The sequence below is a fragment of the Juglans regia genome, chromosome 8, assembly GCF_001411555.2.
Source record: "Juglans regia cultivar Chandler chromosome 8, Walnut 2.0, whole genome shotgun sequence".
Taxonomy (NCBI): Eukaryota; Viridiplantae; Streptophyta; class Magnoliopsida; order Fagales; family Juglandaceae; genus Juglans; species Juglans regia.
The window spans coordinates 4800590-4864893 of record NC_049908.1 but is presented as its reverse complement, the minus strand read 5'-3'; the positions used below and the strand labels follow the sequence as shown (position 1 = coordinate 4864893).

General features: G+C 35.5%; 8 protein-coding genes across 17 annotated transcripts in view; 5 read left to right on the top strand and 3 right to left on the bottom strand.

The window, feature by feature from the left end:
* Positions 1 to 832, top strand: part of LOC109008477 (7-deoxyloganetin glucosyltransferase-like) — a 1893-nt gene extending 1061 nt beyond the window's left edge. Inside the window, exon 2 of the mRNA XM_018988582.2 lies at positions 1 to 832. This exon is cut by the window's left edge and continues 329 nt beyond it. Coding sequence (XP_018844127.1) covers positions 1 to 609 — 609 coding nt within the window. The 3' untranslated portion in view covers positions 610 to 832.
* Positions 833 to 19053: 18221 nt separating this feature from the next.
* Positions 19054 to 21052, top strand: LOC109007281 (7-deoxyloganetin glucosyltransferase-like). Its single transcript, XM_018986897.2, has 2 exons — positions 19054 to 19640; positions 20063 to 21052. The coding sequence occupies exons 1-2, from the start codon at positions 19142 to 19144 to the stop codon at positions 21004 to 21006; spliced, it is 1443 nt and encodes a 480-aa protein (XP_018842442.1). The 5' UTR covers positions 19054 to 19141; the 3' UTR covers positions 21007 to 21052.
* A 2057-nt stretch (positions 21053 to 23109) lies between these two features.
* On the bottom strand, positions 23110 to 24693 carry LOC109006796 (protein TRANSPARENT TESTA 1). Of its 2 annotated transcripts, XM_018986197.2 has the most exons (4): positions 24558 to 24693; positions 24158 to 24425; positions 23655 to 24048; positions 23110 to 23408 (listed from the first exon to the last, which is right to left on the bottom strand). In XM_018986197.2, exons 1-3 carry the CDS (start codon positions 24605 to 24607, stop codon positions 23656 to 23658), a joined length of 711 nt encoding a protein of 236 aa, XP_018841742.2. In that variant the 5' UTR covers positions 24608 to 24693; the 3' UTR covers positions 23110 to 23408; position 23655. The 2 variants fall into 2 exon arrangements, with proteins under 2 accessions (XP_018841742.2, XP_018841733.2); XM_018986188.2 differs by having other exon boundaries at positions 24158 to 24693.
* A 3578-nt stretch (positions 24694 to 28271) lies between these two features.
* LOC109008474 (RNA-binding protein 38-like) lies at positions 28272 to 32999 on the bottom strand. 7 transcript variants are annotated; one of them, XM_018988576.2, is made up of 7 exons: positions 32234 to 32872; positions 32015 to 32138; positions 31740 to 31872; positions 30206 to 30242; positions 29838 to 30063; positions 28679 to 28777; positions 28296 to 28554 (listed from the first exon to the last, which is right to left on the bottom strand). In XM_018988576.2, exons 1-6 carry the CDS (start codon positions 32471 to 32473, stop codon positions 28686 to 28688), a joined length of 852 nt encoding a protein of 283 aa, XP_018844121.1. In that variant the 5' UTR covers positions 32474 to 32872; the 3' UTR covers positions 28296 to 28554; positions 28679 to 28685. The 7 variants fall into 7 exon arrangements, with proteins under 7 accessions (XP_018844122.1, XP_018844119.1, XP_018844121.1 ...); XM_018988575.2 differs by having other exon boundaries at positions 28457 to 28554; positions 28656 to 28777; XM_018988578.2 differs by having other exon boundaries at positions 28457 to 28554; positions 28656 to 28771.
* A 14520-nt stretch (positions 33000 to 47519) lies between these two features.
* On the top strand, positions 47520 to 54058 carry LOC109007289 (probable pectin methyltransferase QUA2). Of its 2 annotated transcripts, none has more exons than XM_018986914.2 (9): positions 47520 to 47777; positions 48432 to 49137; positions 49228 to 49360; positions 49972 to 50212; positions 50712 to 50937; positions 51128 to 51303; positions 51434 to 51737; positions 52529 to 52667; positions 53449 to 54058. In XM_018986914.2, exons 2-9 carry the CDS (start codon positions 48440 to 48442, stop codon positions 53611 to 53613), a joined length of 2082 nt encoding a protein of 693 aa, XP_018842459.1. In that variant the 5' UTR covers positions 47520 to 47777; positions 48432 to 48439; the 3' UTR covers positions 53614 to 54058. The 2 variants fall into 2 exon arrangements, with proteins under 2 accessions (XP_018842459.1, XP_018842453.1); XM_018986908.2 differs by lacking the exon at positions 47520 to 47777 and adding an exon at positions 47817 to 47934.
* A 452-nt stretch (positions 54059 to 54510) lies between these two features.
* LOC109007321 (protein WHAT'S THIS FACTOR 1 homolog, chloroplastic) lies at positions 54511 to 56538 on the top strand. Its single transcript, XM_018986955.2, has one exon. The coding sequence runs from the start codon at positions 54833 to 54835 to the stop codon at positions 56078 to 56080; it is 1248 nt and encodes a 415-aa protein (XP_018842500.1). The 5' UTR covers positions 54511 to 54832; the 3' UTR covers positions 56081 to 56538.
* A 306-nt stretch (positions 56539 to 56844) lies between these two features.
* On the bottom strand, positions 56845 to 60474 carry LOC109007307. The gene is made up of 5 exons (XM_018986923.2): positions 60261 to 60474; positions 59408 to 59823; positions 57965 to 59306; positions 57727 to 57873; positions 56845 to 57618 (listed from the first exon to the last, which is right to left on the bottom strand). The coding sequence occupies exons 2-5, from the start codon at positions 59459 to 59461 to the stop codon at positions 57095 to 57097; spliced, it is 2067 nt and encodes a 688-aa protein (XP_018842468.1). The 5' UTR covers positions 59462 to 59823; positions 60261 to 60474; the 3' UTR covers positions 56845 to 57094.
* A 2265-nt stretch (positions 60475 to 62739) lies between these two features.
* The window catches only part of LOC109007331, a 3628-nt gene continuing 2063 nt past the window's right edge, over positions 62740 to 64304 (top strand). For both annotated transcript variants that reach the window (XM_018986964.2, XM_018986973.2), the window contains exons 1-2: positions 62740 to 63856; positions 64189 to 64304. The exon at positions 64189 to 64304 is cut by the window's right edge and continues 26 nt beyond it. In XM_018986964.2, the coding sequence (XP_018842509.1) occupies positions 63522 to 63856; positions 64189 to 64304 (451 nt within the window). In that variant the 5' untranslated portion in view covers positions 62740 to 63521. The remainder of the gene's footprint in view (positions 63857 to 64188) is intronic.

The window sequence follows — 64304 nt, the reverse complement described above, 5'->3', positions numbered from 1 at the left end:
TATTCGTGTCTGGAATGGCTGGACAAAAAAGAATGCAACTCCGTTGTTTACGTGAATTTTGGAAGCATAGCGGTCATGACAAGCAAACAATTAATTGATTTTGCTTGGGGACTTGCAAATAGTAATCAAACATTCCTGTGGATTATAAGGCCTGATCTCGTGGAGGGTGATTTGTCCATTCTTCCACCTGAGTTCTTGGTACAGACCAAAGAAAGGAGTCTTTTAGCAAGTTGGTGTCCTCAAGAACAAGTTCTCAGCCATCCGTCGGTTGGAGGATTTCTGACGCACAGTGGATGGAATTCCACGATCGAAAGCTTGAGCAGCGGAGTGCCAATGATCTGTTGGCCGTTCTTTGCTGAGCAACAAACCAATTGTAGGTTCTCTTGCAATGAATGGGGCGTGGGCATGGAGATTGAGGGAGATGTAAGCAGAGAGAAAATAGAGAGTCTTGTGAGAGAACTGATGCTGGGAGAAAAGGGGAGAGAGTTGAGGAAGAAAGCTGAAGAATGGAAGAGGTTGGCGGAGGAAGCCGCCACAAGTAAACCGATTGGCTCATCTTACGCGAATTTAGACAAAATGATTAATCAAGTGCTAATTCGTTCTGCATGAGAGTAGACTTTGTATCCTGTATAAATGTATCAGATCTGATGTATTGTCTGAACTAGTTTTTTCTCAATGAATGTTGGTTTTATTTATAAAAAAAGAAAATAGAATTTTAAAATTTTATTTTTGTTAAATGAGTTAAGATGATTTGTGAATGGTAGAATAAAAATTGAATTATTTATTATATTTTAAGTAAAAATTTAAAAAAATTATTTTGATATTTAAAAAAATTGAATTATTTATTATATTTTATATTAAAATTTATAAAAATTATAATGATGTGTTAAGATGAATTGGGTTTGATTTAATTTCTAAACGTAGCCTAGGAACTCACGGGGGCCAATACGTTGCACACACTTCGAGTATCTTGCACAAATCAGGTCTCCCTTCCGAGTTGAGAGTGTAATTAATGGCGCAAGTGCAAGTACTTGCAATAACGTACACGGCCGATTGCAATAGCACATGAATTGAACGATTTGGACTCAGATAAATTATAGCGAGAATTTGGCCCACCAAAAGAAAGTTGCTGCGTTTGACGCTTTTATACATTCACATAAATTAGAATACGAGAATTTATTAAAAAAATATATATAGGAAGGGCCACTTGTCAAACCTCTAAAGGGTTTGTTGTTCGACAACAGTCACAACACAATTAGAAGATCAGCACTGTCTGCGATAGCAAGTTGAAGTTTGAACACCTCATTTGCATCGGCAGCTGGCCATGCATTCGATCCCGGCCCTGACGGTTTAAGCTCCACTCTTGAGATATTGTTGGGATAATTTTTTTAATTCTTAAATAGATTGTTATAATAGGATAGATCTCAATCGGTTTAAAAAGAGTAATGATATATATATATATACACACTATATTTTTCACCTACTTTCATCATATTTTGTAACTGAAATGCTTTCCATTTCTCTTGGATTAGAAAATTCTATGTTACACTTTTATTCCAATATTATCCCACTTATATCTCAAATTACTGATATTATTAAATAATTTATGAATAATTATGAATGATTTATAAATAGTAGTAAATTATTTATAAATAATAGTAAACTAATTTGAGAACAGTTTAGTTCCCAAACATATCCTTAGAATACAAACAACAAAGTCGTTTCCAAAGCCCTCGATTAATAGAAAGACTCGTGTAAAATCTTTAGATAGCTCACGCCCATGCATGACTAGTGATCATTCAAAAGATTTCTTGGAAAATACTTTTGTGACAAGATGTACAATGCCGATTATGACTTATAAAGGACGTATTTTACACCACCAATCACTCAGATAACCTGCAATAGTCAAGAGATGGTGCTGATCGTCCTGGGTAGACTCTAATGTTTAAGTCAGTAACAGTATAAGGATAAGTGTATATAAAATGAAGATGAAAATGTTTATTACCTCTCGTAGGTTATTTATAGAAGGATGTGGCATGATGGCAACTAACTCTAATCACCAGTCCCGTACTCACATCCTTCATGATCCCTTATTAAATGGAGAAGATATCTCATGTTTTGTGGGAGTGATCTCGCTTAAGATAATTGTATCCAACTATGGATTCTATCTCCAACTCTTTATAAGTTATCCGTCACATGATTTGTGGTTACAAGTCCCCTAGCCGTAGGGCTCCTAACCTTAAATATTGGGCTTACTTTCTTTGTCTTAGTGATGGGCTAGTCTTGGTTATGGGCCCGAAGCCCAAGGCGTCCGAATGTCCCCTCCATAGTCAATACAAAAATAATTTCATCTTATCTCATCTTAAACATGAATCCAACCCTCCAACTCTAAAAAATTGATCATGATTTGCTGTATACTTGGAATAATATGTAGCAGCATATAGTAATGCTACAAATCAACATTGCAATACCTCCCAAAAATGTTAGACCTCCCACTATAATACTCACTAAAATTTCCCAAATGTACTAAGACGCTCATAATGGGGTACGGCATCCATCCCCATCACCATTATCAAAAATAAATCACTGAAAAATCCCATATTTTTTAAAGAACAAATAGGCATTAATTAATCTCGATAGGGAGATTTGTCAATTACTTGTGGAGGACGAAAAATCAATTTGTTAACACATGACCATACTAGTTTCTACCATTTTTTTTCGAACATTTTCTATTATTCAAAAAGATACAACATGATATGAATCTCATGACATTAAATGTTGGAATCCATAAAAATCATCGAATTGATCAACATTATTCCTAGGGTTGTAAATGAACCAATTTGTTCGATAGTTCGCTCGGGACTTACTCGGTTAAACTCGAATCAAACTTGACTCATGAAAAAAAAAACTCGCTCGTGAAAGCAGATATCCGCTCGATTTGTAAATGACACATACCCGACAAAACTCAACTTGACTCGACTAAGACTCGTTAAGACCCGCTCGTTTATGCTCGAATCGACTCGTTAGCTCGACTCAATTAAAACTCATTCATATATTGATAAATATATATATATATATACATCTATGTATATATACATATATATGTATTAGCAAATAATATAAGCATACCACTTTTATAATAACTAAATAATATGTAATCTGATTACTTATGTCTATATAGTGAATATATTCCATAGGTATATTTTATAATTTGTATATAATTAGTCGATAAAATTTAATAATTTCATATACTAGTATGTGATAACCATATATGAAATAAATATATGCCATTATATTAAGTGTATATATTAATAATATATACACGCATATAATATATTGATATTTTGGATAAATATCAACTAGTTGATATTAATTATTTATAATTTTTTTAAAATTTGATAATTCAATAGATGTTCTACTTGTTAGTTGTATAAATTTAATATTAGATTTTTTATTATTTTTATTTATTTTATTTATTAATTATTAAATTATTCAAAAAATTTGATAATGAGCTCGAGTTGAGAGTTAAGCTTATCGAATCGAGCTCGAACACAGAATAAAAAAAATCTCGAGCTCGAGCTCAAGTATTTTGAGTCGAGCCGAGCTTTGGCTTGCTCGACTCGGCTAGGCTAGGCTCGATTACAGTCCTAATTGTTCCTGACCGACCATCTGTTCCCTCTTTCACGGGTTAAGATTTGAAATCAGAGAAAACTAAAATCATTAAGATTCCACTGAAAATCATCTCATTTCACTATCTGGGTCCTATATTTATTTCCTTTCCTGGGAGTCATAGATGCGCAGCACGTGCTATCCTTCAATTCGGCCTATGATATGCTCGCACGCGTGACTAAAGCCGGTGTGGATTTCTTCGGGAGTGGGTATGAAATAAGAGCCCGGCTATACATCAATCTTCACTCTCCGCACTGTGATTTTTTTTTTTAACTCAACACACTGAGTGTATTGAGGATTACATCAACAGTAGGCATAGTAAGTAATTTCTCATCAAATAATTATTAGCTGCTATATCTGGATTAGTTGAGCCACTTGAACAATTGGGAAGGCCAATGTTTAGGGCCAGTACGGTGACATCCTCTTTACCTTTAGTACTGCATGCTCTCGGGTACTTTTCGTCTACTGTCATCACTGGTGGGATATGAAGATCAGTATAGTGGTGCACGCTTGGAAAAAGATTGAGGGGCTCAGTATCAGTATGATCTGGATCAGAGGTAGCTAACAGACCAAAGCTAAATGAAATTTCAAATGGTTTCACGATATACGAGCGCGCAAAACTAGCATCACCTCACCTGTGATCGAGTACTACTTCATGACATTTTAAATGGAAAGTGGTTTTCATTATAATGAGATGGCAGACTTGGTTGAGGCCGGGAGATATTATGATTTAAGATAAAGCTCGCGAGAGAGAGGCTGAGATTCTGGGAGAGAGGATGGCTGGAGAATATTGCAGTTGAACCAAATGCTGCGGGGGTCATAATCCTCAGCTGTGAGTACTGTTTGTCAATTTTTCGATTTTAAAGGAAAATAAGTTTAATTCCTCTGGCCCATGGCTTCTTAATTTAGCAAGAATGGTGCTGCAGAGGGTTGAAAGTCTATGGAAACGTATTATGTATTTAGTCTTGTTATAGCCTTCATGAACTTTCAACAAGTCAACACCTGCATTTACATTGTTCTACGTACAGTGAGAGAGAGAGAGAGAGAGATTGCATTGCAGTGGGTAATATTATATTTCTGTTTGTGACGTGCACTTGGACGTTTCATAATTAAGCATCGCTTCCGTCTACGTTTAATTCTCACATTTATATTCCCCGCATGCAGCTCATGCCCACGTAGCATTTTCTCGTCTTAGAGAGCAAATTACGTAGGACAGTGTACAAGGTGGATGTGGGTTTCGCATGGAGGACAATGCTAGCTGGGTGCACAAAAAATTTGGAGCAGAGGCACCAAAAAGAATGCATATGCTTGGAGCAGATCCTGGAAGGCAGTTTTCACATTAGTCTCATATAATATGAACGTGTATTATATTTTCTATATATCCTGTTTGGTGTATTTTTTTTCTTTAAGGGATTTTTTCTGGCGATAACAATTCGCCAAAAATAATTTTTAAAATTAAGAGTATTTGCAACGATCTATAAATGCCAGAAATAATTATTCCGTCCAAGTAGAGGCAAAAACTGATTTTCGACGTTCATATAGCGGCAAATATGTATTTTTCGCTCAAAAAATCGTCAGAAAAAATCCTCCCAACGACAATTAATCATGGTTGAACATATATTTGCGACTAAACTTAAGCCTTTTTACAGCGCGTAAAACGCAATACTTTGCAGCTGACGTAAAAGTGTCACAAATTCGCATTCTGGGGTCAACAATTGCGGTTACGTGGCGATGGAAAAACGGACAAGAAGTATTTGGGGCGAATTTGGGGTTTTTCTTGTAGTGTATAGTCTATGTGAAAAACTTTCACATCAACTATGTATTAAAAATATGACTTCTAAAAAGATCTTCTCTGTAATACCCAGCTCCTTTCTGCCCAGCTCAACCCTTTTCTTCTCACGAGCCTTGTAAGCCCCCTTCCCTTTCTTTTAATTCTTTTGTTTTCCCATTTCTTAGTTGTGTGATGATTGTTTCTATTAAAACTACTACGTTGTTGTTTATGATTTCAGCATGATTCTGATATATACATGGTTATATAAAAATCTTTATAAATTGAAGATGAGCTGGTTCACGTACAGTGCATTTTAGTTGAAGAATTTCTGCTGTGATAATGCAAAGTTGCAGTTATTATTATTATTATTTTTTTTTTTACAATTTGTCGGCATGTGTATGAGTGCTAAAGGATTTTTCCATTTGTTTTCTTATAACTGTACAGTTGTTTTAAACACTAGACATGCTGATACGTAGGTGGGGTTTTCATCATTCCTACTTAATCATATATAATCGACGATTTCCTTGTGTCCGAGATTGACAGTACTTTCAAGCCTAAAATTCTATTAGGCTATGCCTCCAGTGAACCCAAATTCAATGGAAGCCCATTCTGGAATCTGAACCCTTGGAGCCGGTTTTCTCCTTAGGGCCTTCTTAAAATTGTTTCAGGCTGTTTTTGAAATTAACAGAAAAGCCCCGATCCTCCATTTTATTTTTATTCAAAACTTTCAAATAGATAAACATCATATAAGCTTTTTTTTTTTTTTTTTAAAGTAGATCCAAATTAAAAGGTGTAAAAAAATATATATTTTTTATTAATAAAATCTTATTTTTTTTATTAAAAAAAAACTTATATAGGATTTATCTATTTGAGACTTGTACTTAATATTACTCATAATGACTGTCGCACTTGGACAATACGAGTAAAAAAGTTGTAATGATGAATTGAGATGAGTTGAGAGATGTTTGGTAACCAAACGAAGCCCAGCACCAAGTTATAAACTTCCATTTATTAAATATGTAATTTTTATTATTTTATTTAAATATACATATTTAAGCATTAAGATAGAAAGAAAAAAAAAATTACATGTTAATTATATGAAGATGTGTGATATATGATTTTCACGTAGAATTACTGTGCAAATAAATATGTGGTAGTATCGCAGCGAAAGATATTTTAACCAAGTATTTGATTAATCCATTACAAGATATTTTTTATTTAAAATTCACGACCGCACCGTCATATGGGAATTTCGAAAAATACAAAACGGGATAGGTTTCGGCTCGGATTGAGGGTTGGGGTTCAGAAAATTGGCATGTTTAACAAATAGCCAATCCATCAGTACTGCTACCAACTAGTGGTTGCCAACTTGCCATCATTCAATTGATGGGGCTTGCTGCCCCGTCTTTTGGGTGGGATAATGCTAGTTTTTTCTATTTTTTATAATTTAGGAATTTCTTTAATAAAAAAATTTACTTAAACTAATTATTATTAATTTATAAATAATAATAAATTAGAAAATAAATAAATAAATAAATTGGTAATTTGGGATATCTACTATTCACAAATTTTTCATCTCATATCATCTTATCTAGTCATCCCAAAGTCAAAAATTTGGCATATATAATTCATTGCTAAGTCCAAATTATCACATTAAACTAGTGATTTTAAAGTCAAAATAATAATATAATATTATATATTTAAATAATAAATTTTTAATTTTTTTTAATATTTTATACATACACTTTATATATTAATTAATAAAAAAAATTATTGTTTCCCAACACTAATATATCTTAAATTGACATTAGTTTGAAAAATCCGATTAATTAAAAAACAATTTATAATGAAATGACTTTAATTAAAAAAACAATTTATAACGAAAGAATTTAGCTAAGCAGTGGCAGACCCACGTTGGACAACTTGGACTTGAGGGGACCAAATACACATTAAAAAACAATTTATAATGAAAGGATTTTAATCAACAACATTTCAAGTTTTAAAATCTCAAAGTCAGCAACTTTCAGTATCAGCCAAGCAGTGGCGGACCCACGTTGGACAACTTGGAGCCCCCCCAAACTTTTTGTTTATATATAATTCTATAAATATAAAAAATGATCTCCTAAAAAATTTATAATCTTCATGTACTGTTTAAAAATTTTTCATATATTCTCTAAAATTTCAATATACCTAAAAATATCTCTCTCTAACTTTTTTCTTATAATCCCAAAATTCTATTTAATTTCTGTATATTATTTATTTTTAAAGATGTGGCCTTTTCAAAATTAAACTTAAAACTAAGTTTAGAAGAAATAATAAACTTATTAATAAGGATCTCAAAATTTTTTATTATACAATATTGTGCTTCTTAATATGGAATCTAAAATAAAAATATAAGAAAAATTATTTAAGGTCGATAATCTATATAAAAAATAGTTAAGAGATTTTATCATCTACTTTATTGAATAGGAAAATAATTTATTTAAACTTTCAATTAGCATTACATGTTTAATTTGATACGAAAATGTTTAGATTTTACATGAAATCTGATAAAATGGCTCACGTACGTACTAGAATAAAAGATGACATTCTAAAAAGTTTTTTGATAGTTTATATGAAGAAAATAAATTCTAAATATTTCATTACAAAAATAACAATGGATGAATATTAAATGTTATTCCATGAAACATTATCGTCAGAATCTGAAACATATATTAAGTTGTATTTTTATAATTTTATTTCTACATGCACGTAGCAAATTACCAATATATATTTTTATATGTAGTTATATTTTTATAATTTTTCAATCTCTTTTTAATTTACATAAAAGAAATGATGTTGGCAATTATAGGATGTACAAATCTCGCTCACTCCCTTTGAAAAACATAAGTAATTCTATAACTCACATTAAAATTATTTTTTTAATAATGAATCTCGTGCTTTTTTCAAAGGAAATATGTAATGCTTTCATATCTCATAACTGTATCTATTATTACTCTTTATATAAATACATCGTAGAGCAGAAAAATTGATCCCCTCAACACAATTTATGGTTCTGCCATGTAGTAAATTGGAGCCAATCTTACACAATAAAATAATGTTTGGTCCTGTTACAGTAACTAAGCCAAATTTAGAAAATCAGATTGAATTATTGTAGCTCAAAGCTCGAGCCTAGTTCAATATAGATCAATTTCAACACTTTTAGCTATAATTTGATTAGGCAAATATCAGTACTCTTATCTACGCAAACAAGAAAAGAATATCAGATAAAAGGATTTTAAAAATTATATAAATTAATAAGACGACGTAGGAACCACATATTCCTTTAAAAGTTGTAATTATCTGTTAAAAGGGGTAGATACACACGTATTAAATATTATTTATGTATGGCGTGAGTAGCACGCAATATCCATCACTTTACTATTTAAAAAAAAAAAGAAAAACTAATAGTGAAATACTGACTTTATCATATCCGCATATCAATGTTTTCTCGAACTTCCTCTATCCCTAACACCCACAAGGGAACGCCACTTGAAGAAGAGTAGTGGCTAGACTTCAATGATCACTTCTAATTTTTTTTTTTATTTTTTTTTAATAATTGCTCTTCAAATGATTTGTATTTTTATAAAATAATAATAGTTTTATAAATTTGTTCGTGTTATTCTCTTTTTAATTCAAATTATACTATTTGAATACTTTTCATATGCTCTATGCGGTCAAAGAGTAAAAAATTTCTTTTGTTTTACTGCGCTTTCTATTCAAATTTGAGATATAAAATAGTTATAAAAATTTTGAGTAATGCTAGTTATAAATTTTAAATATATAAATTTTTTTATAAAAATATAGATTCCATAAAAAAAAATTCATACTTTTTTAAGATATAATTTATTTTTTATAAAAGATTTATACAAAACTTATATATTTTATTATTGTATATATCATTTCTGATTTTTAATCTATTTGTCATTGCTGAAGATTCTCAGCAACCAAACCAAGTATTCAGCACCTACTGTCCACACCCAAAAATCAGAACAAAAGAGTCCCAAAGCTGACACAGCTACGTCTTTTTAGAAAAAATGACTTTTTCCTCTTCTCATGCCCTCGTTTTTATAATGTTATGACGTGAGAGAACCCGGGTGGTATTCACCAGTGCTGCTAGGGCTGTACAAAAAATCGATAAACCGACTTAGACTGACTCAGACCGGCCGTCGGAGCTCGAAACCGGCCGAAACCGGTGAAGAACCGGTCGGCGTGCGGCAGAAAATAGTATAAACCGATATCGGCCGGTTCGACGTCGGTTCGAACCTGGTTCAAACCGCTGAACTGGCCGATTAAAGAAATGTTTTTTTTTATATATATTCTGTATTCAAAACGACGCCATTCCAGTTAAGTTTAAGTGGAACGGCGTCGTTTTAAGTCTGTAATTGTGTTTTAACATAACTGAAACGACGCCGTTTGTATTAAACCAAACGGCGTCGTTTTATTCATAACGTATTAAAAAAAAATTAAGTAGAACGACGCCGTTTGGTTTAGACCAAACGGCGTCGTTTTGAAATTAGGTCGTCTTCTTCCTCGGGCGTCTTCTTCCCAGTGGCGCATCGCATTTTTCATCCCCTCTCTCTCTCCTCTGCGACACACTCTCTCTCTCTACTCTCTCAGACGAAACTCGCCGATGAACCGACCGTGAACCGCCAGAGAATTGCCGGTGTCGAGACGGCCGGTGTTTTTCTCCCCATCGATCGGTTTCGGCCGGTTTCCTCCCCCAAAAATAAACTATCTGTCGGCGTCGGTTTTACCCCAAAACCGCGCCGATACAGTCGGTTTTCACCCCTAAGTGCTGCATACATACGTTCATTTAAAGCATACAGACTTTTCCAAACATACACGGCACCGTTCACATGCAAGTAGGGCTATTTGCTCTCTAAGACCTTTCTGTAATTTTGACATTTTTATTTTTTTTATTTTTCTTTTCACAAATTAAGTATTGCATAGATAAATTACGTGATTACAAAGATATAAAATTTAGTGAGTGAGAGTCCCCGACAATCTTTTCAAAACAAATGAAAAGCAACACCAAAATAAATAAAAAATAAAAAATGGATAAGTCAAAAGCTTGACTCCAAGCCGATCCCACAAAGGGATGCTGCTCAAAAACAGTTTTAACATAGTCTGGTAAACAGACTATAAATCTACGACTAAACGCCGTAGTCGAGAGGGGTGCGCTTCATTTTGTTGATTTGATCCAACTGTCAGAGATTATCATGACCATATCATCTTGATCGCTGGTTAGGGCAAACAAGAACATAGAAGAATGGCAACTATAAGACCCGATACACCGGCAAAAGACCGTAACCGATGGCAGTGGCGCGTGTAGGACACTCGTCGCACTGAGCAAGAAAGGAGCAGGCGGATCTGAAATATTTGAGGTCGTTGGCCACGGTGGTGGCTGGAAACCCCTTCTGATGCGAAGGCGTATGAGGCCTACGCGCACTGTAAGCCGCGCATGAGTCACACGCACCACTGATTTGGATAGTTTTCTTCCTCCGTCCGACAGATCGGCAACTAGGGAAGCCATTGGAGAGGTGTGTGGCGATTGAAAAATGCCGACAAGCAGCAGATCAGAACAACTTGTTACTATCACCGAAAAAAGTACAAAAAATGGAAATAAACCTAGGAACTAAGGCTGGGCAATTGGAGAGGGGGAGGAGTCGAAGCTCCACCCCCACCTTGAGTGGCGACGCTTTGAAAGCTGACTTGATGAGGAACGGGAGAAAAAGGGAGAAACGGGAAAAATGGAGCCACTAGTAACTTTGACTTCTAACTACAATGTACTACACCCATGCTTCTCTACCTTATCCAGTTCATACTGTTTCATAAGAGAAAAATGCTAGGGAGCCTGTTTTGGGCTCCGTTTGATTTGCCTGAATGGTTTTATTATTATTATTATTAGGTTTTTTTTATTTAGTGATTAAGAAAATATTATTTAATAATAATGTGCATTTTTTTATTTTTTTTAAAATATTTAAAAGTGTTAAATATATAATGTGAACAACAAAATTAAATATTTTTTGTTTTTCTTTTCACAACATTTTTTAACATTTTTAAATATTTTTAGAAAAATTAAAAAGTTTAAAATATTATTAAACAATATTTTCTTAATCACAAATTAAAAAAAAAAAACTAGAAAAAAAAAAGTAATCGGGCAAATGAAACAAGAGCCCAAAACGGGCTCCCTAACATTTCCATTCAAACAATTCCTTATAATCCTTTTCCATTCGATATAATCCAAGAAAATACATTGTTTAGTCCTTAGAAAAAATATAAATGCATTAAGTAGTACTTAACATCTTTATTCTGACAAAAGCAATATTGTTTTTGGGTTTGCATGCAGAATTCCTTTCAGTTGGCATTTTTTGCATGGACTTGGGCAAAGATTTTTGAGTACTTTGTTGTTATTTTGTATGTACCCTTTGTGTTATTAAGTAAAAGGAATTAAGTCCTAGCTAATCTACTAACTTTGCTTCAAATTACAGTATAAATTTGGTTTTAGGTCATGCTTTCATAAAGAGAATGAGAATATTATCATAAGGCTTGCCATGGGTGTGGTTGTCTCTATTGTTGGATTGCAATCATTCCTATAGTTGTAAGTTCTCTTTTTTATTTTTTATTTGTAGCTTTCACAATTACTTCTAGGCTAATTGAATACGTGTGTACAATCTAAGGTGGTATAATAGATGTGTATTCCCAAATGAAAAAAAGTATGAAAAGTCAACATTACATAGCTCTGAACTCCCCTCATGTAAATGTCTTGCCATCTGGTTCTACATGGTTGTGTGCAGCTTGTTCTTTTGGCAGGCACAAAGCTGCAGCATGTTATTGCGACATTGGCATTAGAGAATGTAGGTATAACTTGGTTTTTCACAGGAGCAAAGCCAAGGGCTCAAGATGATATTTTATGGTTTAAGAACCCAGGCATTTATTGTTGTCCTTGATCCATTTTATTATGTTCCAGGTTGGAAAAAGCATGACACATTTGCAGATAGTTGCAAATCTGTTTTCTTGTTCTTTCTTAAATTTCTATAGACTGACTTTCAATCGAGAAAGTAAAACTGATTTGCATGTTCTTTGTTTTAACTCTTTGCAGAATGCATTTGAATTCGCTTCATTCTTTTGGTTCTGGGTACTCTCTTTTCTTCCTTGACTAGGCTTGTTGAATATTGATATATATTTCTACTCTTTTTAATATTGAGAATATCTTTTGTTTTTAATCTTTTTCTGCCAAGTGTATTTATAATGTATTGTAACAATTTTTTGTGTTCAATTAGGCTATGAAAGCCATACACTTTTACTAGTATTTTTTTTTTTAAAACTTCGTAATAGGCTTTTTCGACGACTACAATTCACCGTAAAAAACTCAATTTTCACCGCAAATAAACTTTTATCGTCGAAAATGTTTGATGGAAAGGCGAGTTTGTATTTGCGACGAATCCAAGATCAATGGAAATCTGTAATTGCGGTGAATGATGTTCGTCACAAAATGTTGTTATGATTCCCATAAGTTTTTAGCGTTGTAAAAAAATTCGTTAGAAAAACTTATTAGCGGTGATTTTTGTATTTGCGGTGAAAAAAGATTGTTGCAATATATTTTTCTCAACAATTTCCTATGGCCAAGGGATACACATTTCCGGCGAATTGTTAACTATTAGCGACTAACTTAATCGCTTGAAATAATAAACTATTTAGATGATTTTTTGCGATTTTTTGATTTTATGCAAAAAAAAAAAAGAAAAAAGAAAAAAAAAACAATTCTGACAAACAAGCGGCGATTGAAAAAGTGACGAGAAAGGGTATTTTTGGCAATTTTCCATAGTAGTAGCGACGAAATGTGGCGTTGGAAAAAGTTTTTTTCCTTGTAGTGACACACGAGGTTTCCTCAAGTCCAAGATAAAATATAAGTGGTTATTTACTTCCATACTCTACATCTATTTTTTTTTTTTTATAGAGTGTGAATGTATTTTTATAAAATATGAAAGTATTTTTATAAAATTTAGAGTATGAAGTAATAAATAGTGACTGATTAAAATAAGTTTTTAAACAATAAACGCGAATTTTACCTTTCACAACATCTTACATAATTATATTTCAAATGAAGGTATATTTTTGTAAAAGATAACATACACAATTTTTTTTTTTTTACGATGTTTGATATAATTATATTTTAAATTAAGAATATTTTTATAAAACAATTTATAAAAATAAAATAATTTTATATAAATATTTTTTAAGAAATATAATTATATAAAAAATTATAAAAAGTATTATACATGTATCATTTTTTTTATAAAATATCCATATTTTATTATATATATCTATTATATATTATAAAGTATCATTACTCTTTACAAATATTTTTACAAGTTGCTTTTCATATGTTTTTTCTCTTTTGTTTCTTTTTATAAGTTTTGAAAAGCTTAAAAAAGAAAAAGAAAAATGGTTCCTTCATATTAAACATAGAAAGGAATAGAAGGAGAAGTGTTCGATAGAATGCTTGGAACACAAACAGTTTTTTCTTTCAAAGCTCTCTCTTGTATTTCCTTCTGTTACAGTAGAGTATATATAGTATTTACAAACAGTGCAATATACTACAGCTGTCCTATAGAAAGTACATCTGTTATTCCTCTGTCATTGTAGGTTTGCTACACACATGTGTAGAGCGGCTGTGTTGGTCTGAAGGGCTGCTGTGTTGCTCTGAATGGGTCTGAAGTGCAGGAGCAGCAGAGTTTGATGCTTCAACAGATTGAGAGGAGGCAAGGGCCTTAATACCCTCTCGCGATTCAAGCGGCACATTAGCAAGTGTGAGGCTTGATCGTAGTTGAAGAAATCTGTTGGTAGAGAGTGGTTTAGTCAAGATGTCAGCAAGTTGATCTTTGCTGGACAGAAAGGAAACCTGAAGTGTCTTTGCAGCAACCCTCTCACGCACAAAGTGATAGTCAAGCTCTACATGTTTAGTACGGGCATGAAGTACAGGATTCACAGATAAATATGTTGCACCTAAATTATCACACCACAAGACAGGGGAATCAGGCAAAAAAATACCAAGTTCTTTTAACAGGGACTGAATCCAAATAACCTCGCATGCTGTGTTGGCAACAGATTTATATTCTGCCTCAGTGGATGAGCGAGCAATGGTTGCTTGTCTTTTTGAACCCCAGGAAACCAGGTTCGCACCAAGATACACACAAAAACCTCCTGTGGCATCCGGCCCAATCAGCATCAGAGAAGGCAGAAACTTTCACAGAAGAGGAGTGAGACAAGAATAAGCCTAGGTGTTGAGTATTTTGAAGATAACGCAGTATTCTTTTTACTGCCTGCCAGTGGGAAATTCTAGGGCTATGCATGTACTGGCAGACTTTATTCACAGCATAAGATAAGTCAGGACGGGTAAAGGCTAAATACTGAAGACTCCCGACCACACTTTGATACAGTTGTGGGTCTTCAAATGTGGACCCATCAATGGCAGATAATTTCACAGAAGTGGACATGGGAGTGGACACCGATTTGCATTTATGCATGTTAGTCCGAGAAAGTAAATCAGCTATATATTTTGACTGTGAAAGAAACAGACCATTAGAGACCCTAGTAACTTCAATACCCAAAAAGTAATGCAACAAGCCCAAGTCTTTAACAGGAAAGGAGGAACTCAGAGATGCAATAAAATCAGCGATAAGTGTGGAACTAGACCCAGTTACAATGATATCATCAACATAAATTAAAATATAAATGCAATCAGAGTTAGTGTGTAGGATAAACAATGAATTATCAGACCGAGAAGCATGAAAACCTAGTTGAAGTAATCGATCAGTGAGTTTTGCAAACCAGGCCCGAGGGGCCTATTTTAAACCATAGAGAGATTTTCTTAGCTTACAAACATGTGTGGGATGATCGGGATTGATGAAACCCGACGGTTGTTGCATGAAGACAGCCTCCTCAAGGTCCCCGTGTAAGAAGGCATTCTGCACATCAAGTTGATGGAGAGGCCATTTGTATGTGACGGCAAGAGCAAGAAGGACACGGATTGTGACGGGCTTGACGACAGGGCTAAAGGTTTCGGAGAAATCAACGCCAGGCTGCTGATGAAAACCCTTTGCAACAAGCCGTGCTTTACGGCGTTCCAAGGTTCCATCAGCGTGCCTTTTGGTCTTCAAGACCCATTTTGAACCTAAGACGTTGAGATTGGAGGTGAAAGGGACCAGGTCCCAGGTTCGGTTTTTTAAGAGGGCATGGAACTCGATCTGCATAGCAGATCTCCACTCCGAATATTTGGAGGCTTCAGAAAATGAAGAGGGTTCTTCGGGAGGTGGTCGGTTCGAAGAAGGAAGGAAAGGTAGTGTTTCCGTGAGGGATAGAGAGGGTCAGGGTGGAGGCCAAGGGATGGTGCCGTCTGTTCGTTGTTTGGGACAGTGTTTAAGAGCACGGGAGCGAGTAACCATGGGGTGAGAGGGAGGGGGTAAGGTTATCTGAGAAGGAACTGAAGGTTGTTGAGTGAGGAGAGGAGAAGACGAGGTTGCGGTATTAGGAGAGCTCGAGGGATTGGAGTTGGCGGCAGCAGAGGGTAATGAGTTAGGGTTCTGAGAAGAAGATGAAGTGGGTTCGGGTCGTGATGGGCTTTGGGCCGTGGGTGAAGGTATGGGACAAATGGGCTGAGACGGCAGGATGTTAGTTGGAGAGGAAGGTGTGATGAAGGCCGACGTGAGGGGGGAAATAATGGGCCTGTGGAGATCCAAAGCTTCGGGATTGAGGGGGGCAGCAAATGGAAAAAAATTTTCATTAAACACAACATCCCGGGAGATATATGTACGACCAGAAGAAATGTGATAACAAAGATAGCCCTTGTGGTCTGGGCTATAGCCCATAAAAACACACATTTTGGATCTTGGGTCAAGTTTGTGTTTATTGAAAGGTCTTAAATTGGGCCAACAAGAAGATCCAAAGACCCGAAGAAAGAGATAGTCCGGAGGGTGGCCCATTAAGACTTCGAAAGGAGATTTGTTGTTAAGAAGAGGGGTGGGCATGCGGTTGATTAAATATGTGGCCGTTTGAAATGCTTCGGCCCAAAATTTTTGTGGGATGGATGCATGAGAGAGCAAAGAGAGTCCGGTCTCGACAATGTGACGGTGAAGTCTCTCAATACTCCCATTTTGTTGGTGAGAATAAGGACAAGTAACACGATGAATAATTCCTCGGGATTGAAAAATAGGTCGTAAGGGACGAAACTCTCCTCCCCAATCCGTTTGAATAGAGACAACATTCTTAGAAAAAACATTACTCACATATTGGAGAAAAGCAATAATAATAGAGGAAACATTTGACTTAGATTGCATTGAAAAAAACCACAAATATTTGGAATAATCATCTAAGATAGACAAATAAAAGCGAGATGAATTACTAGATAAAACTGGGGCGGGGCCCCATACATCAGCAAAAAGTAACTTAAAAGGTTCAGAGGAGACAGTGGGGGATATCGGGTGAGGGAGAGCATTGGGCCTTTGCTGTTATGCACCTTGGACAGAAGGCTGTCTCACGAGTGGATTTGGTAGGAAGGCTAAAACGCTGGATGGTGAGATTGGTAACACGAGTTGAAGGGTGACCAAGCCTTTCGTGCCACTGAGTTGGAGATGTAGAAACCAGGAATGCTTTTGGAGTGGATGTGGATGGAGATTGGGATGCAGTAATGGTGGACGCAACGCTGCTGCCTCTACATCCAACTACTTTCAGAATCGACCTGATACGCGCCTCTATTGCCAAGTGTGCAGCAAGGCAGGGCACTCTGCTCTTACTTGTTACTATCGCTTCGACCATGCGTATCAGGCCCCTACACCATCCTCTCTTGCAGCTAACTTTACAGCACTGCCCCCTCATGTTTCAACGTCCAATTGGTTCCCGAACTCTGCTGCAACTCATCACTTCACTGCAGACTTGGCCTCTCTGAATTTGGACTCCACTCCATACCAAGGCTCCGACCAAGTGAGCATCGGTGATGGCTCCACCCTACCCATTCAGCACTCGGGCTCGGCTCACCTTCACTCTCCCTCTGGCAAATTTCTCCTTCATAATCTACTCCATGTGCCTTCCATTTCTAGAAATTTACTCTCTGTTCGGCAATTCTACCTTGACAATCATGTGTATTTTGAATTTCACAGTCATGATAATACTTCGATAGACGCGATCGCCGACTTTTAATGTTAATGGCAAATGGTGGACTAATCTACTCACCTCATATACGCAGAAGAATTTTAAGGGACTGAACATCCTATCCTTTTTATTTGAAAAGAAATATAAAGTCACAATTATTTCAAAGCCAAGTGATAATTGGCCAGTCTTCACGGCATTTCATTATATATTGAATCTCATCTAAATCACCATGTTAATGAGTCGATGACAAAGTCATGAACAACAAAATCATCAAGTTATAATATTGAATATCTAGTGTATGCGTCAATATTGCTTTCGTCCTAAGATCACGTCGTCAATTTATAAACTTTGGTTGCATTTGGTTTTAAGATTTGTCTGAGTTTAATATAATTTTAAGTTAAATTTAACATCTAAACATCTAATTTTTAAATTACTAAACTTATTTCAACTTAAAATCTTATTATACGTGAAATCCATAACTTTTTTCAACTTAATACATATCTTTCACAACTTTTTAAACCTTCTCATAAAAAGTATTAAACTCATATTATCATCTAAACATATTTTAAATCTAATTTATATGGGTTCTACATAACTCATTCTACTACTTAACTTATTATTACTTATAAAGAATTGAACTCAACTCAACATCTAAACGTTGTCTTAATTATAGAAGAAAATTGAGATTTATAAAAATAAATTTATTAATTATTTTGAGTTTATATAATATATTAAATTTAATATAAAATAAAAATAATTTTATAATTATATAAAATTATATGAATTTATAAATTTATTTTTATAAAATTTATGATTTACAAATTTGTTACAGTCGAATACCAACCGCTACAATTAAATAATAAAATAAACAAATCGTGTAGATCTTTATCTCGATCCCGAATAGTGTACAGTAACAATGATTAGAAGCTGGCGTCACGTCTGATAACGATATGGATTTATTTTCAGAGATGAGATGAGATGAATTGAGATTAAAATTAAAAAATTGAGTAAAATATTATTAAAATATATATTTTTAATATTATTATTATTTTGAGATTTGAAAAAGTTAAATTATTTATTTTATTTTATATAAAAATTTAAAAAAATTATAATAATGAGATAAGATGAGATGAGATGAGATGTTTTTAAAAAATAAAAATCCTTTTTCGAAAACGAATCTGATTTTGATGTACGCATTTCCATAATTAGTAATAGAAATATTATATTAGTTCCGTTCTGACATCTTTATTTATCTGTAGCTTTGTCTTGTACATTCAATGACATGAGAGCCGTAGATTGCCGGCTCATTACGTTTTGGATTGATACAATTAAAGATTTCAGGTCGACTTCCAAAACTCTGGCAGCTGAGGTGGGAAAGGAGAGTCGGGTAATTTCACTTGCTAGCCCTATAAAGACAATGCCAATTCTCTCGTCAAGATTATCCCATTTTCAATTGATCTGTGCAGAGAGAGAGAGAGAGAGACTGTGTTGATTCCCAAGGCCTAATTGATGGAGAAGCCCCATGCAGTCTGCATCCCCTACCCAGCTCAAGGCCACATAAACCCAATGCTAAAGTTGGCCAAACTCCTGCACTACAGAGGCTTTCATATCACTTTCGTCAACTCAGAGTTCAACCACAAACGTCTCCTCAAATCCCGAGGTCCCAACTCTCTCGACGGCCTTCCCTCCTTCCGATTCACAACAATTCCCGACGGCCTTCCTGAGTCCGATGCCGAAGCGACCCAGGACATTCCGTCCCTCTGCGAATCCACGAAAAAACATTGCTTAACTCCCTTCAGAAACCTTCTTCAGAAACTGAACGACACCTCTTCGTCCAACGTCCCCCCAGTCTCTTGCATAGTTTCCGACGGTGTCATGAGTTTCACTCTTGACGCAGCAGCAGAACTGGGCGTCCCTGAGGTTCTTTTCTGGACGACCAGCGCCTGTGGTTTCATGGGTTACGCTCAATATCGCCGTCTCGTGGAGGAAGGTCTAACACCACTCAAAGGTACTGCAACTAACTTATCATTCAAGCATAACTTCATTCTTTTATTTTCATAGCCGCTGATTCTCGTTTCATCTTCGGCTAAACACTAAGCTTGTAAGTAGAACTTTGAGTATTGGCATGAACTGATTGATAAGGATAAGGCTCAAACCGTAACAACCAAAATTCAAAATAATTAGCTTGCCGAAAGGAAAGGAAGTCTGGTGCTGGACGCGAGAATTCTGTTTTCCTCTGTTTTCTCTTTACGTTGTTCTTCCGTATTATTCTGCACACTTGTATTTAAATTCTTGTAAATCCTATCTCTTGTAACAAACTTCAGCTATATATATGAGAAGAAAACACACGACTCTGGCATTAAATTCCAGAGCTGTTTCGGTTCTTTCACTGATCTGATGTATCGATTGTGCAATTTCTTTGATGTGCAGATGCGAGTTATTTAACCAATGGGTATTTGGATATGGTCATAGATTGGATTCCTGGTATGAAAGGTATCCGTTTCAGGGATCTTCCAAGCTTCATTAGAACCACAGATCCTGATGAATATATGTTAAGTTTTGCGATGGTCGAAACCGAGAGAGCTCGAAAGGCTTCTGCTCTTATCTTTAATACGTTTGAGGCCTTAGAACAAGAAGTTTTGGACTCACTTTCATCCATGTTTCCCCACATTTACACCGTCGGTCCCCTACAACTTCTCGTAAACCAGATCCCGGATGGTGAATATAAATCAATTGGATCAAACCTATGGAAAGAAGAATATTCGTGTCTGGAATGGCTGGACAAAAAAGAATGCAACTCCGTTGTTTACGTGAATTTTGGAAGCATAACGGTTATGACAAGCAAGCAATTAATTGATTTTGCTTGGGGACTTGCAAATAGTAATCAAACATTCCTGTGGATTATAAGGCCTGATCTCGTGGAGAGTGATTTGTCCATTCTTCCACCTGAGTTCTTGGCACAGACCAAAGAAAGGAGTCTTTTAGCAAGTTGGTGTCCTCAAGAACAAGTTCTCAGCCATCCGTCGGTTGGAGGATTTCTGACGCATAGCGGATGGAATTCCACGATTGAAAGCTTGAGCAGCGGAGTGCCAATGGTCTGTTGGCCGTTCTTTGCTGAGCAACAAACCAATTGTAGGTTCTCTTGCAACGAATGGGGGGTGGGCATGGAGATTGAGGGAGATGCAAGCAGGGAGAAAATAGAGAGCCTTGTGAGAGAGCTGATGCAGGGAGAAAAGGGGAGAGAGTTGAGAAAGAAAGCTGAAGAATGGAAGAGGTTGGCGGAGGAGGCCGCCACAAGTAAACCCATTGGCTCCTCTTACGCGAATTTAGACAAAATGATTAATCAAGTGCTAATTCGTTCTGCAAGTGAGTAGACTTTGTATCCTGTATATATGTATCAGATCTGATGTATTGTCTGAACTAGTTTTTTCTCAAATATATGAATGTTGGTTTTATTTAAAAAAAAAAAAAGAAAAAAGAAATTTAAAATTTTGTTTTTCCAAATCTAAATTCTACAATCAATGTTAACCCAAACCAACTTACTGCACAAATTCTTTATATTTGACTGAGCATCGGCATTTGGCTAAGCCCCAGTGCTTTGAGGACCACTACGTATCTTGTATAAATCAGGTCTCCCTTTCGAGTTGAGAGCGAAATTAATGGCGCAAGACTTGCAAGTTGCAATAATGTACACGGCCAATTGCAATAGCACATGAATTGAACGATTTGGACTCAAGAAATTATTGCGAGAATTTGGCCCACCAAAAGAAAGACGTTGCTGCGTTTGTCTCTTTTATACATTCAGATAAATTAGAATACGAGAATTTATTAAAAAAATATAGGAAGGGCCACTTGTCAAACCTCTAAAGGGTTTTTTGTTCGACAACAGTCACGACTCACAACACAATTTGAGGATCAGTGTCTGCAATAGCAAATTGAATACCTCATTTGCATCGGCAGCTGGCCATGCATTCGATCCCTGCCCGGTTTGAGCTCCACTCTTGAGATATTGTTGGCATAAATTTTTTTTTAATTCTTAAATAGATTATTATAATAGGATAGATCTCAATCGGTTTAAAAAGAGTAATGATATATATATATATATATACACACTATATTTTTAACCTACATTCATCATATTTTGTAACTGAAATGCTTTCCATTTCTCTTGGATTGGAAAATTCTATGTTACGCTTTTATTCTAATATTATCCCACTAATATATTAAATTATCTGTAAATAATAGTGAAATAATTTATGAATAATTTATAAATTATAATAAACTATTTATAAATAATAGTAAATTAGTTTGAGAACAGTTAATTAGTTCCCAAACCCATATCTTTAGAATACATATGACAAAGTCGTTTCGAAAGCCCTCGATACAAAGGCTCGTGTAAAAATCTTTAGATAGCTCATGTCCATGCATGACTAGTGATCATTCAAAATATTTCTTGGAAAATACTTTGTGACCATGCCGATTATGGCTTGTAAAGGACGGATTTCACACCATCAATCGCACGAATAACCTGCAGAAGTGAAGAGACGGTGTTGATCGCTCTGGATAGACTCCGATTCTTAAGTTAATAACAATATAAGAATAAGTGTATATAAAATAAAGATGAAAATGTTTATTACCTCTCGTAGGTTATTTATAGAAAGACGTTGTGTGATGGCAACTAACTCTAATAACTAGTCTCGTATTCACATCATTCATGATCCCTTATTAAATTGAGAAGATACCTCATATTTTGTGAGAATTATCTCGCTTAAGATAATCGTATTCAACTGTAAGTTTTATCTCCAACTCTTTATGAGTTATCTATTACATGGTTTGTGATTACGAGTCCCTTAGCCATGGGGCTCCTAACTTTAAACATTGGGCTTACTTTCTTAGCCTTAGAGATGGTCTTAGTCTTGGTAACGGGCCCGAAAGCCCAGGGGGTTCGAATGTCCCCTCCATGGTTGATACTGAAACGATTTCATCTCAAACATGAATCCAACCCTCCAGTTCTAAAAAACTGATCACGATTTGCTATATGCTTGGAATAATATGTAGCAGCATATAGTAATACTACAAATCAACATTGCAAATCTATGTTATGTCACCCAATTCCATGTGTGGAATCAAAACACATGCAATGTTGCAATACCTCCCAAAAATGTGGGACCTCCCATTATATTACTCACTAATTTTCCAAGTGTACTCACACGCTCATCATGGGGTATGCCATCCATCTCCGTCACCATTGTCTAAAATAAATAACCGAAAAATTTTATACTTTTTAAACAAAAAATAGGCACTAATTAATCTTGATATAAAGATTTGTCAATTATCCGTGAAGGATGAAAAATCAATTTGTTAACACATGACCATACTAATTTTCTACCCTTGTTTTAAGCATTTAATTTCTATTATTTGAAAAGAGATAGATCATACAACGTGATATGGATCTCATTAAATTAAATGTTGGAATCCGTAAAAAATCATCGAATTGATCAAGATTGGACCTGACTGACCCTCTGTTCCCTCTTTCACGAGTTGAGTTTTCAAATCAGAGAAAACTAAAATCATTAAGATTCCACTCAAAATGATCATCTCATGATTCTCACTATGTGGGGCCTATATTTATTTCCTTTCCTGGGAGTCATAGATGCGCAGCATGTGCTATCCTTCAATTCGGCCTATGATATATATGCTCGCACGCGTGACCTCTCACGAGCAAAAATGGTGCAATAAGCGTACCATCGATACCTTTGTTGACGCGAGTTTGGATCTGCATTAATTTGTGGCCACAATAAAACTTCATATGCCAATTAATATTAATTAGATAAACGGAAATAGTAATTAAAACACATATTTATAAGTCTTCTCCGATGGCCGTTGTAAATACTGACTTGTATAGACCAATCAAGATTGTTAATAATCCAATGTGGTTCTTAAGATTGGACGTAGTTGTTCTCGATCGGCAATAATACACAAAAGGAAAAGGCAAAGTACTTCCAAATAATGAAGAACCTACCTCAACAGCTTCCAGGTACAGGCCGTGCAAATGGGCTGTGACCAGAACCAAATGCTTTAACGTGGTCTTTGAGCGATCTCTTGTGCTTGAAGTCAGAACCGCAATTGCAAAGCCAGCGCTTGCCACAATTTTTCTCGTGCGTTCGCCAGTCACCTTTGACTGCCAAGTGCTTCCCGCACTTGCGACACGCGAAGGGCTTCGTCCCGTGCTTCCTCTTGTAATGGTTTTGCAAAGTTCGGAAATCTTTTAGAGGCTTTCCGCTCGGGTGCCTTATGCTGTTCTTGCACCCTTCGGCGCAACAATAGCATGGAATGCCTAATATCGGTCTGGGTTGGGTTCCCTTAAGCGACTCCGGGCCTCTTCGATATTGTGAACCGTGCGCCCACATATGCATCTGTCATGCATGGAGATTTTTGCATGAAAAATGTCCCTAGATTATTTCATTTGTTAAGGTATAAATTGTAAAAAGAATGCTGAATGAAAGTAATAATTAGTAATTGCACCTGAAGATTGTTGTAGCGGTTGAAGGTTTTGAAGCAGACGTGGCATGAGAAATGAGTGAAGCCAGTGTGTATTTCTTCGGGAGTGGGTATCAAATAATTATTAGCTGCTATATCTGGATTAATTGAGCCACTTGAACAATTAGGAAGGCCAATGTTTAGGGCCAGTACGGTGACATCCTCTTTACCTTTAGTACTGCATGCTCTCGGGTACTTTTCGTGATCTAGTGTCATCACTTGTGGGGTATGAAGATCAGTATAGTGGCGCACGCTTGGAAAAAGATTGAGGGGCTCAGTATCAGCATGATCTGGATCAGAGGTAGCTAACAGACCAAAGCTAAATGAAATTTCAAATGGTTTCATGATATACGAGCTAGCGCACAATATACTAGCATCAACTCACCTGTGATCGAGTACTACTTCATGATATTTTAAATGGGAAGTGGTCTTCATTATAATGAGATGGCAGACTCGGTTGAGCTAGCCCGGGAGATATTATGATTCAAGGTAAAGCTGGCGAGAGAGAGAGATCTAGAGGATGGCTGGAGAATATTGCAGTTGAACGAAAAGAGCCTTTTGCTGCGGGGGTCATATAATCCTCAGCTGTGAGTACTGTTTGTCAATTTTCAATTTTAAAGGAAAATAATTTAATTCCTCTGGCCCATGGCTTCTGAATTTAGCAAGAATGGCGCTGCAGAGGGTTGAAAGAGTATGGAAACGTATTATACATTCAAGAGTCAGGTTATAGCCTTCATGAACTTTCAACAAGTCAACACGGCCAGCATTTACATTGTTCTACGTAGAGAGAGAGAGAGAGAGAGAGATGAATTGCATTGCAGTGGGTAAAAGATTATATTCTGTTTGTGACGTGCACGTGGTCGTTTCATAATTAAGCATCGCTTCCGTCTACGTTTAATTCTCTCATTTATATTAATTCCCCGCATGCAGTTCATGCCTACGTAGCATTTTCTCGTCTTAGAGAGGAAATTACGTACGACAGTGTACAATTAGGTGGATGTGGGTTCGCATGGAGGACAATGCTTGGATGCACAAAAAATCTGGGATATTAATGATATCTTTTTTCTCATTTATTACTGTTCTACTATTTTTTTTTTCTATTGTACTATTTAAATTTGGATTAGAAATTAAAAAAAAAAAATTCATTCAACTAATATAATCATGTAATTTAATTCAAAATAAATTAAATTTTATAAAACTTGACATTTTGCTCTTTGAGTCAATTTTGATAAAATTATATTTATTTTGAATTAATTTACATAATTATGTTAGTTGATTGAATTTATTTTCTTTTAGATTATGCAAGAAGTTCATATTCTGAAATTTTTAATACAAATTCAAATAGCAAAAAAAATATATATATATTTTTTGATAGTAAAATAATAGTATAGGAGGTGTAAGTATATCATTATCCAAAAATCTGGTGTAGTACCAATGTAAATTCTTTTTCTTTTTTCTTTTAAGTATTTTTTAAACTTTGACCATAAAGAAAAAATTAAAAAATATAAATTCATTAATAATCAATCATTTAACTATTAAAAAAAATAAAAAATAAAAAATAAAAAATAAAAAAAATTAGAATATATGAATGGTCACATTTGAAAGTTACACTGACATTTTTCCTTACATGTATATCAACTTGAGTCGATGAGCATCATGCCATAATCGTCATATATAATTTGAACTTGGTTGTTTTAATGATATTTAGTCGTGACAGTAGAAGTACGCCTCTTGGTGAAGAACCGCAATTCACTTCATCAACATCCTATGGGAATGCAGTACAGTACTCTTACTATTAGACTTTAATAATGATCTATATTTTTTATATAAGTAATCTGTTATATATATTAAGATCGCCCAGGCTAGGCTAGGCTAGGCTAGGATCCCTTTACCCCATAATATATCAAATGTTTTGGTCCGCTGGTTGATCTGCACTCCCTTTACCCTATCTAAATACTCAAATCTCTGAAATCTAAGGCCCGGAATCCCCATCAAATGGGCCGGATTTCTTTTGTACGTGTAGGATCCATATTCATGATCTCCTCCCTAGTCCCTCGCCTACGGCACTTCTGCTTCTATGAAAAAATATACTTTCTCGTGTTAAAATATAGTTCTATAATATTTATCGTTGTCTGCAAAGGTTCTTTTTTATAATATTAAATATTCAATAATTATGGAATCTTTTGAACACTTGGAATTTTGGAGTATCTCAAAATTACGTGAATATTAATGAAATTATTTGAGTGAAGATATTTTTTAAAATTTTAAAAAATGAGAGAAAAATTTGAATGAAAATATTATATACTTAAAAAATTGTGGGATATATTTTTTTAATATTATTTTTGTTTTGAAGTTTGAAAAAATTATATTAATTTTTGTGTTTTGTTATGAAGTTTAAGGGTGTGCAACCAGATCCGGATATAACCAGATCCGAATTCTAAAAATCGGGCGTTTATCCTCTCGAATTAATCGAGAAATCATCAAGGCGGATGACCGGATTCAATCCATATTTTTTTTTCCTTTTTTGGCTATAAATCCTGATTATCCCGATTTATTAATACTTTTTTTTTTTTTAAAAAGAATTGTTTAAACTTAAAAAAATATTTTTATAGCACTTTTTTTAAAAAAAATTATGATATCATGTTTAAATTGCCTAGATTTTTTTTTAAATAAAATAAATAACAATGCAAAATAAATAATATTGTTGTTACATCATAATACAGAATATTAATGTACAAAGAACAAAATAAATAATAATACAAATTAACTAATTAGACTAATACAATACTACTATTCTTCACATCATAACTAATTGGAAGCAGGAATTTCTTTTCAAAAAACGTGACCCGGTTAAGGATAGCCGGGTCATAAAACCGAATCCGGGTTTATTTCGACCACCTGGGTGTAATCCGGGCAATTATACCAATGTTTTTAATTTCGTACCGTACCGGCCGGTACGGCCGAAATTTTTCGTTTCGGCCGTCCGGCCGGTACAGGTACTAGATATATACCGTACCGGCCAAAATACCGGCTGTACCGGCCGGTCGGGTCAAGCTTCAACAGACCTACCATATTTCCAACTAAACTACAAGTTTATTTTCACCCCAATTTTAGATGGGATTATTTATAATTTATATGGTATGTATGTATTTATATATAATTTATTAATATATAAACTATTATTTTAGAATATAATTGTTATATATATTTATATATATAATTTATTCATATATCGACTATCCCGAAACGGTACACGAAACGGTACCGGTACCGAAATATTTCGGTCCAGTGTCTTGACCGGTACGCCATCCGGTACGGTATTCAAAACATTGAGTTATACACCCCTAATGAAGTTTGTAAAAGTTATAATGATTATATAATGATTATATGTAAAAGTTTAAAATTTAAAATTAAAAAATATTTTTTATTTGAATGATGATTGGAAAGTAAATTATGATAATTTTTCATCTCGTCTCATTACTCAAACGTAACAGTGGCGACTGAAGCCTTTAAGAAGATATTGATCTATTACCGTTTTTTGATCAAAAGTAGAAGAGAAATTCTCAATTTGCCCAAAGCTATAGAATATAGTATCTAGCTAGAATGCATTGGACTCAGTTGACGGCCCGAATCTGGAACTTGTCTCTAGCTGACTTGAACAATCTAAAATTCTAGGGATCTAGACATGCATTACGAATTGTACCCTAATAATTAAGATGGTATTAATTAGAAAATCAATCAGTTTCATGCTAGATATCCGGCCTGGAGATCGATCGAAGATACATGATGAGGAAGCATGGATTTTGATTCAGCCTCGCAGAAAAAGTACAAATTAACGTCGTTAGGCTCCGTGTTACACTGCCAAGTCACAATTAGCTAGTAGCCATTATGATGCACGAGAGTTCTTTTTATTAATTTATTTTTATTTTAATTTAAGCATAATCGAACACAATCATTTATCTAAAATCATGTATTCATTTCTAGACTTAAATCATGGATGCAACCTCTCATGAGATCAAAGCCATGCATATGATCATATTCCATGTATCTATGTCTTGTTGAGCTGATCTATCGAAAAACAAGATAATATTTTATTCTTTTTCTTTTTGATAAGAAGAAACTTCATTCAATCAGCAAATATTCTGATTTATATTCTATGTTTAAAATTCAAATTTTGTTGTTGAGGGACGGATATCATGTATATATTGAAATTCTCCCATCTTGCTCTTACATTTTGTGAAAGATGTTAAGCTGATCTTATACTTGAAGTATACCAAGTAGACGGAATGTTTTGGACGGAGTCCATCTTTGCCTGCCGCGCCATTGCCGAGAAGATCATCAAAGACGTCTCTCGAAGCTAGCATTAGTGATGCATGTGACAGCTAGCAAATTATTTGTACCAAAGAATAATGTAAAATATTGTGGAGAATTTCAGAAATAAAAAGAGAAATGATAGCCATATTATACAATTGAATTAACGTACTTGTGGCCAAACCATGTACGTACGATTGCTTTAGTTATTTGGAGGACTTTCTGAAGGAACGTCGACTTCATTCGCTTCTGTTTCTGTGGACACAATTCGTTGTTGCGTCTGTGAATCTGCAGCTACCAAACCATCACAGATATAAGATTTTGTTAGATCGGTCGCTTCAGCCCTTTCAAATTTCCCAACAACTCAACGGAATCTTTCTCCCATTATATCTACCATATATTCCATACTCCTAACCTTATATACATATCAAGATTTTTTTTTTATGTATCTATATATTTTAATTAGGTAAAATTCATATCATTCGAGACAAATTTAATTGATATCTGATTAAATCTACAGCCGTTTCTAATGTTAGGAATATTATAGAATATATTCCACAGATTCATCTAAACATATTCCAGTACTCATGTGTGGGATTCCTTTCGACGACAACAAAGAGGTCATTTTCTAGAATCAACCGTCATCTTAAATTGACACTGAAACCAGATGGAGTCAGTACTGTTAGTTTACAGAATAATTACGCTCGTCTCTTATGACTACTTTCTCTCTCTCTCTCTCTCTCTCTATATATATATATATATATATATAATGACACATGACAAGGCGAGGCCAGTACTCATAGCCCAATTAATTAAACCTCGATCGACACCTCATTCACATGATGGGTTGGGTACTTCTCCTATGTGCCCCCCAACACAAAGCCCGTATTTGTATTTCATCGTAAAGGAAATTATTCTATTTACAAAGTTTTTAATTATACGTTCATAACTTGCATAAGCTAGCCTTCTGCATCAGCCATTAAAAAAAAAAAAAAAAAGACTACTTATATTTTCACTCACTTAAACTTAGCCCAAGTTAAATATGTGCTTAGACACGACTTATTATTAGCAGCAAGACTCTTTTATCTTATCACATTTAGTAAGAGAATTTGTATATAAAAGTAATTAATATATGTATTGTAAATGAGAGATGTTGATTTAGCAATATTGGTAGATATTATAAGTTTAGGACATACAAGTCTCGTGCATTTGGAAAAAAAAAAAAAAAAAAAATGAAAGCCGCCGAAAACTCTAGCTGCATGAGACTTGTAAGACCTAGCCTTGCAGAAATCATTTTCCGATCGAGCAAGGTTGAACTATGAGAAAGAATGGAGAAAAGAAAGAGTGTTAGTACCGGTAGAAGTCGACGGAACAGGATCATGTCTTGTGGGTGGTTGAAATGGTGGAGAAGGATAGGTAGGGAGTGGGAATCCAGGTGAGCGTTGGTCCCGGGGAACTGTAGAATATGTTCTCCTAATTGGGGATTCGGATGACGAGAAGAAACCATAGTAATAGGGAGAAGGTGTGCCGTACAAATTCTGGTAGTATTGTGGCTGTTGGAATTGTGTGTTATATAGAGCCTGCCAATGATTAATACCACGCACCAATATAATTGTGTCACACAATTATTATCATCTAGCTACCATGCTAACTGCATTATTATTATTGTCATTTAATTATAAGCTACGACCAAGACATGAGAGAGAGATGAGAGAGACTAACTTGGTGGTAGCCATAATCAGTCGCGTAGGTTGGATACCTGCAAGATCATCGAGTGGTTGCATTCATGAGCTCTAATGATGATAATATAGCAAACTGTTACTGTTTTTTTTTTTCCTTGTTCTAGGCGGGAGAAAAGAAAACTCATGTTGTACTAGCTTTAGCTTGTCTGTTGCAAAAATGATAAAATCAACAACTTAGCACGGATAAATTAACCAGAAATGATAAAACAACTGGTTTGCAAAAATGATAATATATAAAGATATTATATAAAAGTAAATTGATGTATTTTTATAAAATTCTTTAAATCTACTTTACAATTATAAAAATAATTTTACAATCTAACGTATTTAATCAAATCTTGTAATTTACTTTTATGTAAGAGTACGTCTGAGTGGCAACTAAATCCGCGGCCATGCTTAATTTACAGATTTATAGGTCCATGGACCAGTTATCTATAGGAAGTAGAAAACAAGTAGTGCAAGTACTTTAGCCAGGCCGGCCACAATTAATGAAAGTTTCAAAGGTCAGACAAAAGAATGGGTATATGGTTGTCAAAGACCGCGAGAGACCCTAAGCTGATTTCTATGCATCCAAAAGGACAACAGCTGCTCGTTCAATTCTTTCGAAGTTGTTGGATCATTTTCTTCGTGACATAAGTAAGCAGCTCTTATTGTATCGGCTCAAAACTTCACTAACTGATCAATGCTTATTCTATCAATTTAGATCATCTTTTTATCCATCAATTAAAAGATCTAAGCATATTTATTTCTTCATATTTTGACTTTTATGAAATTTCTTTCTTTTTATTTTTAATTTTCTACAACTGATAAAAATCGTTATTTTGGACATGATAAATATGATAGGTAGAAAGCATACAACTGTATAAAAAAGCTAGGTGCATGTACAAAAATCTCATACTTTTCTCTCTCTCTCTCTCTCTCTCTATATATATATATATATATTGTGTTAAAATTGACTTAACATATAATATCTATGTTCTTTGGTTTTTTCTTTTTCTTTTTCATCCCAGGCCGTGTCAATGCTTGATCAAGAGCCAACTGATCGATTACAAATTTAAATAATTATTTAACAGGAAATACTAGCTAGCCAGCTTAAATATCATAACCAAATTTTTAAAGCCCGCGCACATGAGGGCATTTCTTAACCACGCAAAACATTCTTAGGAAGTAGTACTCGAGATCAATGAGAAACGGATAAATAACAAAAGGGTGTTTTCTCCAGGATAAATTTCCAATAATCGCTATTAGCTAACATGCATCTATATATATATATGTGTGTATATGTATGTATGATTATTTGACCAAATTAAGGTGAGGGCACACATTTAAACTGAGTGGGTCGCACCATCCATTGCAGCTGCCCTTTGCACATGTTAGATTTATGCACATCTGCCGAGGAATGGTCGACACTCCCCCTCATACCAAATCATAGAATTAATTCTCTCCTTTTTCTTTACCAGCTGACCATTTATATATAGATTATGGCAGAAGTAAATAGACATTAAGCAGCTTACCCAAAACTCGGATAAATGACAGGAAGAGGAGGAGGCGGCGGCGGAGGTAAGGCTGCTGGGATTCCACTATAGGATAGTGCACCATGTGGCTGTGGTGCACGTCCTTGGTAAGAACTACTTCCCTGATTTCTTCCTGTATTTAACAACAAATTAATTTCTCAAGTGTTGTGTGCGTAGTTTTCATCATGACTAGCAATATCAATGTATGTAATAAAAAGGAAAAACGGCTTATAAATTATAACTAATTGTGCAATTAAGGTACAAAATGCATGGACCTCGGGGCGGTGAAGGTCGGGGTCGTCCAAACGAAGCGATATTACAGTTGGCTCTCCGCCCATCGATCACAGGGTTTGGTTCAGCACAAGCCCTCCTTGCCGATTCCGGGTCGCGAAAAGTCACCTAATAATTATTTAAAAAAAAAAAAAAACTTTATAACGCCGATATCATATTGTAGAATTATCGGCGCAAGGACAGGAAATGGGAAAAGTACTTACGAATCCGTATCCCTTAGATTTTCCTGTACTCTTATCGGTGATTATCACAGCTTCGAGAATCTCCCCAAACCGCTCGAAATATCTGCGCATTTCTTCGGTGGGTGTTTCCCACGCAAGGCCTCCGACAAACACTTTGGTAAACGTGGTGTCTCCGAACTGTGATCGGTATTGTGGGGAAGTCATATTGGCATCTAAATCATCAAAACCAATGAAGAATGGCTGGTATCCCTCGGCGTGCATGAACGCTCTGGCATATCACTTTATGGCTAGCCCTAAGGCTTGGTACAAGAGATAGCGGACCAGGCTAATACCTTAATCTGTGTCGACATCATTTTCTTTGCTAGCTTTGAGCCCTATATATGCCTCCCAACTCCAATCGCCCTTTTTCAGAGTGAAAAAATCATTGAAAGAGGGGTCAGAGAGACAGAGAAAGAGGTGGATATAGTTTATGATGTTATTGTTGTTGCTGTTATTATTTGATGAGTTGTTCGGAACATCAAGTGTGAGAGAGGAGAAAAAAGTGGAGAGAGAGAGAGAGAGATTCGACAGCTGCAAACGATAATTTGCTGTATAGAAGGGGAAGAGGCGGAGGTTGGCTTTGTAGAACCCAATGACAGCTGCACGACTAATGAACTTTGGAGTCTGCCTCTCTGTCTCTGAATTATTATACCCTACCACCCTCCAATCAATTGCCCTTATCTCCCATATTTTCTCAAGTTATTTACTTTATTTTTGCTCGTCTCCATGGTCGTTTTTTGGTTTGTTTGCTCTCTCTCTCTTGAATCTCTCTCTTGAAGAGAAATTGTCATCATTCTTTCGGAAAAAAAATTTATATTTATGAGCCGATACATTTTAAAATGTCTCCATATCAAATATGACATCATAAACTAAAATAATACATTTAGAATTTTATCAATATACTATTTCTTTTTGTGACAAGTCTGGTATTCACTATTGTTGATGCTCTCTACAGACAAACGTTTAAAAGACAACTCAACTCCACCTTTCATAAAAAGAGATGACTCAACCTCTACAAACAAAAATTCGAGAGACGAACTTTTTTTTTTTAATTAACAATAATAAAATAAAAAATGAAGACAATAAGATAGATGCGAAAAAGGATAAATTACAGTTTGAAATTCCGACAGACTTTGGAATATGTGACGTGCGTGAAAACAACGCGCATGTCTCTTTTCAGTCAAAAGTGTCAGATTTAGAAGATCTGGTGGTGTCGAGTCCAGTAATCTGGTGCGTATGGCAAGAAGAGCTGCCGAAAGGAGTGGCGCATAAGGACTACGTGCAGACGTGTGTGGCGCGTGAGGACCACTCACGTTGATTTTTGCAAAATAGCCACTTTCCTCCAAATGATTTGCAGCCTAGAAGTCTGCTTGTGCCACATGTGTCTCTCGTGAGTTGCTAAAAAGCTATAGATCTGTCTTTTTTGGTTTTGAAAAATTGAAAGAAATAAAATAGAACTGAGCTAAAAGAACTAGCTTAATAGATAATGTGGATAGATGGATGGAAGAATGAGGAAAATGAGAAGAAGAAAAAGGAGGAGGAGGAAGTGACAAAATTAGATCTGAAACCCTTAATTTTTTATGAGAGAGGAAAGAGAGACGGCTAAGGCTTGAATATGCGGTTTTTTCCCCTCTCTCTAAATGTTATTAATTTCATTTCAAATATACAAGTTACCTTTTAATTAGGACAGCTGATTGGTTGCTAGGTTTGTGAATGTGCGCCCATATTTGTGCTCATGATGGGGTCAGCGACACGTTAAAGATGGACTTCGTCTCATTATTAATAGATGGCCACCTCATTTCCTATTTAAATTTTGTGATATCCATCTATTTTGTAGCTTCTTCTTTTTTTATAACACTATATATTGAATTTAAATTAGACTTCAACGGATCTCATAACCATATATATAAATGAATGGTATATATATATATATATATATATATATGTATACAAAATATGCGGGATGCCAAATCTCATTTTCCAATTATTTTCTAAATTATTTTTCCCTGATGGAATAGTTTTGTAATAATCATGCAGAAAGCAATTTCACTTGGTTTTTTATAAGATTTTCTCGATTGCTAGCTAGGCCTGAAAATCTTAGTGGAATTATCAAAGATTAGTTTTGGTTTTGGTAAGAGAAACCTACTGGCCTGTAAGATCCGGTTCTTAATTTCAACTCATCCTACAACTTGGGAATAGCGATACATTTAAGGATTTCGGATGATCTTCTTTCCTGACGTTGATTTTACGGAGAAGAAAATATATGGATGCCATGGGAAGCATCGAGAGAATAGGTCTTAATTTAATTTATACTCAAACAGGATTGCCGTCTCGGCACCGCGAGGGCAGGATTGCTGCGTGCAGTACTGGATCGAGAGATCTTTCGTTCAATAAGTTGCGTACGTACATAAAAATTCTGGCCTGTTTCGTGTGCAGCCTGTTTTGTGGGTTGAAAAACTAATTCCCAACAGCAGAAAGAAACGAATAAAACGTCCGTGAAATATTAAAACTCAATCGACGCAGATCAAACATCTAAACTATGGATTTGTATCCATCTCCATCGAATCATTCCCTGGTCAATGATCATACATAAATACATATATATATATATATATGCTAATGGAAGACCATTATAAATATCATCTTGTCCGGCCATAACACCCTGACAATGACAACCAAAGTCTTCGGGACTACGACTTCGAACAATTAATTATTCCAGCATCCTGAAATTGCATGTCTGTCATCCCATACATATATCTCGTATTTCCTATTTTTCAATGAGGCTGACAGAATTAAATTATGTATTGAAGTGTTAAATTGACTAATTCTACCCTATATAAGACGAACGATATTCTTCATCATGTATATTTTATAAATAAATATTAACTTTTTTGCTAGCTTGTGATCAGTTGTGACGTAAAAAGCACAAGCATATACAGACGAAGAGAAGAGTAGGTAAGAGAAAGGTGCAGAAGCAGTGATTATAGAGCTTGTTTGCCAGCGTGTGGGACGTGGAGACAGCTAGAAGGGGATCATCATCTAGTTTTATGAAATAAAATCTGTGCCAAATTTTTCAACTGGCATGCAGTACTACTCCTTCTTCCCACGTGGGGTCCTTTCACTCTTTGAGAAATATGAGCTGGATTTCCATCTACTAATTTCATTTACACCAAGAGCTAAAATCGGCCTCTATTCAAGTAGACCCACTTGAAGACTAGCTCCAATATCAATCTCCCAAGAACGATAGCTATTTAAAGCTGCAGTTTCTGTGCAAAGTAGGAACTGATCAGCAAGTCATTTCCCAACCCCAACTTTGCTTTCATGCTTTGAGCTTTTATAAATATTCTTCCTCAAAGTGCTCCACTTATGGTAGCTAGCCAGCAAAGCTCCATCTCTCCCAACCAACCCTCCCAATGAGACTTTTCGTTTGTTTGGATGTGTGGCTTTCTTTTCATGAAATGATTGACAACCTGGAATGCTGTACCTTTCACAGATCTTCTGCTAGCACCCTTTTTTTCCTCTAATTACATCTCTTATTAGCCTAAACACCCATTTGCAACTTATTTATATGTCACTACCCAGAACCATACAATTCCTAAAATTAGTTAATAAACAATCTCGGTTTTACCATACATCAGTTACTATTCATCCCACAATCTCAATCTGACAGCTTTTTTTTTAATAAAATATAAGGTGTGAAGTAGTGAGTGAATAGCAACTGATGAGAATAATTATTCTTTTAAACTCCATACCTCTCCAAGCTATATATACACACACGCGTACCTTAAAGGAAACATATTGCTCGAAGCCCCAATCTTCCATTTTAAGTGCATAATCTCCATATCTTACATGCTTATAAATTGCTTTAAAAAAAAACAAGGAGCACCTAGTCGTTTAATATTTGATGCTAATTGTCACCGATAAGATTTGAATTGTTCACCCACAGGCTAACTCATGTTTATATATGTGTGATTTTATTGCACATTTCTCTTGACAGATTTTTTTTGTTTTCGTTTTCTTTTTGGTTTGTCTTTCTTTAGTCTTTATTTTTATCTTTTTTCCCTTTTATATTTTATCCGGTGGCAATCTGGGAGAAGGGAGGAGGAGACTGTGAAAATAAAGAACTGGGCCCTCTTTGAGAGAGTTTTAGGAGGCCAAGATAAATGGGCTTTAAAGCAACTGTTGGCATTAAAAAGCCCTTCCATCGTGACTTTGACGTAGGGTCGGACAGAAAAGTTAGAAAGAGTTTTTAGCTGCGGAGTACATATGTTTTCGTTAAAAGTTAAATTAATTTATAAAATGATATTAGATTTATTTATAATAAGAGTAGCTATTTTAAACAATTCTAAAAATCAATTGATCTAATACCATCTGCATCCGGCCCCTACAAAGAATTTTTACCAGGTAGGGCTGAAAACCGAGTGTATCGGCGCGGAAACCAAAACTACACCAACATGGAGAATATATGTTATTCTCAACCGAAACCCGCAGACAGGGAGAAATTGAACCGGCCGGAATTCGACGATTTGGGGAATCAGTTCCCATCACCAGATAGCAAACAATCTAGACACCAAAAATGAAAGCTCAGATTTTCCATCACCATTCACCAAACACCAAAGAATCCACAAAACAAAACCATTAACCTAATAAACCACTTGAAGTCCAATATTTTTCCATGGGCAACAAGATGAGTGACAGAAGTGGTTAAAGAAGGAGAGGGAAATGGAGGGAGGAGAGAGTAACGGATGCCGTCGATTGTTGGAGGAAGAGGCTACATGGCATGAGAGAAAGAGAGAGAGAGAAGATTCAATCAGGAGAGAAGAAGAAGGAGAGGGAGAGGGGGGATGTGAGGGTATTAAACCTTAAAGTTAAACGACGTTGTTTGGTGTATTAAACCAAACAGCATCGTTTCACTTTAATTGTTTTTTGTAAACGATAGGTTAAAAACGACGCCATTTCAAATGAGTGAAACGGCTTCATTTTATATTATATATATAGTATATATTATCAGTCGGTTTAGCGGTTTCGAACTCCGACGATCGGTCTGCATCAATGATGATCGATTCCAGCGATTTCTATACAATCCTATTTTTTGGCAAGAAGACGATTTATAATTTTCATGCATCTAGCTCTATATTTTGATGAACAAATTTAAATTCGATACAGTAGCTTCTCAATCTCGAATTGAGGGAGCTATTGTAGCAAGGTAAACCTTTTTTTTTTTTTTTTTTAATTTTCTGTTTTGCTTCTTTAAAATTTTTTTTTGGCTACAAAATGTGATAATAGTTGTTTTGTCTTTTCTTAAGCTATTTTATAACTTATTTTTTCTACTGTTATTTATGTTTTTAAAAAATAATCGTTGGAGATAAATAAATGAAAACACGACGAAGATAGATAATTCTTGTCTAAAAAATGTTGAAAAGAAATGAGTTTAAAAAATAACAAAGAATTATTATTTTAATAGAATAGAAAAAGTATAAAGAGTGAGATGTATGAGGTTTTATAAAAGTGAGTAATTAAAATAGAGAATACGTGTTTTGACTAAAATTTGGCAAATAACATTGGGAGGGCAATATGAATATTCTAGGGGTATATTTGAAAAGTGAGATGAGACGATAATTTTGTGAATAATAATAAAATAATTTGTAAATAATAGTAAAATTATTTGAATTTGCATGTTTTGTTGGATTTTAAAAAATGAGATATAAAAAGTTGAATAAAATATTATAAAATTAAAATATTATTAAAATATATTTTTTTAGAATTCTAAGATTGTGTCACTTCTCAAACATGCCCTTAGAGTTAGTACGTTTGGGTAGTGAGAAGTGTTGAGAATGTTTGTGAATAGTAGTGAAAAAGTAATAAAAAAGTAATAATAAAATATTGAATAGTAGTAAAAGGTAGGTGAAAAGTAATGAATAGTAAAAAAGTAGGTAAAAAGTAATAATAAAATAAAGAATAATAGTGAGAGTAATTGAGGTACTCTCACTTGCCAAACATAGCCGTAATTTAAATTTAAGAAAAAATGTGATGTCACTCAATCGCACTAGCTCGCAGGATATATTTTAAGTAATAATTTATAAACCATTTAAAAAAAAATTACTTAAAACTGCACCAAAAAAAAGTGGTGCTTTTTAAAAAGGCATTATTTTGTAGGGACGGTTCATGATGGGCTGAGTTCCAAAAATGCCACAAAACCCGGGCTCTCTCATATTCAGATTGAATGGGCGGATGACAAGCTTTAAAAGACTAGACCCAAAGGGCCGATATTTTATGGGTTCTTGACAATGGCCCATACGAAAAGAGGTTGCAATAACTCTATTTTTAGGTTGGATCTTCTGCATGGGAAATTTCGGATTACCAGTGACCACGATGAAACGAAACTTCTTCATGCCTGGACATGCCCCACCGGATGTGACCCTATTGTTGTAGAGGGCCTGCGTTTGGATATGTATAAATATAAATAAATCGAGATATATATTTATATATATAAAATAAATTGAGATTAATTTAACTTTTCATAAAAATAATGATTCTCATCAATTAATTGATTTGAAATTGATTGAAGTGATCCTAATATCGAGACATAGCAAGGCAGTGACAAAAGAGCCCAACTTTCTGAATCGAGAATATGAGTCTTGCAGGAGACACAGAATATGTCATCTCAATTATTCATATCTTTTTCTTTCGTTACTCAATGTGCTTTATTGAATTTAATTTTAAAATGTATAATTCTCGCGTTTTTTTTTTTTTTTTTTAAAGTAAGGTCTATCTAATAAGTCTCAAATTTATTTATATATTTTTTAAAAATACGTGGTGATTGTACATTTCTTTTAAAGGTATGGACTATCCCAATGATATTCATTCATTCAATACATATAATTATGAGATGTCTTTTCTTTTCTTTTCTTTTCTTTTTTCCTTTAAATTGATTTTTCCTCTCTTTCGCATTAATATTGTTGCACGTGGTTGGTGAAACACATTATTTATTGGGTATGCTGCTTTTATGGTTATGAGACGTCTCTAGTCAAGTTAATTAATAATTTAATGACTATTCTCTGGATAATGCGCTTTTTGAAATGAGACAGGACGAGTTAAAATAGTTTAGTTTTATCTAATCAAATCAATTCTTATTTGTTTACGGAGTTTAGATAAAATGAGATAAAATATTTTATTAAAAATTAAATAAAATATTATCATAATATTATTTTTATTTTAAAATTTAAAAAAATTAAATTATTTATTATATTTTAAGAGTTTAGAAAAATTATAATGTTTATATGAAATGAGATAATTTAATTTTATATAATTAAACCGGTAATTTCTTAATACTTAATTTATAACCTCTACGATTCCCCTCATTACAGAGAAACTGACTTAACAGCTCCTAATTACTACCGAACCTCAAATATATGTGTACGTTATATATAGTTGCCAGTTGGCATGTGAGTGTGAATTCATGTGTTGTAACCAAAACGTTCAGAAAATCAGCATTTTACAATGAATTGATAATCTGTGTGCATGAGATTTTTGCAGCAATGATATGTGCTTGGAATTATTCACAGGAATATATGCAGACTACGTACGGATCAATGTCTCTTTAAGTTATCGGAATTTGAAGACGTTAAGTAGCAGAGATAGATTCACGAAGAAATAGTCTCTACAGTACTTATAAAAAAATTATTTATTTGTGATTAGTTATTTTCAATAAAAATAATTATTTCTTATTAAAATAAATATATTTTTGTCGTAAATAGTCGATATCAACTTATCATCACAAATAATGCGTTATAAATATATATTTTTCTTGTAATATATATAATATTTATTGTTATCCGTATAAATATTACAGATAGTATTAAATGAGGAATAAATGTTGTAAAATCCATTCAATATATATATATATATATATATATATATATATATATAATACTTTGAAGTCTTCAAATTTGGACAACAATTTGAGGGAACTTTTTTGGCAAACTAGTGTGTGTGTGTGTGGGGCAACGTTTTCAGCCGAAAGCTTCCAGTAGCTTGTAATGTGCGTGCCTATTCATGAGGCCTTAAAAAATGTATCTGGAAGTGGATCGAATTTGCATGTGAAAGAGTACGTACAAGGTACAAATAACTGGACTCGCCTTATATATAAATAGCATTTTGGGATCATACACAGGAGTTCCCATGCATGCCAATGAATCCAAAATTCAATGACCTCCATTGCCTTTGCTTCCCTCGTTATATATGGTTATGGGGCTCTTCTCCTGATCTCTACAATTAATATATCTGCCACCGGCCCACCACCCTTATCACGAACATGCGTCACTTTTAGTACCTCATGTGGATCATATGGGCGCCAAAGATTGGTGGCCTAGTCATGACAAAAGTGTTGACAGGGCATGCATGCATGCTAGCTTCATGACGATCTTGATGATGGCAAGAATTGCAGTGAAAGGTAATATCTGGCTCGATCTCTACCCATTATTGTTTCTGATTTTAATGATGTTTCCCTTTCAATGGGTATGGACTTGGAGTGGCGATTGAATTGACCCATGCATGTGAGCCTGATTTGATTCAGAGGTGATCATCTCACTATTATTTACTATTCACAAATTTTAACTTATAAATTTTATTACTATTTATAAACTATTTCAACACATCTCATCTCTTATTAATCCAAATGGATTATTATAATATTCTTTCTATATCTATTAATCTAATTTTCTGGGTTTCTTTTATTTTTTGTATATTTCGTATGATCATTTTCGATGGGGGTTGGGTTGTGATTAATAAGAATGTGGTCGAGATCGGTGCATTATTTATGCATGGGATTGAAAAACTAAAAGACGAGTAGTACTTTTGTTTATTACCTCAGAGCAGGGATTCATATGTATGTAAGAACGGTCTTCGATCAATGCCTCTCACACCTTCACGTGCTACATAGTCATCACTTACCTTAATTTGATTCTTTAAAAAATCCTTTTTCTTTATGTTACTGTCCCTAATAATTGCATTAAAGACGCGGTTGCCCTCGTATACTTTTCATTACTTTATTAAAAGCTACTTACGTTGGGACGTTGAATTTAATTTAGTTGAGTTGAGATAATAAAATATTATTTTTTAATATTATTATTATTTTAAAATTAAAAAAAATTAAATTATTTATTATATTTTATGTTAAAATTTAAAAAAATTATAATGATGAATTGATGATCCAATCGTAAACCTAGCTAGTTAGCTAAAAGCTATTTCAAATCATGGAATCATTGATACATGCATGCATGAGACCTCATGCATCATGTGCAAGCTTATATAAATTTGCTGATGTGGAAAGGCACATGCATGCATTACATATAACTGTCGACCATGCATGATATCAATGCATGCAATTTGGATAGACATGGGGCGCACAGCCTTCTTCCTAATGATCATCACCAAACGTGGAAAAATAATCCAACCACTGCCTGTATACGTGCCCCAAGATTTAACACCTCACATGCAATGCGCATGCGCGGGGTCCCGTCGTCGGCCCAGGCCTGCCGGGCGAAACCACTAGATCTTTGGAGTTTTTAAAAATCACATGAAGTGTTTTGATCATCTCCTAAAAAAATATTTTCATAATTCAATTTCTGGGCTGAGTCCGTCCCTGCATCGTCATAATCCATCGAATAACGTACCTAGCCTCTAGTGGGAGTGCGAGTGGCATGGACACTGCCGCACTGGGGTTAATTCCTAGCAACTTGCGCGCTGCGGTGGCAATTGGGGGGCATTAATTATTGTTGCAATGATCGAATCAAGTGATTACAGGCCGCATGCAGCTTGCAAACCTAGCTAATTCGTTTTAGTAAACTTCATGAACAGTGAGTGTTGTTATCATACTTTATGATGTGTGCGTTGCTGCCAAAAACATCATAGTCATGGTTATCAACCTAATTATGGTTAATTTTCAACAAAGTTTAATTAATTGTGGTCTTGTGGTGGGTGGGTTAGGTGGGCTAGCCAGCTCCTTTTCGCCAGCTACATCAAATCATTTCGGGATAATGGGTGGGCTTGTGCGTATTTTTCTAACGAAATTGATGGAAAATTATATTGTCTCGGCCATTTGATTCAGACGATCGACAACGCTCATGGATGAGAGGCCAAGGTTGTATGTCTTCATGCATGTCGTTGTTTCCCATTCAAAAGTACTGATGAGTTCATTGGCATGTTAGGCTCGGATTCGACGTTCAGCTTACTATCATCTTGATGGACCAATAACAGGCATATATTAAAGAGGGATCCATGTTTTTGTTAATCGGAAATGATAGTCATGTTCTGTCTTATATGCCAACCTATCTGATGAAACTGAAAGAATCCGAATTCAATATTGCGCATAACATAATTTTTAGTAACGATACACCTATAATCATTTTTATAGTCCTAATTTATACAATCATATTTTAAATTGAGGACATTTCTATAAAACCATGTTAATTTTGTTAATTATTTTATAAAAATGTCTCTCATTTAAAATAAAATTATGTAAATAATTGTGACAATGGTTGCATGCCACTAATTGTCATATATTTCATTAATTTAAAAAAAAATCCACAATTGTCCTTTTAGTTTCAGTTTTTCCAATTTTAGTTTTCCTAAGTTTTAGTTCATTTTTTAATTTTTAAATTCTACTCATGTTAATTATATTTAAATTCGACGTCACATATGACGTGGCGGCTAAATATATTGGGGGGCTTAAGATACTTATGATCTATGATCAATAAACACAGATTATTAATGGTCCCAAAAAAAAAGGTAGACGAGGAGGACAACGGCGGTGCTGGCTTGGCTTGTCATTTTGTCGACTCTGTCCGCTGCTATTAAGGCGTAAAACGTGCAAATTATTGCGTCGACAGTGGAACAGTACCGTTCGATACATACATATTTCTATTATTTTTTAAAGTCAAATACTCGATCGATGCGTTGCTAATTTACATGAATACGCATCAACATCATCAAATGAACATGTTTTGACTTCCAAAACTCCATATCCTAAGATCCTTCACCTTCCGTTTATTAATTTCGTACCACTACTTCTCGTTGTTTTTCGTGAATCATTAGGAAATAAAAAATAAAAAAATCTTGAAGTCAACATGGGATGATCATGATCCACTTGGTGTTTGGTAAATATCGTGGAGTCTGATTAATACTTTTCTAACTCATGAATAAAATATATTTTTTTTATTTATAAGCGGATTTGTGGATTAATCTGTATATTAATATTAATGTGGACTATTTTATTAAATGTTTATTTTTAAATCCACACCGTTTTATTAAAATCTATATTTTCACTTTAGTATTGGTGCACATATTAATGCACAAATCTACTTACAACGAGATTTTTTCTTTTAATAATGTACCGCGAGTTTAACATGAATTAATGCTATCAAAAAATTTACATAAATCTTTAAATGACTTATTTTATATATCTATCTCTTCTTTATTCTAAATCTTAAAATTTCCCAATATTGTATGGATGCAAGTTTAAATTAAGAAAATGAGGAATGAGAGTAGGTAGGCATGCACTGGCTTCTTTCCTGATCATAGGGGGCATATTTTCTCTGAAATATCTACCCTAAGAAACAAAAAGCAAAACATTGCCTTTGAATTCAGGAATTAGGAAAAGCATTAAAAATTGAGTTAATGGCAGAAAAGCAACCCCACCAAAGCAGCTTTTGTAAGTTTACAATGGAGACTAGCTATGGATCATACAAAATGGACTTCAATCAATATTGAACACTTTCTTTTTTGTAGGGTGGAAAATCTGGTACGGATGTAATATTGCCGGCTGAAATACTTGGGTTTAAAATTAAAAAGTGGGCCCATTTCGGTAATCATGCATTGTGAAAGGTGGGCCCGGACATGATCTGTTCCGGGATGGGGTTGATTCAGGAATCAACTGGGAAACCGTAGGCATGTCAAATTGCATACGACTTGTAGAAACTACGATTATGGTACCTATTTTTTTAAGATTTTAATTAAATAAAAATATAATCCACAAATGTTCATAAATTAATAATTTTGACATCTTACTTCAACTCTTTACCTAGTTGAGTCCATACTTAATGAAAAGACCAGGCTGGAAGAGCATCTTGATCGTCCATCCTGTTTACCGATCATGTACAACCTCAATGTCAACGATTCCTCGTTATGTTTTCTGTTTTCATCAACCACAATCTTATATCAATGCACGTTTGAATAATGAAATAAATGAAATAATTTTAAATAAAAATTAAAAATAAAATAAAATATTATTAAAATATTATTTTTTAATATTATTATTATTTTAAAATTTTAAAAAAATTAAATTATTTATTATATTTTATATACAAATTTAAAATAAGTATAATAATTAGATAAAATGAAATCAAACTGTTTTATATCCGGGCTTAATTGTTAAATCAATCCGTCCTCTTGCAATTGACATTTCTAATTATCCAGGAAACAACAATATGGTATCATCTTTCGTAGTTAGAGGACAGAATCGAAAATTGTAGGTCATTGTATTTTCTATTGATTTTAAAGACGTATCCTGAAAATTACCAAAAAATGTAGTACTTATTAAGTCAACGTTAAAAGTCATCTGTAGAGTGTCAACGGCTTTGACAATGCCATCATTTCTATTACATCGGTATCATTTACTAGGCAACATTACTTTGGTGCAACCTGCAAAAACCACAATTTCTTTTTGGTTATTTACGGATAAAAAGTTATTTCAATATATGAAAAACTCACTAAATAAGACGTGATAATTTTAGATGAAAGATAAAAATTAAAATATCGTTAGAATATTATTTTTAGTAATATTATTATTTTAAAATTTTAAAAAATTGAATTATTTATTATATTTTATATAAAAAATTTAAAAAAATTATAATAATAGAATGAATTAAGATAAGATAAATAAAAAAATAAGATAAGATAAATCTAAACGGAACCAAAGTTACAAAATGGAGTAAAAAAAAAATCACACGGGGATGAATCTACCTACAAGCCTAAAAAATCAAAGAGTCTTATCCGTCGACAGTTTGGACCCCATGTTATTTAACTTATTGCACCCGTGACCAAAAAGTTGAAAAATATTCACTTCCCCCTTCCTTTACACATGAATGTGAAAACACCCCCGTGACAACTCTTTCCCTCGAAATTCAATTTAATTCAAATTATAAAAAATTCAAAACCGCGTTTACACCATCCACGATTACAAACGGACAGCGGAGACGGTGACCAAAAACAAAGCGTACGTGACTCGGTGACACGCGCACATATCTCACCGCTCCGCAATATGGCCTACACGTTTCAAACCTTCGCTCACCGACAGACCTCCAAAGCTTGACTTTCATCATACTCGCATGTGACTCCTCTCTCTGCACACGCAAAAAATAACTGCACTCTGCTACTTCTTTCTTCTTTAATAAATTAAACGCATCATTCTGTAAACATTTTCCATTAACAATTTTAATATATGTATTCCCCTTCTGATTCTCTGAGCGAAATGATCCATTCGTTCTCACATAGGTTAAAAAAGCGGAATCTCAAAACAGTCTGGTCTGGGAATAGCTTTTCGAGCTTTGTGACGGTGACAAATCTAATTAGCCAGAGCGATTAACGCGTTAGTAATTACGGTTGTTGACAATCTGTCTCAATTATGGTCCTTTTTGAACCCCAAAATGCTCATCATTTCGTCTCCACAATGCTCAACACCACACCGGCGACAATGTACACCGTACAGCCAATAAACATAAATTCTAAAACTGCGTTTGAATCATAAAATATTTTTAATTTATTTTAATTTATCATTATAATTTTTTTAAATTTTAATATAAAATATAATAAATAATTTAATTTTTTTAAATTTTAAAATAATAATAATATTAAAAAATAATATTCTAACAATATTTTATCATCTCAACTCAACTCACTTTAACATCTAAACGCAATCTAAAAATTAAAAAACGTTCGAATGTTAAATTAATTTGAATTGAGATAAAATTTAAAATTTAAATAAAATATTATAAAAATATTATTTTTTAATATTATTATTATTTTAAAATTTAAAAAAATTAAATTATTTTTTATTATAATAATTAAATAAGATGAATTGAAATAAATTTAAAATTCAAACTGTACCTTCTGCATACTGTCTTCATATAATTAATTATATTTGAAAAAATTTAAAATTATAATAATATATTTTTTAAAATAATAATTTTTGTTTCTTCCGTTCATCAATAAACCTGTATACACAACTTCAAAAATAGAATTTCTCTAAATTTAGTACCAAATGCATGGAAATATAGAAAAGTGTGACTAATATTATGAACGGTAGGACTGGCAAAATAAGGACAATAAAGGAGTCAGAGTCCGACAAATAAGAGGCAATTCAAATGTGATCCCAATACCAATCTTTAATATAATTTTCGGTGTCAAGATTGTCTCCTTCTTTCTCTATCAGATTCGGATCTACAGCGTATATCATATGTGTACGCGACACTGTGCCAGCAAGTAAATAAACTTGCCATTTTGGTAGACAGAGAAACGTGTTAGATTTTTGTCTTACACATAAAGCAGGGTCCATGCATTGAAATGTACTCGGGTGCTGCGTGTTTTATCGCTAAGAGAAATATTTAATTTACATAAAATATTACACACATGAGTCGTTAATTTAATATAATCCATTTAATTATAAAATTATTTTTATTTAAATGTAACGCGTAAATTTCATTCAAATGGGAATTGAGATTTGATTGGTTTGAAATATATATATAAATAATGGGTGCGGCTACAATGCCGCCCCATGTTGACCGCTGGGCGTACCGCCCAGCGTAACTTTTTTTTTTTCCCTTTTTTCTTTTCATATTTTTTTAATACATTTAAATATATTTAAAAAAAATAAAAAAATACAAATACATTTAAAATCACTTCCTTAATCACTAAGTAAAAAAAAAAAAAAAAAAAAGGACAAGCGGTCAAATAAAGTGGACAAAGTGGGGAGGCAAAGTAGTGTTTTCCATAAATAATAAAGAGAGAATTTTCAGTTTGGGTTGGAGTTTAGTGTTTGGAAAACTGGGAATCTAATCGGCTGCGTTATTTATGATACAGTACTTTGTTATTTATAGGGTTGTAATTATTATTATTATTTTTGTCTCACATTTATTGTAGTGATGCATTTCATATAGTTTCTTTATAGTTTTTGAAAAGATTATTTAATAAACACAAATAGTTTTCACGAGCTCTGTCGTGATTGGATCGGTACAAAGTCTGCTGCTCTCGCGCTGTGCCTCTCTCTCTCTCTCTCTTCTCTTTCTTAAGCGTTCAGCACGGCAAATGATACTGCGTGAAACAGCCAAAAAAGACAGACAATAGAGGAGTGTTTTGTGGCTTAACCAAACCACCCGTGAATTCACGCTGATTTTCAGGGGTTTTTGCTCCATTTCTATCTCTCTCTCTCTCCCTCTTGCTTTCTCTCCAGCTCTACTGCCCATAGAATAAGGTAGTGTTTAGTTTTCGACTTACTTCCTCTCACTTTTGCTTGATATGTTTTGTATTTTGATTTGGGTTTTGTATGATGTACTGCTGATCTGTGACACCGATTGAATTGATGTAAATGGGATATGTGCCGTTTTGTTTGTTTCGAGTGTCGGAACTCAGTAAGTATATCTTCTTATGTTATAGCGAAATGTATCTGCTTCGCTTTCCCTTCGTTTTATCTGAATCTCAATCACCATTTTTTTTTCCTTTCCTGGGTTCAGCTTACATTATTTTTTGGGAAGCTTCTTCCTGCTGATTCGGTTTGTGGATCTATTATCGTGAATTGTGCACTGTATGCAATGACACTATTACCTCATGCTCCGTGTTTTAGTTCTTTTGACTGGAAATCTAGTCTGGGTTTACATGCTTTTTAGGATTTGATTTGTTTGGGTGAATAACGATTCTAAACAGTTGTTTGAATCCGGGTTCAAATCCCGGTGGCGAAAATTATTATTTTCTTATTGAGAAACATTTATGGGAATTTTTGTTTCATAGGCTTTATTCGTTTATTTTTATTTTTGAATGGGTGATTTCTTTGTTTCTTTTTATTTTGACTCTGTTTAAGTCCTCTTTTTCCTTTCTGCAAATTTTCGTGCGGTGTGGTGGGGGTTTCCAGGTCTGAGGATGTCCAGGCCTCTGCATAGAGGTGCACGGATCTCTGGGAGCAACAATGATTTGTGGGACTCTCAAATGAAAGAGAAAACAGAAAAGGAAGAGCTGGATAGAAGAGGTTCTGATCAGAGTTATTTTGCCCTGAGGTTTCCTTTTCGGTTACTTCTCCCAGATAATTCTACTCCTAAAAATGGTATCGCAGAAAATGGTTTTGCGTCTGATTCATTGCTCGTTGGAAGTCCGAGAAGTAAGCACAGAATAACAATGCTGCTTTTAAAGCTCAGTCTAGTCTTGATTGTAATTCTTGCTCTGACTGGATCCTTTTGGTGGGCGATTTCTATTTCTACAACATCGAGGGGTCACATATTCCGTGGTTATAGGCGACTCCAAGAGCAACTTGTTTTGGACTTGTGGGATATTGGTGAGCTTTCTCTGGGTTCCTCAAGGTTGAAAGAGTTGGAATTCTGTCCTCAGGACTTTGAAAATCATGTTCCTTGCTTCAATGTTTCGGCAAATCTTGCTTTAGGATATTCTGATGGCAATGAATATGACAGGCTCTGTGGGCACGAGCCAAGGCAAAACTGTTTGGTTCTTCCACCTCTAAATTATAAAATTCCTCTTCGGTGGCCTACTGGAAGAGATGTCATCTGGTTTGCAAATGTCAAAATTACTGCACAGGAGGTAATGTCTTCCGGAAGTTTGACCAAGAGGTGAGCAGAGCCTCTTACTACCTCTCTTATATGAGCTTTACATTCTCCTTTTTCTTTCTATAATTTCTCCGTTCCATACGGTGGTTGCAGGATGATGATGTTGGATGAAGAGCAGATCTCCTTCCGTTCAGCCTCTCTCATGTTTGATGGCATTGAAGATTACTCCCATCAAATTGCAGAAATGATTGGGCTGAGAAATGAATCTAACTTCATTCATGCCGGGGTTAGTAATTATGTACATTTTTTTTTGTTTTATTCGCAGTTATTTTAATTTTTTTATTCGTGGTTATTCACATTTGTTTTTGTTTTATCCTTTAGGTTTTCCTTCCCCATCATCCATTCTGTAGTCATATTCCTTTGTGCTATAACTCTTTTGCCTTGACTTGGATCATTCTGACTGCAATGAATGGGACAGACTCTGTGAGCACGAGCCTTTTTATTGTGAATTGGTAGGGTCCATGCCAAATCACCGCCCTGGATGTAGGCTATGCCCTCTGAAAAATAATTATAAAAAAATCCTTTGGTATTATTGAACTTTCTATCCGGGTTGGTGTCTTCTGTTTGATTTTTCAAACATGGCAGATCATCTTATGGTTTATGATGTTATCATTTTTACACAATAGTCAGCATCATGTTGTCATATAAATATTGTTCTCCGATCTATTTATCAAAGCTCTACATTGGAGATCGTGATGTATATACGTGTCTGCAATGTGTTTGTCAATATCCTTTTAGTGTGTGGTCATGATCACCAATTCTCAAATGCTTGACTTGGACATTACCTTCCCTTGTCTGAAATGGTGATTGAATGTGATTACCTCCTAAATTTTGCAGGTTAGAACCATCCTGGATATAGGATGTGGTTATGGTAGCTTTGGAGCACATCTTTTTTCCAATGAGCTCTTAACCATGTGCATTGCAAACTATGAGGCTTTGGGCAGTCAAGTTCAACTGACTCTCGAAAGGGGTCTTCCTGCAATGATTGCTTCTTTTTCTTCAAAACAGTTACCGTATCCATCTCTCTCTTTTGATATGTTGCATTGTGCACGATGCGGCATTGATTGGGACCAAAAAGGTATTCAGTACATGAAACATTAAAGTCAAATATCAAAGTGATTCTAAATTAAGGACATAATTAAATAAAAATTTATGAAGAACGTATTGACCATACATGTGAATGTTTATTCACATAGGTAAGTATGATTCAAGTCAAATATCAAAAGGACACTAAATTAAGAACATAATTGAATAAGCATCCATAAAGGGTGAACATATGTGAGTTTTTATCCATAAAGGCAAAGATGCTTCCTCCATAATTTGCCTTCTTTCACATGTTTCTTTTCGTCTTCTTTGTTGCCTAAAGTATGCTCAATTTTCTAGCGGCCAGGACTAGGGAAAAATGTCCAAATGAAATAAGATCCTTTTATTTAATGTTGCCACCCAATTTGAACAAGATGTGTTAATATCTATTTTCATCTTCTTTCTGACATTTTGTTCTTCCTCTTTGAGACATTTGCTAATCCATTTGGCTTTCGAGTTGAGTAGTAACCGTATGTTCATATCATGTGGTACAGATGGAATTTACCTGATTGAAGTTGATAGAGTGTTAAAACCAGGTGGATACTTTGTCTGGACATCGCCGCTTACCAATTTTCAAGGAGTACTCCGAACCAAAGAGCGTAAAAAAATGGGGAATTTTGTTCGGGATTTTGCAGATAAACTGTGCTGGGAGATGTTGTCACAGCAAGATGAAACTATTGTATGGAAAAAGACTAGTAAAAGGAATTGTTACAATTTGCGGTAAGACTACAAGCATAAGGGTACACGCACTCCCAAACACTCACACATGCTTCTGTATGTGTATGTAGAACTGTATGTAGTTGTTGATAGATATAATGAAATTTATATTTTATAGAGTACAGGTGGTTTTGTCCGTAAGTAATTAAGGCAGTTCTGATTCCTAGTATAACTTACTTGCTTGTAATTGTAGGAAACCTGGCTCGGGCCCTTCTTTATGCGGCAAAAACCATGATGTTGAATCCCCATATTATCAACCACTTCAAGCCTGCATAGCAGGAGCACAGAGCCGCCGATGGATTCCTATTGAGGAGAGGACAAGCTGGCCATCAAGAGCTAACTTGAACAAGAGTGAACTTGCTCTCTATGGTAATTCTAATGTTTGGACACAGCTCTCAAGCAGCAATCTAAATAATGATATATTACTAAAGAAAAACTGCATGGTATGCAAATCCTTGTCTTCTTATATTCCATGCTCTATATTGAAATATTCTGTCAGGTCTGCACCCGGAAGAAGTTGCTGATGATACTGACAACTGGAAAGCGGCAGTCCGTAATTATTGGTCCCTTCTGTCACCATTAATATTCTCCGATCATCCAAAGAGACCTGGTGATGAGGATCCCTCACCACCATATAACATGCTTAGAAATGTGCTGGACATGAATGCTAATTTTGGTGGTTTCAATTCGGCATTATTGGAAGCCAGGAAGTCCGTGTGGGTCATGAATGTGGTCCCTACAAATGGACCCAACTACCTTCCCTTGATCATGGATAGGGGCTTTGTTGGTGTATTACATGATTGGTAATGCCGCCTTGTACCTTCCACTGTTCTCGCTATATACCATACATGTTGGTATGCATGTTGTTCCAGTGCTTCATCTATATGCAAGGATAGTATATCAGCTTAATAAATTTAGTTAGTGAGGTCGTATATGGATCCATAATACATGTTTTCTTTCTTACTGGAGGGATAGGAGATTCATGAGGAAGTACAACCTAGTCCTTCAGATATTCATTGGTCACCTTTTTCCTGGAATTTTATTTCAATAATTTATTTGGTGGGTCATCTAAAACAGAATGCAGAAATAATAACCATTTAAAGGGGCTTGACCTTACAATCCTTCTGTTGAACTTCATTTGCTTTACATTTCCATTAGCGGAAGTGTTGATTTAGAAACTGTTGATTTATTTTAATTTTTTGGTGGTTACCTGCCAAATTTTAAATCAAATATGTATGTGTTGAGAATTACAATGCTGCCTAGTTTCTAAATCGGTATTCGTGATACGACTTTTAGCATTCAAATATTTTGGAGCTTTCGAGTTAGTTTGGAATATTGATGAAAAGGCTTCCTAAAACCATGGTGCATTCTAATGGATATGCCATCTTCCAAGAATCTAAATACAGTTCAAGGAACCTATAAAAACTGAGCATTTTTGCAGAATGATTTTTTCGAGTAATGTATGATTATAAGGAATGAATACTTTTATCTGTTGGCCACTGTCTTGTTCTTCTGTCTAACAATATTGTAAATAGTCTATGGTTTGTTTATTGTTTCGACTTGTGCTTATGATATGATTTCATTTCTCTTTCAGGTGTGAATCCTTTCCAACATATTCGAGAACTTATGACTTGGTCCATGCAGCAGGACTTCTATCCCTTGAAATTGGTCAGCAGCGCAGGTGCACCACGCTTGATCTTTTCTCTGAGATCGATCGACTACTTCGTCCAGAGGTACCAAATCATATAGTTCTCTCTAAATGCTGTTTTTATTGTTATTGTGACATGATTATTTTATTATTAATTGCTAAGTTGTGGTAAAATATCAATTAGACATACTCGAAGCAATTGATTTACTTAGAATTATATGAGATGGCATTCAGTTAACATTTTTTCATTGGTGAGTTTCCCTATTTCTATAACCATACTATTTTTGTGAGGCTAAATTTTTGTCATCCTTCTACGGCACACTTGTTCTGTTATCATGTTCTTCTTTGCTGATTTCTGATAGACCGCCAAGACATGATTTTTCATCATTCTATTTTACGAGTTGCATACTAGTTTTGTTCTAGTGTTTAAAGTGATATAAGCCTCTTTATAAAATAGATGTAAAAAAATTGAGAGGCGCTATGTGCATCGACTTGAGGTTCTGTAGTCTAATTGATTGAACTCTTTGTAAGTTGAAATCTTATGAAAACCAATGTTACGAGTTCATAATCTACTGACCTACATCTATACCTTTATTTGAATTTGTTTGCTGTACCATTTGACTGTATAAGAAGACCAAACTCAAGAATGGTGCAGCTTGAGAAAATAAAACCCTCAAAAGAAATGTAAATAAAAAAGATTGTCCATAATTAAACAGACCCTGGATGGTTATATTATTCAAATGAGTTTTGCGAGCTGATTATTCTAAATACCATCAAAACTGAATATGCTCATATTAGTTGCTGTCTTGGACAGCTTTCTGTTTGCTCCATCAGGATATATATGCTGACATGAGTGGTTGCTGCAGGGTTGGGTGATTTTCCGTGACACAGCTCCCCTCATTGAATCAGCAAGAACTCTTACGTCAAGGCTGAAGTGGGATGCACGAGTTGTAGAAATGGAAAGTAATAGTGACGAGAGACTTCTTATTTGCCAGAAACCTTTCTTCAAGAGACAAGCAATCCAATCATGAGTTTGAGAGGGGGGAAGAAGAAGCTACATTCGAAGAAGTATTCTGTATTTATTTTCTGGGTGTTGATTAATCATCATAGAGCTCCACCATGAAAGGGGGGATTGATAATTTTTGAACAGAAGAATCAAGAAAACAGAGAGATAGAGAAACACGAGAATCTTTGTGGAATCAACCACAACAACTATGGAGCCGTAAGGCTTTCATGGGGCCATGTAAGTACGCAATTTATAGGGCTATGAATCAAAAAAGTAAGTACGCAATTTAGGCGCAGAGCAAGCCAAGAAAAGAAGTACAGGATGAGATTCAATTTTCATATGTGATGTCACAGTATAACTATACAACCACATGATTAAGATTGTGAGGAAAGATTACAGAATAATCCACTGCTGTTTGCTTTTTTAATTATATTAAAATGCCTGACAGCCCATTCATTCTTGCCGACCAATTTACTTCATCAGCAAGACCGGACCGGTTATGTTAACCTAATATGAACATTCTTTAACGTCCATTTTACTGTCTTTGTAACATTCACATTAATTTTTTTCTACTCTTTATCTTCAATTTTGTCGTATTTAGTTACACTTGCTGTTGTTTCACATGTCTTTTGTCATTTAAAAAATTAAAATACATTAAAAATTAGTAGTGAATAATATTTTTTCTTGTTTATAAAATGTATAATGTCCAAACTATTTACGAGGTCTCTCTTACAGTAAAAAATAAGATTTGTTAAAACAAGTTTGATGTAATACAATGGCAACAAAATGAGATATTGCATTGCACATGTAATGGAGAGAGGTGAGATACGTTGCATTTCATTGTTTTGGATTTAACTAATTGGGAGATCTTACTTGCTCTTCCTCCTAATTTTCGACAAGAAAATGCTATTTCTCAAAGAAAGAACTCAAGAAGTCCGTCCAAAATACACCAATTAAAGCATTTTATTCATGACCATGGAGAGAGATGGCGAGTGAGACTCCGAGCTGGTTGTGATGGGCGAAAGGAGAGAGCTTTTTCCATCTATTCTGGCACGGCATTGATCAGTTCGGATGCTGGGGCTTTTGGGAGTGTTTTAAATTATTATATTTGTTTTATAAATTACATTCTTCATTATGATTTTATCGAACTCTGAAATACTGTGTATTTTTTTTCTTTTTTTGTAGATGGGCATGAAATAGTAATACTCGCCAATTAACCACAACCAAATAGATCCTAAAATTCCATGGCTTGGCGTCTCCTCCTTAACAAAACCCATGGACCCAACTCCTCTCTCGCCAAAACCCTACCACTAGCCCTAGCTCTTCTGCCTTCGGTACGCCCACTCCTTAACCCTAACCCTAACAAGCAATTGCTCAGCTCTCCATTCTCCACCTCCTTCCTGGTCACCAAAACCCCCAAAAAATTCAAGAAAAAACGCACAAAGAAAGAAAGTCCCCGCACCCAACTGGTTCAATCGGAGCCCAATCGCATTTCTCACTTCGAGCACATCGTCGAGCGTGACGCCTTCTTACGATTCGTTACCAAGTCCAAGGACTTCCTCTCCAAGCAGCCCGAACATGTCCTTCGCCTCGACGATGCTGGCAAGCTCCACCGGGAGCTCGGCTTTCCCCGGGGCCGCAAGGTCTCCCGCTTCATCGAGAAATACCCTTTGCTCTTCCAGGCCTACCGCCACACTGATGGCAAAATGTGGTTCGGGTTCACGGAGCTCATGGAGGACTTGCTCGAAGAGGAGCGAGCGATCGCGGACTCGATGGAGGTCGATAGGGTCAATACCGTGCGCAAGTTGCTCATGATGTCCGCAAATAAGCGTATTCCATTGAGCAAGATCTACCATTGTAGGTCGTTGTTTGGTATACCGGAGGATTTTCGGGATCGGGTAGCCAAGTATCCGAACTATTTTCGGATTATAGTCGAGGGAGATGGAAAGAGAGTGCTTGAATTGTTGAATTGGGACCCATTGCTGGCAGTGAGTGCGTTAGAGAGGGAATTTATAGTCGACGAGGATAAGGTTAAGAGGGCGTTTAAGTTTCCAGTGAAGCATGGAAAGGATCTGGATTTGGACGAGGACGATACAAGGAAGCTCAATTTCTTGAACACGCTTCCGCTGGTGTCGCCCTACTCGGACGGGTCGAGATTGGATCTTTGGACGTTGGAGGCGGAGAAGTATAGGGTCGGGGTTTTGCACGAGTTCTTGAGCTTGACATTGGAGAAGAGGGCTTCTATACATCACGTTGTGGAGTTCAAAGAGGAGTTCAGCTTAAATAAGCATACTTACCGGATGCTTTTGAAGCAGCCGAGGACGTTTTATTTGGCGGGAACGGAGATGAACTGGGTTGTTTTCTTGAAAGACGCGTATGATGAAAATGGGGTTTTGATCAAGAAGGACCCGCAGGTGGTTTTCAACGAGAAACTCTATAAACTTGCTCAAATGCGCGAACTGGAGCCGGGTTTTGGTATTGAGAAGAGATGATTTAGGGATGGAAAATCTGATTTTCGTTTGCAGAATCAGTCTGTAATGGCCTGTTCTTAGTTTTGTTTGGTGCATTAGTCTGTGATGGGTTGAATGACTCGGCTAGGGGGGATAGCCGAGCCAGAACAGAGGCATCGAGAGGTCGTTAAGGCCGTTCTTAGGCACTCTTACCGTTGTGGCCTATCACTCTTCACACAAGGATAATTACGGCGGATCACATTGTAGATACGTGAGGTATCTTGGATTGATACTTGACATCTTTGTGTTGTGTTCTTGTACCAATCTTTTGGAAAATATATGGCATTTCTTATTTATATACACCACTGGAATGCATTGACTTAATTTTTCTCAAGTTCGAGTTTTGATTGTTTTGAATCTATGACCATGTTCTACTTATAAAAAAAAAAATTATATATATATATATATATATGACCATGATCTCATGGCTTAGTTGTCTAGTATTTTGTTTTGATGTGTATAGTTTACTGTTTTGAATAATGGGGTACAGTCCTACTCGTAAACAAAAGACTATGTTTCATGGACGTGAATGATATATAATGATCGAAATCGAAAAATAATCAAAGGAAAAAAATCGTTTCTTTGGGTCAGAGATTCTCGGTGCTTTCTAGTCCAAACATGTTTACGGACTCATGTCATGCTCCTATCAAGTTTATAGATGGTTTATAGTTGACCAAGTTGAGCCGGACTTTTCAAGGATATAGTCTCTACTAGTATAAACTAGTTGCAACGAGCTCCCAATAGAATTTGACTTGTCAAATTAACATAGAGGTGAATGCACTTGCTAGTTAACGCCACAGCAATCCGTTTTGACTAAAAGAGAGAACAGTATTTTGTGCATGCCCTTAGTGAATGAGAGCAAACGAGAATTGAAAGACCTCAAGACTGCATTGCATTTCGTGTCTGCAACAGTCGCACAACCACCAAACCCACGAATGCGGTTCCTGAAAACTTCAGAAAGCTTATGTATTGAATAAATTTTAGAAGTGAAAACATCTAATGGGATGCAGCAACCTGTGCAGATGGCGCTATCTTTAGGGATAAGTGCTGATGAGTTTGACCCTTCGACCTGCTCCTGCTTTTTTGCAAAACATTTGCACTGCTCTTATGCCCAATGGAGGAAAGTGATCTGCCTTGGCTCACTCTCTTCCCTGCTTTTCTAGAAGAGCTCGGACTGCTGTTCCCGAGTGCAGCTTTGGCAACACTATCTGTCAGGACCTCTCTTGCTCTCTGAGATTTAATTGGCTGCTTGTTCAGGTACACTAGCTTTGGAAGGAGATCACAAACTGCTTTGCGCAGCTGGTCATCACTGATATTGCTCTGGATTGAATTTCCCAACAGATCGAGTGCCTGCAGAGTGTCGTTGTTGGCTACAAGCTGGCCCAGTGCTTTTGTTGTCGTTATTTTGTTGAAGCTCAGCTCCAGGACTGTTAACTTCGATAGCCGATGTAGCCCCTCAGCATCACTAATCCTGTTACCGGCAAGATAGAGCTCCTTAATTAATGTACAGTTTGACAGCCCTGATTATTCCAAAGCAAGAGTGAATATTTAATGAGTTCAGAGATGAACTGTTAATCTTCCATAACATAATATTCAAGCTTTAGAACAGGCACAATTAGGATAAGTACCATGTCCGATTCTAGAGATGCGGTTGTAACTGAGATCAAGCACCCGCAGTCGTGTCAGTTCTCTGAGTCCTTCAATGGTACTGATCTTGTTTCTTGACAAATTGAGTGTGTGTAGGCCCTTTGGAAGAGATCCTGGAGTAATTTGGACTGCGGTTCAAGGAAGAACACAACCAATTAGCTCAATTATGAATTAAGTTGTGTAACTTGTGAAAAAAAAAAATTGGGCTAGGAGCATTACCTATGAAGTTATTTGACAAGTTGACAGATCGAAGCCTGGAGAAGCTTGAAATGGTGGGGATAACTTTTAAGCCAATACCCGAGATGTGAGCCACAGTTGATGATGAATTCAGAGACTGGATGATACTATTGGCATGCAAAATCTCCTCGGAAAGATTGATCTCATGCCGCCCACGGATCAATTGGGTTGTACTTCTTGCTGGTGATCTAGCAGTCTTAGGAGAAGGTGGGAAGAGAATATCCTCCTCATTTTCACAGTTACCATTTACTGGAAGCGGATATTGGATTTCCAGATCTTTCACCCACTCATCCACTCTTGCAAAGGGTGATGGTTCCGAAGAGAAGGCAACCCATTGATTCTGGTGCCACAAACCAGAAACTCCATACTGAAAAGTATTCAAGCTTTTGTAATCATTATTGTTGTTACTGTGTCCTTTGTTCATAGACTCTCCAGTAACTGATCCAGGTGATGCCATTTTGATCGACTCGATAGCTTGGTTTGGTTCTAGTGTATCAGAAGAGTACCCACCTTGCGGATGCAAAGCAGCTGCAGCAGGAGGTGGACGCGATTTCAGGGTCCGTCCATTATGCAAGTTTCTATGGCTCCAGAGGAACAATTTCCACCACAATCTTCTACTCCTAGAGGGGAGAACTTGGCTTGAGGAATGCTTCTTTAACATCACTCTGTCTGCACTAAAGTGGGTCATTTCAGATCTGGGGCTGCCAGTTTCAACTTTCTCCCTCACCTTTTCAGATAAATACTGCAACTCTTCAAAAGACTGTGACTTGGAGGGAGGCAACTGATCAACGATCTTCCTAAGCACATTCCTTGATTCTACGTTGGAGCAGGAGCGCTGAAGCTTTGGGCAAGTCCAGAACTCTGCTTTCCCAATCCCGGGATCACTAACATGTCCGCTTTTACTCATCTCAATACCATTTTCACTCTCTTTCTCAGCTTTGTCATCAAATTGTTCTTCCACCCTAGTATCAAATGCATCGGAGAAATCCATGTTTTTGTTTCTGGAATATAAGTCTCTGTCACCAGAAATATCTTCTTGAGCTGTGAGATCGAGGTCAGAGAAATCCCTCTTGATTGGGGAGTTCTCTTCATGCTCATCCTCACCTTCATAAGCTATCTCTGCCGTCTCAATCCGAACAGGATTCTCCTGGTTCATAATCTTGACACTGCACTGAGAGTTGTCGTGGATACTAAGAGGTACTGCAAAGCTGAAAGTGGTCAATTTCAACTCTTCAGTCGCAGGCGATTTCACCGGCTGTTCAATCTTGACTTGCAGTGTTTGCAAGCCCTTGCGTTCACCATTTTTCAGAGTTTCCTCATCCCCCTAAAGCAAACGAAGGAAAGATGGATGAAGTTGGGAAATCACAAGATAGATGACTCCCAATAACAATATCATATATGGTTCAGAATTCAACTGATTCTCACCTTATATTTCTTCTTCCTTCTGAAACGTGAAGTGAAGCAGTTGAATTTTATCATTTTAGCAGATGCGCTGGCTCAAAATCCTCAAGAAAATGGTAGTACTGCACCTTTGCTGATTTTGTCCTCTTCCTTCTATGCTATTGCTGCTCACATCTCTAATGGCCGACACTTGAACGATGGCAGAAAAATTCTCAGTAAAAGTAGATTACATCGGAAATTTTCCCCCTTTTTGAATCAAAAGTTAGCCATAATCAATGGGAAGGCGTGAAACTAATGACGGGGACCAACGCAAACACGAACGGAGATAGGAAAAAGAAGGACCAGCGCATGCACTGGATTGAGAAGATGCCAGAGTTGTGACCGCAGCGGCTTCTCTCCGGAAGCTTCACCGAACAACGTTCCTTCACAAACTCTCCTGGCTACATACCAAAAAATGAAGAAGCAAACCCCATATGAGAAAGCTCCATAACGGCATAAAACACCATTAAACAAAACATCAAAGATGCTTCGTGTCTAGCTTTTTTGAGTTTGCAAACATGAGTGAACTCGTATCAAGAAAATTCCAAACTCACAGCAAACCAAAACGTGATGATCCATATCCGGTTTAGGAAGAAATCAAAGTATTAATAGAATTTTGAAAAACCGATACCACCCTATCGGGAATTAGCAAGCGCTTCTGTGAACGCATTGAATTGAACCATTTCAAAGGAAAAAGGATTTGACACACGAAACCAAATCTTTGATTCGGTCTTTTGATATGATTCTGAGAGATATGGGTAAGGTTAGAAACATATATGTAAATATATATATATAAAGAAAAGTTAAAAACCATGCGGATATGGTCTGAAAGTGGTACCTTTTGAAGCCCAACTCCGCCAGCTTGTCAATGGTACTGTGAACTGCAGCCGTTTTCCACTGCTGCAGTCTAACTCAGTTCAAAATCTAAACTGTTTACATCTTACATCCCAGAGAATAAGACCAACGAGAGAGAGATGAGGTGGTGGTTGTTAAAGAGTCTTGTTCGCTGCTCGTTTTTAAAGGGTTAAAGAGTTGGGGAGTATGGATGATGGGGGTGGAAAAGACCAGAAATACGTAGGAGTTTTATACGGGGACTAAAATAAAGGAGTGAGTGCAACATATACGCGGCTGTAACGCGGAATCTAACTAATAATAACGTATGAATATTGTTATATGCCTTCTGTCGTGATTCAGTACCTTCTACCTCTATCTTTCTTCTTGTCTTATTGGACAAAATTATTACGACACAGAGTATATATATATTTGGGATGTTTGTCTTTTTGTTGGAATTTTGGGGTTATTTCTTATATAATTATAATGGAAAATGCTTGGGATTGGTAGCTCCCGGATTTTTTTTTTGTTTTTTTACTTAATTGTTAAATAAGTATTTTTTAATAATATTATGATTTTTTTAAAAAATATTTAAAAGTGTTAAAAAAATACGTATAAAAAAAAAGTTAAAAATAAAAACTCACAAAATCAATTAGTAATAGCTAGGAGTTAACTGCGGTGGCCGTAGAGTCACTTAATTATAATTTATCAAAAATAATAATATACATAAATTTTAAATATATAAATTTCGTGCAGATTTTTTTATAAAAAAATATATTTCATCATGAAAAAGTACGAATAAACACTTGAAAACAAACACTTGTACGGAAAAAAGCGCCCGGCCATGTGAAAGGAGGTGGTGCAACTTTTAATCCAGGGGCTTCTAGTTTCTGGACCTATTCCAAATCAATGTGCATGTAGTTATCTACTTTTCAAAATGTACTGTTTTGTTTGTCTGTACCACGTTGATACACAAGATTCGTCCAAATTGGATAAATATGTTCTAGGATAAGCATAACCTTCAAAATCCTATTTCAAATATAAACAATCTAAGCTTTGTTAAAGTAAAATCATATATCGTATAACATATCTAATAAAATTCTTATATAATATAATTTGATTTGAAAAATTTTACAAATTAAATTTTAGCATTTAAAGAATGTGTATATTATGTTTTATACACCGAATTTAAAAATAGAATAACTTTTTTATCATTTAATTGGTAAATCCTAAATATGGTTTGATCATTTGTAACGGCCAACGGGTATTCCCTTCTTTTAAACGCAAGATTAATTAATTTACCATAAATTCTAGCTCTGTATATATATATATATATATATATATATATAGTATCTTTCGCATTAATTTGAATCAGCAAAAAATCTACTCAACCTCCTACTATTCACACAACCTCCACACTCTACATTATTTTTAATTTTTATTATTTTTTTCTTTTATTAAATATTTATTATATGAATAATAAATAAAAAATTTGAAATAATTTAAAAAGAATAAACTCAAAAAAAAATTTAAAAAAAATATTAAAAATTTAAAAAATTTAAAAAAGTGTGGAGTGTGGAGTGTGGTGGAGGTTGTGTAGTAAAGCTCTTTGAATCAGTGCAATAATCATGTTTATTATAATATTTTTGTAGCAGATAGAATATATAATTTTTTAATGTGTTAGCTAGGCAATATTTATACTTTTCTCCAATATTGCCAAATTACCAATTAGTCCGTATTGGTTGAAAATTGCAAAAAAAAAAAGAAAAAAAAGTGGAATAATTGTATATATTCCATTAATTAGCTTGAGCATGTGTACTTATATAATTGCATTTGCTTATTATAATCTTCAAATCAACGAGCATGAAAAATGCATTTGCTTTCTTGTCCCTTGCAAATCAAGCTATTCTTTCGGACTTCAATCCAGATATAGATTCATTATCTGCTTTCAACTATTGATCTCTTCGATCACTTTATTAAACAAGGATTTAATTCTCTAACCCTCATTATTAAAAAGACATGAGATATATATTTATAAAGCCACAATATTAATGACACTGCTTATATTAATTCTCATCATTTTTCTCCATTTTATTTTAAATAAATAGTATTCAATTTTTAAAAATATTTTTTTTAATTTTATAATTTTTTATTCAAAATTTTTTATCTCTCTTCTTTTCTAAAATTCAATAAAAATATTAATTCAAACTATTTTATTATACATTCAAACGAGGCCTTTCATTTCATAATTGATCCACATTCACCAACATATCACACATTCACTAACGCTTAAAAGAATCGAAAACTAAAAGTAAGATAATTTTGTTAGTTATTGGGCTGGGCTCTGATAATTGGGTTCTAGGTGTAAGTAAAGGTTGTATTAAGGGCCCATTGTAGAGTGCGAAACCGAACGAATCCAACCCAGGTGGGCCGAGAGTGTACTAGTGTTTGACAACGGAGTCTTGAGGATGTGGATCAGACAACGTAGTGCACGGCGCCGGCGCCAGATGGATCTCATCATTGGATACATAGCCTGTGACTCGGACTGTCAGGTCAGGGAATCATATCTCCTTTCGACAATCTCGGCTAGCTCTCACGCCACCCGTGTCATGGCCGCTTCCGTCGTACGCCTCGAAGCCCTCCATCTCGTCGACCTCCGCCTCCTCTCTCAACCGGAGCTCTACTCCCTCGTCCTCTCCTCTTCCAAACCTTCTTTTTTACCTTCTTCATTAGGCAACGACGACGTTTTAATCCCCAAAATCGACCGCTCCGTCTTCAACGAATCTGCAGGTAGCCGCAAACAGACCTACTCCCCTCTCCGCCTCGCCCCTCACAAACCCCAATCGCCCACCCGTTCTTCTTTCTCTTCTATGCCCCGCCAAATCCCCGAAGCTCTCGACGAAGAAAACTCCCAAATCATCTCCCTCCTTAAACAACTATTTGCCGCCGAAACTTCCCCCTCCGCAGACGACGATGGCCTAGTTCCAGTCCCGGTTGAAGTTGAAGAGTTCCTGCCCGATTCCTCGAGTGCGGGCTTGCAAATTGTTCCGGTTGATGTTGCTTCTTCCGGTCGTGAAGAGAGGAGACACGGAAGCGGGGCCGGCCGCTGAAGAATGAGAATCGGATGATTGAGCGAAATGTGGAGTGTAAAGCCGAGCCAAGTATTCCAATCAATGTAGTTGCCGGTGAGGGAGAAAAGAAGCGAAAGTGAGGGAGACCGCGTAAGAACGAGAATCTATTGACCGAGAGCTGCCAATCGGAGAGAGAGATGGGGGCTGTCTATGAGAGTGCGGGAAAGAAGCAGAAGGAGATGGAGGTGGCGGTGGTGAACAAGAAAGGGGATGTGACGGGCGTGGCTGCGTTGGGGAATGTGGAGGATCCATATGGCGAGGAGTTGAAGAGGAGGAAGGAGGGGTTGCAGACTGAGGCGGATTTCTTGGGGTTTTTGAATGGGTTGCGTGGCGAGTGGTGGAGAAAGAGTAGGAAAAAGAGGATTGTGATGGCTAGCGATTTCGGCCATGCGTTGCCCAATGGGTGGAAACTTATGCTTTCAATAAAGAAGAGAACCGGCCGTGTATGGTTGCACTGCCGCCGATACATAAGGTTTTTATAATGATTTTTCTCACTCTACCAATTTCCGCCTGCTTTTCATTTTCTTTTTCCGTTCTTACAGTCAGCTAAATAAATATTTTAAGCTAACTTGAGTGGTTACACAAACCTTGGGGTGTTCAAGGGGGTGTCAATAGAGTCAGTCTTGAACACAGAATGTACAACATAATCTTCCTTCCGTACAAGAAGTGTCGTATTTTTTAGATTTTTTCTTGGTTATGCTAGTTGTAAAAAAGTGTGCGAAGCTACTTGATTGTGGTGCTTATTCTTGCATTCTTAGTTTTAATGTTTGTGTTGCTCTTAACGCCTCATTTGGAACCATCCAGCCCTAATGGACGGCAGTTTGTGTCGTGCAAGGATGTTTCTTCATACTTTTTCTCCTCTTTTGGACTCCAACATGGAAGCCAACTAAGATCTGGTCATCCTGATGTCAATTATCTGT

Bases quoted from the DNA above. Each gene is read 5' to 3' on its own strand.
- LOC109006796 (XM_018986188.2), bottom strand. From the start codon at position 24,517: ATGAAACCATTTGAAATTTCATTTAGCTTTGGTCTGTTAGCTACCTCT. The intron at 24,049-24,157 runs GTGCAATTACTA...CATGCATGACAG, and splicing joins ACCGCTACAACAATCTTCAG to ATGCATATGTGGGCGCACGG.
- LOC109007289 (XM_018986908.2), top strand. From the start codon at position 47,892: ATGGGATATGTGCCGTTTTGTTTGTTTCGAGTGTCGGAACTCA. The intron at 49,138-49,227 runs GTGAGCAGAGCC...CGGTGGTTGCAG, and splicing joins TCCGGAAGTTTGACCAAGAG to GATGATGATGTTGGATGAAG. The intron at 51,738-52,528 runs GTAATGCCGCCT...TTTCTCTTTCAG, and splicing joins GTTGGTGTATTACATGATTG to GTGTGAATCCTTTCCAACAT.
- LOC109007281 (XM_018986897.2), top strand. From the start codon at position 19,142: ATGGAGAAGCCCCATGCAGTCTGCATCCCCTACCCAGCTCAAGGCCAC. The intron at 19,641-20,062 runs GTACTGCAACTA...TTTGATGTGCAG, and splicing joins AGGTCTAACACCACTCAAAG to ATGCGAGTTATTTAACCAAT.
- LOC109007307 (XM_018986923.2), bottom strand. From the start codon at position 59,461: ATGATAAAATTCAACTGCTTCACTTCACGTTTCAGAAGGAAGAAGAAA. The intron at 57,874-57,964 runs GTAATGCTCCTA...CTTGAACCGCAG, and splicing joins CTTGTCAAATAACTTCATAG to TCCAAATTACTCCAGGATCT. The intron at 57,619-57,726 runs GTACTTATCCTA...TGGAATAATCAG, and splicing joins CATCTCTAGAATCGGACATG to GGCTGTCAAACTGTACATTA.
- LOC109008474 (XM_018988574.2), bottom strand. From the start codon at position 32,473: ATGCACGCCGAGGGATACCAGCCATTCTTCATTGGTTTTGATGATTTA. The intron at 31,873-32,014 runs GTCCATGCATTT...TGTTAAATACAG, and splicing joins CCGACCTTCACCGCCCCGAG to GAAGAAATCAGGGAAGTAGT. The intron at 30,243-31,739 runs GTAAGCTGCTTA...ATGATCTTGCAG, and splicing joins GTCATTTATCCGAGTTTTGG to GTATCCAACCTACGCGACTG.
- LOC109007321 (XM_018986955.2), top strand. From the start codon at position 54,833: ATGGCTTGGCGTCTCCTCCTTAACAAAACCCATGGACCCAACTCCTCT.